Below are 65,727 nucleotides of genomic sequence, written 5' to 3'. Positions count from 1 at the left end.
TTCTGTAATATTGTTTCTCCTAGTAACATCAAAACTGTTTTTTTTTTAATTTTTACTATATTGATCATACTGAATAATGGGCATGCAAGTATCTTTTCATTATCTAAAACCTTCATCAATCTCTTTAAGATGTTGGGTAGTGCCTCTTAGAGGACACTTAGGCTAGGCTCCTGTCTGTATTCATAACTATCATTAATAGTGTAATGGATGTGTGATTGACCATGGAATGGGTCTCATGTATGCCATTCCTTCAGTCTTTGCTCTCTTTTTTGTCAATACATTTAATTTAGACAGGAGAAATTTTGTGTCAATTTTTTTGTGGAAGGATTGGTGTCCTTATCCTTCTACTGGCGCCCCTGCATGGCTACAGAAGGTGGCATGCTCAGGTTCCATGTCTTCCCTGTTAGGCATCTTGGGAAAGATTACCCACATGCATTCCAGAGAACTTTCCCCAAGCCTGGTCTCAGATGGCTAGGATCACTGGGCCATGTCCTCTCCCCACAGCTACAGATTAATATTCATACTCCTGGTCCTCTGGGCAACTTTCATGGCTCTTCACACACCTGATCGTGACCCACTTTACCACCCAGGTTCCTCCTTCCTCTGCCTCACATGACAATTATTACCCCTTCTGTGTAGGATCCAAGCATTTTTACTTAGGTTTTCCTTCATATTTAACTTTATTGTGTCTATGGGATGTGTCATGGGTATTCAGTACTTTTTGGCTAATATCCACTTATCACTGAGTACAAACCCTGTATTTTCTCTGGGATCTGGGCTACTATAATCAAGATGATATGTTCTAGTTATATCCATTTACCTGAAAAATTCATTATGTTTTCATTTATAAGAGCTGATTAAGTTTTCATTGTGTAAATGTATATTTTCCCTATTCATTCCTCAGTTTAGAGACATCTAGGTTGTTTCCAATTTCCGGCCATTATGAATAAGTCTGCTATGAAAATAGTGGAGCCAATGGATCTGTGGTTGGTGGAGCATCTTTTGGCTGCATGACCAAGAGCAGTATTTATGGGCTTTCAGATAGGAGTGTTTCCAATTTTCTAAAAATAAGCCAGATTGATTTTCATATTGTACAAGTTTTCAATCCCACCAGCAATGGAAGAGTATTCCTCTTTCTTCACATCCTCATCAGTACATATTATTAACTGAATTTTTGATCTTGGCCATATTCATTGGTGTAAGGTAGAATCTCAGGGTTCTTTTGACTGGGATTTCCTTGATGACTAAGGATGTTGAACATTTGTATAAGTGCACCTCATCCATTCAAGATTATTTCGTTGACAATTCTCTTTTGAGATCTGTACCCCATTTTAAAATGAGGTTATTTGGTTTTTTAAGAGTCGAAGTTCTTTTGTCCCATTTATCAGTTGTTGATCTTAGAGTATGAACTATTGGTGTTCTGTTCAGGAAACTGCCCTGTATCAATGCTATATTTTACTTTCTATTATATTATATTTAGTTTATCCAGTCTTATGTTGAGGTCATAGATCCACCTGGATTTGAATTTTGTGCAGGGTGAGAAAGATTTATTTGAATTCTTCAATAGGTAAATATCCACTTAAACCAGCATAAGTTGTTGAAGATGCTTTTCTTTTTCTTTTTCTTTTTTTTTTTTTTGAACTTTCAAAGATAGTATTTTTCTATATTCTTTACGTACATTCCAAATGATTTTCCCTTTCCTGGGTACCCCCTCCCCATAAGTCCCATAAGACCTCTTCCCTCTACCCATTCCCCAATCAACCCCTTCTCACTTCTCTGTCCTGGTAATCCCCTGCAATGCTACATCAAGCCTTTCCAGGACCAGGGCCCTCTCCTTCTATCTTCTTGGGAATGATTTGATATGTGAGTTGTGTTTTGGGTATTCAGAGTTTCTAGATTGCGGAAATATACCACATTTTCTGTATCCATTCCTCCATTGAGAAACATCTGTGAGTTTTTTCCAGCTTGTGGCTATTATAAATGAGTCTGAGATGAACTTAGTGGAGCACGTGTCCTTATTGCTTGCTGGGGAATCCTCTGGGTATATGTCCAGGAGTGGTATAGCAGGGTCTTCCAGAGGTGTCACACCCAATTTTCTGAGGAAAGGCCATACTGATTTCCATAGTGGTTGTACCAGCTTGTAATCCCACCAGCAGTAGATGAGTATTCTTCTTTCTCCACATTCTCGCCAACATCTGCTCTCTCCTGAATTTTTAATCTTAGCTATTATGATTGGTGTGAGGTGAAATGTTGCGGTTGTTTTGATTTGCATAATGACTAGTGATGCTGAACCTTTTTTTAGGTAATTCTCAGCCATTCGAAGTTCTACAGGTGAAAATTCTTTATTTAGCTCTGTACCACATTTTAATAGGGTTATTTGGCTCTCCGGAGTCTAGCTTCTTCTTCTCCTTTTTTTTTTTTTTAATATTTTTATTTTCTATATTCTTTGTTTACATTCCAAATGATTTCCCCTTTCCTGGATCCCCCCTCCTCATATGTCCCATAAACTTTCTTCTGTCAATCCCTTCTCCAATCACCTCCCTCCTTTTTCTCTGTCCTTATATTCCCCTCCAATGCTAGATCAATCCTTTCCAGGATCAGGACCCTCTCCATACTTCTTCATGGGAGTCATTTGTTATGCGATTTGTGCCTTGGGTATTCAGGGCTTCTGGGCTAATTAATATCCATTTATCAGAGATTGCATTCCATGTGTATTCTTTTGTGACTGGGTTACCTCACTTAGGATGATATTTTCCAGATCAAACCATTTGCCTAAAAATTTTGTTAATTCATTGTTTCTAATTGCTGAGTAGTGTTACATTGCGTAAATATACCACATTTTCTTTATCTATTCCTCCTTTGAGGGGCATCTGGGTTCTTTCCAGCTTCTGGCTATTATAAATAACTCTGCTATGAACATAATGGAGCATGTGTCTTTATTGCATGCCGGGGAATCCTTTGGGTATATGCCCAGGAGAGGTATAGTAGGGTCCTCCGGAAATGTCATGTCCAGTTTTCTGAGGAACCTCCAGACTGATTTCCACAGTGGTTGTACCATCTTGCAGCCCCACCAGCAGTGGAGGAGTGTTCCTTTTTCTCCACATCCTTGCCAACACCTGCTGTCTCCTGAGTTTTTGAACTTAACCATTGTGACTGGTGTAAGGTGAAATCTCAGGGTTGTTTTGATCTGCATTTCCCTAATGACAAATGATGTTGAGCACTTCTTAAGGTGCTTCTCGGCCATCCACATTTCTTCAGGTGAAAATTCTTTGTTTAGATCTGTACCCCATTTTTTAATAGGATTATTTGTTTCCCTGGGGTCTAACTTCTTGAGTTCTTTGTATATATTGGATATTAGCCCTCTATCAGATGTAGGGATGGTGAATATCCTTTCCCAATTTGATGGTTGCTGTTTTGTCTTTATAACAACGTCCTTTGCCTTACAGAATCTTTGTAATTTTATGAGGTCCCATTTGTCAATTCTTAATCTTAGAGCATAAGCTATTGGTGATCTGTTCAGGAACTTTTCCCCCGTGCCCATGTCCTCAAGGGTATTCCCCAGTTTCTTTTCTATTAGTTTCAGTGTGTCAGGTTTTACATGGAGGTCCTTGATCCACTTGGATTGAAGTTTAGTACATGGAGATAAGAATCAATTCACATTCTTCTGCATGCGGACCTCCAATTGATCCAGCACCATTTGTTGAAAAGGCTAACATTTTCCAATGGATCTTTTTGGCTCCTTTGTCGAAGATTAAGTGACCATAGGTGTGTGGATTCATTTCTGGATCGTCAATTCTATTCCATTGGTCCACTTGTCTGTCACTGTGCCAATACCATGCTGTTTTTAATACTATTGCTCTGTAGTATTGCTTGAAGTCAGGGATACTGATTCCCCCAGAATTTCTTTTGTTGTTGAGAATAGTTTTAGTTATCCTGGGTTTTTTGTTATTCCAGATGAATTTGAGAATTGCTTTTTCTATCTCTGTGAAGAACTGAGTTGGGATTTTGATGGGGATTGCATTGAATCAGTAGATTGCTTTTGGCAAGATGGCCATTTTAACTATATTAATCCTGCCGATCCATGAGCATGGCCTTAATGAGGACTCCAGTCATGGGGTTGGGACCTGTCCCAGCAGCACTGCCCAACCTCATCTCAAGTCCCTACATCTGCAAAGGCACTGCTTGCAAAGGAATCCACATGAGCATGAACTGGGGGGGGGGGGCACTATTTGATCCACTGCAGTCATTGGGCCATACTGCCTCCTTCAAGGGATATGACTGCTCTGAGGAACTCTTTGGTCCAGGAAACCATGAAAAAAATCCTCTTTTGATATGGCATGACTGAAGATATATTACCATTTGGCTATTGATCAAGCCAGCTCATAAAAAAGACAGTTGTCTTTTACCTGCTCAAACAGGAAGCAAAAATTCATCCTTAACTGATCTGTGCACCTTGCACATTCCATGCAAATATCTTTTTAGAACTAAATATTGTTTGTCAGGTTATATATTACAGAATGACATACCAAGAGGGCAGCTCTGATAAGTTCACCATCATGAACTGACCTGCTGTTCCAGCTCCTTGCCTGATCTTGACTCATACTGATGCTGTTTCCAGAGATTTGCTTTGAGAACAACTTCAGGAAGGATTGCTATAATAAATATTAGCTGCTACTTTTATTTTGAATTAACCATTTTTACAATTTCCTTCTTGAAACCGCCCCCCCCCAAAGAAATTATTTACCCAAATCATCAGGAAACAATCATAAGAAGACTGTTGTCCTAATTCTTTAAGTTTTAGTCATTTAATGAGTTATAGATATGTTGTCATTTTAAGGGATAATTTACAAATAATTATAGTTTTGGACAAGGATGAAACTAAATAGCGTTCCTTTCCTTTTCCTTCTATCTTAGGTAAAGGGAAGGGGGTTGAAAAGATAAAAGGGAGATAGCGTAAATTATGAGAAATTAAATATATTGATGGATTACTAGATTTAAATTTATATAAAACATTTTATAGCTATAATCTGACACTGGTAGAAATCTTTATATTTTGATGCAGAATTGTTTTATATTTTCTTACATTGGAAGAGAATTTATATATTGATACAGGCTTAAGGTTTTCATGGGTATAAATCTTTGAATATTGATACAAAACTTATTTTTTTTTTTACTCTAAGAAAGGCATTGTGCCTATACAACTAATTTAGAAGACAAGGTTTAATCCCAGTCCTTTTAATAGCTGCTATTACATACTATTTAGGATACTTTAGTAATGCAAGTTAATAGATTGTCAAAATGATGATTATATTAAATTCTCATTTAGTTAATTACAATAACATGTTTTCAAGGTTATTCACATAGTAAATAGTTAAAAATAATCAATGTTTAACAATTTGAAAGAGCTAACTCAGAAACTTAAAAAGGGTCAGGTGCTGGGTTGCATTCCTTAGACAACAAAGGGGAAGGAGAGACCTAGGGGTGAGGATGCATTCCAAAGGACTGACCGGACTGACCATTGGCCATTTACCTCATCCCCTAGTGGACAAATCTGTTTAAAGATATTACTGTTCTACCACACACATTGTGCCTAATGGAGTCTGCCCTGGGGTCTGTATAAAAATCCTCGGTGTGGATGGTGGGGGGTCACTCACTCTTCATATACAGAGTGACCCTAGCATGCTAGTATTTTTAATAAAGTTTCTCATGTGTTTTGCAGGAATTCCGTCTCTCCTTGGTTTACGCAGGGGTCCCAGGTAAGCTAGGACTGTTCAGTTTTAACAAATTTGGCATGCTGTATGTAGATAGATGGTTTTCAAAAGTGTCAGAGATCCACTAAATATGGCATTTAAGGTTATTTCATTAATAAAAGATCTCATGACTACTAGACCTGTCTGTGCCTGACAGTGCCTGTTGGGTGTTTCATAAAAAAGAAAGAGAGAACGAGGAATATGTTTGGTAGAGGTGGAAGGGGGTGCCTCAGTGGAAAGGCAGAGGGGGGGGGAAAGGAGAGCTTTCTCCATGGGGGGACAATGATTGTCATCTCTCATGCTCATGGCTTCTCCCTACAGGAAAGAGATGATACATCTATGAGCAAGAGGCACAACCAGTCTAGAAAGAGGAAGGGGCCACAGGCAGTGAAGACTACAGATTCACAGAGACAGTAAAATGGAGGCCCAGGAAAACCTAGGACTCCCCACCCAGGAATGCGACTCCCAATCTCGGCTGCCAACTCTAGCTGACCAGCTATTTAGATTCCCCACCACACACCCTCTCTTGTATCTGAAGAGAGTTTGATACCCTAAAGCTCTAAGAGAAGTTACCCAGCCCTCTTCTCCCCTATCAATGTGGGAAAGCTAAGGGTGCCTGGAAAAAGGGTGGGACACAGCCTCCAGGTTGGCCAGTACTTGGGGAACAGATTCAGGAGAAACCAAAGCCTCCCACCAAAACCTCCCTCTCCATTAGAGGTCTGTCTGAGGCTTGGTTGTTCTGCAAGCACTATCCTCATGAGCATCCTGCCAGCCTTCCCTGCACTCCCAGCCAGAGTAGTTCTCACCCATGGAACTAGAAGGGTGTGAAATAAAGCCTTGAGAACCTCCCTGATTTCATGTCCAGCCTCTTATTTTATTATTAATGTATCAATAGTAATATATTCACCTATGTGTGCCTGTAAATCTAGGCACGTAATTACATTTATGTATCCACAGCATACAGAACGATATAGACAGTCACCTTAATATTCAAAAGTCAGACTGTATGAAATCAAGGTCCTTCTTAGACCCAATCTTCCCATCCGTAAACAGGACTGGTGTACATTTAATTGACAGGGCTGGAGCAGTGTTCTGGGATACAGTAAGTGTTGAATAAATGATAACTATAATCATCTCTCTAGTCCTTCCTATAATCAGTTATCTAATATTTGATACTGTGATCAGTTACTGAGCTCTCAGTAAGAGCTGCTCTTAGTAGCAGTGCTCACATGTGAACAGTTTTCTCTTCACCAGGCTATGCCACAGGACACTGAGTTTTAACAGTGCTCTCCTGTGTTAGTTCTCTTGTCTTACAGTTAAGAAACTTGAGGCCCACTAGAGCAAAAGGATTTGTCCACCGCTAGAGAGAAGCCCGGCTGGGAAGAGCAGTGGGAAGCAGAAATTGCCCAAAGATCTAAGTCTAATGCTTGGAATTAGAACCCTGAGTTTTCAACCACCCTAAACCAGAGGACCCTTTGTGGCACTACAAGCAAGGCAGAGGCAGCAGAGACAGGAGTTGAGGCCAGGGAGAAGGACTCGCAGTCCTGCTGAGTGCCCCTTCCCCCAGCCATCCAGGTAAATAGCTCAGCAGAGCCCTCTGAGTTTCTTTGTAATTTGAGTGGGCTGCGGGCTCCAAGGAGCCCTGGGGCTGCCAGCTTTCACAGGATTGCTGCCTCTGAGGACCCTGAATTTGTAAACATTGCCCCAGAGGGAGACACAGGAATGGAGGAGACTCTGCCTTTGGCAAAGTTTCCCCAAACAGGAGGCAGGGTCTTGCAAGAGGAGGAGGATGTAAAATTGTCACATGTCAGATTGGGAGGCAGGATCTCCATTGATTCCTGGATTACAGGCTCTCTGAGTTCAGATCTGTGCTCCAGCTGCTTAGTGGTCACCCTGGCAACTCCCCATCCTTCTGGCTCAGGCTTTTATAGGACTCCTGGAGTCAAGAGATTCAGATGTAAATAAGGTGTGAAAGAAACCATCCTTTACAGAGGGATGTTATCTCTCCTGTGCCACATAAGCCATATTGATAAATTAATTTCATGTTGTTGGGACCAAACAGCCCTGCAATTTTTCTATTGTTCAGCTAACTTGGTCTCTACAGTGTGCCATTAGCTTGAATTCCTTGTCATCTAGTCAGAGCCTAGGGCAGCCATTGAATAAGATACTCCTTGACTTCTCCGTTTACCCAGTCACTGGGGTGGAGACTCAGTATCCCCCCCCATCTTATTCCTGACTGCCTATTAAGATTGCGAGCTCTTCATTGAAGAAGTGAGCACAGTCCTGGGTCAGACTTTGGCATTCATCCTTATGCTCTGCCTCCCTAACATGTTTTAAATCTCTTAGGTTTTATTGTTTTAATCTTTGTGCATTTAAAAATAGTGTTCTTTTTAAAGATTTATTTATTTGTATATATGAGTGCTGTTTCTTCCTGTACACCTGCATGACAGAAGAAGGCATCAGATTCCATCATAGATGGTTGTGAACCACTAAGCAGTTGCTGGGAATTGAACTCAGCACCTCCGTAAGAACAACCAGTGCTCTTAACCACTGAGCCATCTGTAGAGCCCCTAGCACAATTCACTGTAAAAGAATAAAATTCTAGTGACATCAGAAAATATTTAAGGTAGAATATTAAATGAAGACAAGCTAGGTAGGGCTGCAGTTGTCCACCCACCCACATCTTGTCCAGCAAGAATGAAGACAGACATATCCCCAGTTTTTAATCTCAGGGGGTTATCTTGGGAGAAAGATGATTGCTAATGACTTTCAAATTCTTTATATGTTTTTATTTGTCCCAAACTTTCTTCAAAAAGTCTGTCTGCTTTTCAAACTAGGAAAGGTGTAACTGAACCCAAGCCACCCAGGGTCCACCAAGATGGGTGACAGTTTCCTTATTCGTAACATGAAAGAGTTGGGCTAACTTTCTGTTTTCTTTTGGTATCCAGAGAACTGATTAGAAATGGCCTATCCCAGGGGTAGGAGGGCATACTTGGGACTCTAGACTGGGGTCCAAAGGCCGCCAAATGTCACACACTGGCAGAGTCTGGTTTGATAACACCTCTATTTGCACAACATGGTATTTCCTTGCCAGCTTGGTGGCCTTTGAAGTGCCTAGTGCTCTTCTAGGAAGAAGGAACCAGGAAAACTTGGCTCCTTCTACCAAGCAGCCACTTCTCCTTCCCTCCAGCAGGACCTATGACACACGGATCTCTTGAGTGCACTGCCTCCCAAACGCTTAAGCTGTTCCTTTGCTCCTGTAGCAGCCCAGCATGTGGCCTGTCATGATTCTCCCTGCCATCTGGTCCTCCCTGTCATCCTGGTCCTCTGTGTCATCCTGGTCCTCCGTGTCATCCTGGTCCTCCGTGTCATCCTGGTCCTCCATGTCATCCTGGTCCTCCCTGTCATCCTGGTCCTCCGTGTCATCCTGGTCCTCCCTGTCATCATGGTCCTCCCTGTCATCCTGGTCCTCCCTGTCATCCTGGCAGTTGGTGTGTGTTTCTTTTCCTTTCCTTTCTTTTACTTTACTGCATTTTGCTCTTCTGATATCTTCCTTTAAAGCAAAGCCCATTTAACTGTAATCTGATTTACTCAGAGATTTCTGCAGGCATTTGAAACTCTCCCCTCTGGATAATAAATAACATTTCAGCCAGTCTGGTAGAAGCAAGGAAGGTCTTTCTGGGTTGGCATGCAGGTTTGCTGGAGTGGGCTGCAAGACCTTGGGCCTTGGCTTCAATATAGTGCAGGTCGAATATAGTAGAGGCCCTGTCCCAAGCTGACGTACTATTCATACTGCCTGGGGGCTCTCAGAGGGCTTCGGGGTGTGTTATATATAGTCCAGTATTATTCTTTTATTCTCTTCCTCCCATTGCTAGTTATTAAACACAGGGCCTTGTGCATGTTAGCAAGCGCTACACCGCCATTGCTAGTTATTAAACACAGGGCCTTGTGCATGTTAGCAAGCGCTGCACCCCCATTGCTAATTATTAAACACAGGGCCTTGTGCATGTTAGCAAGCCCTACACCCCCATTGCTAGTTATTAAACACAGGGCCATGTGCATATTAGCAAGCACTACACCCCCATTGCTAGTTATTAAACACAGGGACTTCTGCATGTTAGCAAGCGCTACACCCCTGTTTGTTTGTGCCCTTGTCACCTTAACTCTTCCAGAAGCCTGCCCCAGTCACCCATGCCAGGAGGTTCCAGTTTCCCACGGGACACATTGCTTTACAAGTGCCATTTCAGAGCTGGGCTGAAATGCCCTGGTTTTTGTTGATTTCATTCAGGGGTAGTGTGTCAGTATGCAGAATCTAACCAGTGTGAGGGAAGCAGGCAGCACTGTATTTCTGGAGACTGTGCAGGATTCTAGGGACATGGATGGTTGGCTATGGCTACATAGCCTTATTTCTATCCCCATGGAGCTGTGTGGCCTTAGGGAATGCTCACATATCCCTTCAAGTCTTGTTTTCCTCTCTGACACAGAGAGAAGTATTTTCTTACAGGGCTGTGTGAGCATTGACTTTACTCTGTGAATATATGGCATTTGTAGTGCCTGGCACGCAGGACATATTTAGAGTTGAAATTGTTATTGCAAGTCTATTTACATACTTGCCTCTGAACCCAGAGCTCTCCTCTCACCAACTGGTACTAAGTGGTCAAGTTTTGTGTCTGGCTTTGCAGTGTCTACTGAACCTAGAGAAGGCCATGGGCTACTAGGCATGTGGATGACTTGTCCTCATTTTCCTGCATTTTTCCTCATACCTCCTTTCATTCAATCGAGATCCCAAGGATGAGAGGTAGGGGAAATTGGATAAGAGGTAAAGGGAGTCTGATAGTATCTCAACATAGCCCAGGCTACCCTCAAGAGCCTTTGAATTCCTTGGTCCCTGCCTTCACCCCCTGAGTGCTGGTATCAGCACAGGAGCTGCCACATCTGATTTATGACATTCTACAGATCCAACCCAGGATTCCATGCATGCTAGACAAGCACTCTCCGAACTGAGCTATGCTCCCAGCTGAGACCGTTTTCTTCTGGCCAGGAAAGAACTGTAGTGCTCTGAGTGACTCAGACCTGATGGAAGCCAATTTCTTTACACGTAGAATAGAAATGATGATGAGGGGTCTGTGTGAACATGCTAGGAAGTATGGGAGGACCCTAGGAAATCAACTGGTAATAAATATCCTTTTGTTCTTTACCATATCCTGGGAATGGGGAAGATCCTGATTAGAAAGATAGCCATGTGTGTTTGTATTGGAGACACACACACACACACACACACACGAGTAATTTTTAAGAATTTTATAACTTTTTCACTTTACATTCTGCTCACATCCCCCCTTATGGTCACCCCCTTCCACGGCCCTTTCCCCCATTTCTCCTTCCCCTTCTCCTCTATGCAGGTGGGGGCCCCCTTGAGTACCACCACCCCACCATCCTGGCACATCAAGTCTGCAGGGCCAAGCTCATCCTCTCCCATTGAGGCCAGACAAGGCAGCCCAGCTAGAAGAACATATACCACACCCAGGCTACAGCTTTTGGGACAGTTCACACTTCCAGTTGTATAGATCAGACACCTGTCAATTAAATTCTGCAATGTAAATAAAAAATATATCGAATAAAAAAAAGAAAGTGGAAGGTAATATAGAGAAACATCGGAAATAGTCTTCCGACCTCCAAATTTGCATGCTGTGTGCACATATCCACCCATTGTTCAGGTGACAATGATGCTGTCATTTCTGAACCATCACTGTATTTTGGATTTTACATTTTGTTGATCTCTAGTTCCTCAAAACATGAGTGTCTTTGCCTGGTGGCAACCCAAGAGATATTCTGGCACTGTCTTACTGCTGATTGCTAATTATAAATATCTGACAGCAAATAGGCAAGTCAAAAAAAAAAAAAAAACTACTGGGATTGACCAGGGCAGGAGACAGACAGAGGGGAAAAAAGAAGATGCAAGAGTATGAAAAGATACTGATGGAACCAGAAGATAGGGAACAGAACTGTAAACAGTGAGAACAAAATGGGTAGGTAGATTGTTGTACAACTTGAAGTAAGTTGAAATGAGCTATCCCATCAAAATGCCTACAGCTTTGACCTATCCAGAAATCTATGTTTTATTTATCCTGGGAGCTGCTCTGTGAAAAGCCCTGTTTTCACCTATGCTCACAACAATACACACCTGCAAAACAGTATGTGATGCAGCTTCTTGGGTGTATGGATGATTAAACTGATGGACAATCTCATGGTTTCCTACATAGAGGAATCCAAGGAAGCTTCCATCCCCCTTCCAAACACAGTTGATTTTCTTGCCTAACAAGTGTAGCCCAGCCTTCTTACATCTCTCTCTTGGTCAAATACCCTTTAAGCCTTGGTAACAGGTTCTCAGGGCAGCAATAGAGCCCCTGAGAACAAAGTCTTTGATTTATTGGTTGTGCTGCATGCATAGAGGCAGAGGAGGCCCACACAGAACTAAGTACACATGTATGAATGCTCACATCTACAAGCATAATCTCTCACTCATGGAGACCCTCATCTCTGTACATACTCATGTATCACACACAATTGGAGAAACCTCCCATGACAGAGAGGCACATGTAGACACACATACTGCAAAATGGTTTTTTACAATTGTATAGCCATTTTCTCTACTGTACACTTGAGAAGCTGCCCTGAGTCACCATGAAACCAGACTTGTATGTTAGTTCATGATAACTGTGGCATCCACTGCTTCCTCCTTTTCCTGGACTTCCATCAACCACTGTCCAATCATGTTCTCTTTCAGATATCTCTGGATAAAATGGCTAAGGGTACTGGAATGCTAACTGCAGGACCAGTGTGTTGACCAGTCTTTCAGCCTGGTACATCTATCAAGAAAGCCATGTCACAGATGGAGGTAGATGCATAGTGCTCTCAAAAGGCAGAGAAGGGAGAGGCATTCAACAGTAAATGACAGGCATGCCACTTACTTCATTCAGCTTAGAATCTCTGTCTCCTCAGTTGGCTCCAGTCCTGATGGAGTGGAGAACTCCATCCAGCTGCTCCCTCGGAATCTCTCTTGACCATTTAAAGGTAAGTCACCTAAGAGATCATGGCAACACAGGTTGTGAGCAATGAATACTTCTTTATTGTCACCTGTGCCTTTGCGTAACTATTTAGCATCTTTTAGCTTCTTTCAGCTATATTGGTGATTTTGGGGGTTTGGATCTCCAGAACTTGAGCATGCTATATCATTAACTCTGGTCTAAATAGAACATCAACATCACTGTCATTCAAAGCTCAGTGAGGTTGAGGCAAGAAAATCATGTGGCTAGCTTGCCTTATATGGATATCCTACCTCAAAAACTGCATGATTGTCATTCAGGAATGTCATTGTACCTGACACCTCATAGACTACAAATGCTCTTATTATGCTAACAGCAAAATGCCAGTAGCAAGGAGGATAAACTGCTCTTTAAATGTGTTAATGAAATCACCTGAGAGGTTCTTTGCTTGTGGATGGAGAATCACCAACATATCAGCACAGCCCTTCTTTCCTCTCTAGAATTGGCTTTACTTGTGATCAGGTCTAACTATGTAATCCAAACTGCCTAGATGCCTGGGTATATTTTTGTCTCTATCCCAAGAAGCAGGACTTGAGATGTAAGGCAGAATAGCATACTTTTTGTCTTCTGGGTGACTTATCTGATTACCTTGAACCTTAGTGAAAATGAAAGGAAAGATATTAGCAACTTTCTACCTAAACGATCATGAAGTTCAGAACATTTGTTCCTTCTTCATTGCTAAATTTCCTATTGTTCATGTTTTGAGCAGCTAGAGATCAACAAAATGTAAAATCCAAAATACAGTGATGGTTCAGAAATGACAGCATCAAACTCCTGCCATCACTTAGCTCTTTGTCAGTACAGATTTAACAATTGAAAATACAGAGATGCACCTTCATATACAGTAAGGAATGTCACCTGAACAATGGGTGGATATGTGCACACAGCATGCAAATGTTCCTTCTTCATTGCTGAATTTCTGCATCCCATGTTCCTTCAGACACTGTTTAAAATTTGCATTTAACTGAGCCCAAAACATATATACGTAGTTTATCCCAGTCACACTAAACTCCTAGTGCAATTCCTGAGGGACCTATGCTCAGGATGCTAAACAATAGGAAAATTGGCAAGATTTTCTATCTTCCATTATCTCCAACAGGTCCTCAACTTGTAGCCACAAGTTCTCCCCAGAAAACACATTCAGAGTCTACAACATAGATACTATATTCTTTCTCTGGAGAGCTAATGGCTGAGTAGGAAGTCCATACACACCTGGCTAAAATATTCCATGTTCTCCTTCTCTTGCTGTCTTGGGGTTTTCAGGGACTTTAAGCTTCCATTAGAACTCCACACTCTCTATTTCCCCATGGTTTCTTTGCCTGATCCCCCACCCCACCTCCCCCTCAGTACTTGCATCAAGACTGAGGAAACCCAGGCAGGCTCATGAGCAGGTACACAGTTACAGAGTTCTATGTTCATGGATTTCTATTTTTTTCAGAAGACTTTGTGCATGTGATTTTTGGTCTATATGTAGGTATATGAATTCATTACTAGAGCCAAGATTACCGGAAGAAATTAGAAATTGAGTAGAGAACTTATGTGCAAACATATAGGTGCTTAGATCAAATAGGATCCAGATTGAATGTGGATTTTTTTTTTTTAGTACTGAGCCATGTCTGGAGCCTCATATACTGTTCATAAATTAATTTGTACTCTAGAGAGCATTGGAGATCAGAATGCTTTGTGTCCTCCTCATGTTTTGATCTAGGAACATTAACAAGTGATGACCTGGCCCCTCAGCCTAGTCCTTTACTGATAGTACCACCTCACTTACAACTCTGCACTGTCCAGCAGCAAGTCGGTCTGGGGATTGGGTTGTGTCTATGTGTACAGGGCCAGCTGTGATATGAAAAGACCTAATCTTTGTCTTCACTTAGATCAATAAGCAAGGAGAGGTTAGAATAATAGGGAAGGCTCTAACAGAAATGAAGAAAAAGTGTGTGTCTGGGAAAGATGTGGAATGGAATGTAAGCATTGCAAAAAGGACACTTAGAGATTCACTTTCTGTACTCATCTAGGCACAAACATGAAAAGGGCCAGTGGTAAGAAAACCTTGTAGGGAGGCCCTGTGGCCTGAGCAGCAGTCGCTGCTGAGAGCAGAGCGGATGGAGGGCAAGAGTGGAGTAGGAAGTGGACCTTGCACTGCTTCCAAACTCCCTCCGGATACTGACCGCGGGCCCTCGGACTGGCCTGAGCTGTGGCGCCAGGCTTGGGAACATGGCGCTGCGTGCCCAGGTGCTCTAAGGCTGTAAGTCTGAGAACCTCCTGAGATCTCACTGTAGGAGCACGAGGTGTTGAGGTCATGCAGCAAGCAGGACATGGAGGGCTGGCTCTAAGGGATCAGCAGCCGTGGCCACCTGGATCTCTTCCCGGGCCTCCTCCGGGTGATCCGCACACCTGAGCTTGGCCTACCGGGCAACAGGGGCCCGGGAGCTCTGCCCGCTCCATCAACACGCAGGCCGGAGGCTTAGATCCTCTGCCGGCCTTGCAGCTGCTGCTGCGGCCGCAGGCAGCGCCTTCCTTCCAGCCGCTTTTAGGGCGCCGGCTTTCCTTCCAGCGGGGGCACCCTACATCGCCCCAGCAGTTCCCTGGAGGTCACCAGGCCAGCCAAGGCAGCGATGATGACTGGGACAAGGAGTGGGACGACATCTCCACGGTGGCCTAGGAGCCAGGCGCGCTGGCCAGCGAGCGTACCTGGACCTTGCTGGCTGGGCAGAGGCTGCAGGCAGCTACCTCTGTCCACAGGCTCGGACCTGTTGCTGGGCTCACGCGGCATCTCAGCGCCCCAGCCACAGCAAGCTTCTGGATCCAATAGCTACCCTTGCCCTTATTTAACGTGAACAGGAATTAAAAGTAATCGTTATTCATTTTCCTTAGATTTCCATTCCTTCCCAAACATCTCCATCAGCTTATGCACTAAGATAACTCCCAAAATGTTATAGAAGCACACTTTGCTTTTTGAAGGCAATGTTTCTCTCACTCCCCCAGTTATGTCCAATATTCTACCTTGATATTGTCTGTTCTCTCTTAGACATCAGTCGTAAAATCAAGCTTCAATCGGCTGTAAACATGCCTCTGAACATTTTTTATCTAATCCGTAATAACCTCCTTCCCTATAATAGTGAAGTGGCTACTTTTTGGTGGTTTCTTTTCTCTACCCTGCTCATACAATACAAATATTAAAATTATATATTTAGTGACTATAATTCTCGCCAAAACATAAGACGTCTTTCAAAGAATATGTAGAGAGACACCAGGATTTATGTGGAAATCCTATGAGACCCATGAGATTCAAAGTCAGGAGGAACAGCAGCCAATGGTTGTCATCACATACTTCAAACACTAATGTAAAGATATGCTACAAAATAATAGCAACTAAATTTTGTGATGGACAAACTGAAAGGAAATTAACATGTCTGGAAAGTAGTTCCTGTCTAATTAGAATTAATGTTCAAATATTCAGAAATATATTCCAAAGAACACAATATATGTTGTAACTATAACAATTTGAAGAAAACCAGGGAGTTCTTAGGTTTAGGGTCTACAAAAAAGAATGACCAATTCTTTTTAAAAGTATTTGTAGTCATGGTGGTTAAAACAATTGGGTTGCATATAAAACAATACTCAAGCATAACCTGGACACTTTTTTTTTGGTAAGATTTACAGAAATTGTTCTCCTGTATGCTTAAAGCATACCTCCCTTCACATAATAATGTTGTTTCTACAGAAGATTGGTACCGAATATGGCTTGAATGTCTACCTTTTCAAGAAACCACTACAGAGATGAGAGTTAGTTCATATGATCTAGAGGAATAAAGAGAGAACACTTCCTGATATGATTAGGCTATCATGAGAAACAAATTACCTATTAAAAAAATACCTTTTTGGTGGAGCCTGGAAGGGAGAATCTTTGAATAAACTCAAATTTTGCCTTTCTAGTCCTGAATAGCAAACTGGTGCCTAAGGTTTGTAGTCAAGCTACTGAAGTCCGAGGATTCTGTAGCAGTCAGGATGAAGAACCATTGTGATGTCAGTATTCTAAGGGCCATGACAACGGACAAAAAGGCACATGCATTTCTTTCCCTTACACTTAGTGGCTTTAAATTTGAGCCATACATCTTTGTAAGGAATCACATATTTTCACAACCATATATATACTGATAACTACTCTTTCGGTAATTCATTACTCTACCCTGCTCATATAATTTAAATATTAAAGCATATTATGTGAATATCAAACTGTTCAAAACATATGACACATTGTTCAAAGAATATGTAGATAGACACCAGCTTTTATGTAGAAAGCATTTGTGAGCCATGAGATTAGAGGAGTCAGGAGGAACATAATCAATGGTTATCACACACATCAAACAATAATGTAAAGAAATTTTACAAAAATAATACCAATTCATTTTCATGATATTAAATATTAAAAGTAAATGAACATATGTGGAAGATAGTTCCTTTTTATGAATTAACATTAAATCTTTTAAACTTTTTTAAAAAACACAATGTATTTAGAAAAAAAATAACAATTTGGGGAAAACTGAAGCATTCATAAATTTTAGGTTGAAGTTTGACCAGTTTAAAAGAAAAGTTTGTGTTTTAATGGGTAAAAACAAATTTGATAGTCTAGAAAATACTCCTGTCTCATGTTCATGGTAGGTATTTTTTGAAGACTTATAGAAAGCATTCTCCTGGAAACAAAAAGCATAGTACTCCTTAATAACTTTGTTTCTTTAGGGAATTGGTACTGAATATTGCTACTGAGTAACTTTCCATTAAGAGACTGCCAAGTTAAAAGCTAGTTTTCTAGATCTGGAGAATCAAGATAGAACACTTCCTGATTCCATTAGACTATCACAAGAATCAAATTAGTCATTATATACATACATTTGCAGTGCAGCCTGGAATCGAGAACCAATCAATGGATGTGAAATGATCACTTTCCTTCTTGGCACTAAATACCAAACTGAAGACTGCAGTTGGTAAGCCAACCACTGAAGTCTGAGGATTCTTTAGTAGCCAGGGTGACAGGCCATTGTGATGTCAAGATTCAAAGGCTTATCTATAACTGACAAAGTGACAAGTGCGTTTTATGTCCTTAAGTCATTTGGCTTTAAAATTGTATTCTTTTAACCATCAATTGAAACATAGGAATTTTTATTGAATAACATAATTTATAAAAATATTTGTGACTTTATAGATGATATATCTATCTATCTCTATTTACCTATATATAGGCTTTAAAATTGTAATCTTTTAACCATTATTGAAACATAGGAATTTTTATTAAATAACATATTTTCATAAAAATATGTGTGACATGATTGATGATTTTATATATATATATATATGTAAATAGATAGATAGATAGAGAGAGAGAGAGAGAGAAAGAGATAGGTAGATAGATAGATAGATAGATAGATAGATAGATAGATAGATAGATAGATAGATAGACATCAGTAATAATACCTGTTCAAGGAGAGGAGGAATTAAGCCCTGTTTTCTGTGGAACCACCAGACTGACTTCCAGAGTGATTGTACCAGCTTGCACTCCCACCAGCAGTGGAGGAGTGTTCCTCTTTCTCCTCATCCTCCCCAGCACCTACTGTCTCATGAGTTTTTGATCTTAGCCATTCTGACTGGGGTGAAGGGAAATCTCAGGGTTGTTTTGATTTGAATTTCCCTGATGACTAAGGATGTGGAACATTTCTGTAGGTCCTTCTCAGCCTTTCGATATTCCTCAGGTAAGAATTCTTTGTTTAACTTTGTATCCCACTTTTTAATTGGGATACTTGGCTCTCTGGAGTCTAACTTCTTGATTTCTTTGTATATATTGGATATTAGTCCTCTGTTGGATGTAAGGTTGTTAAAGATGTTTTCCCAATTTGTTGATTTACATTTTGTGCAACTGACACTGTCCTCTGCCTTACAGAAACTGTACATTTATGAATTCCCATTTGTCAATTCTTCATCTTACAGAATAAGCTATAAGTGTTCTGTTCAGGAAATTTTCCCCTGTGCCCATGTGCTCAAGGCTCTTCCCAGTTTCTTTTCTATTAGTTTCTGTCTGTCTGGTTTTACGTGGAGGTCCTTGATTCACTTGACTTAAGCTTAGTACAAGGTGATAAGAATGGCTCAATTTGCATTCTTCTGCATGCTGACCTCCAGTTCAACCAGCACCATTTGTTAAAAAGGCTACCACTACTTGGCATATACCCTAAGGATTCCCCAGCATGTAATAAGGACACATATTCCACTATGTTCGTAGCAGCCTCATTTGTAATAGACAGAATATGGAAAGAACACAGATGTCCCTCAATGGAACTATGGCTACAGAAAATGTGGCCTAATTACACTATGGAATACGATTCAGCTATTAAAACAATGAATTCATGAAATTCTTAGGCAAAAAAGGTGGAACTGAAAATATCGCCCTAAGTGAGGTAACCCAGTCACCAAAGAACCCACATGGTATGCACTCACTGATAAGTAGATATAGCCCAGAAGCTTGGAATACCCAAGACACAATTCACATAACAAATGATGTCCAAGAAGAAAGAATGAGTGGCCCCTGGTCCTGGCAAAGCTCGATGCAGCAGTGTAGGGGATACCAGGACAGGGAAGCAGGAGGGGTTTGATTGAGGAACAGGGGAAGGAAGAGGGCTTATGTGACTTTCAGGGAGGGGAACCAGGAAAGAGGAAATGAGATGCTGATTGCTAGCAAAAAGAATACAAACAGGCAACCTTGGGAAGTTGGAAGTTGAGGGGAACCTCTAGAATATATCAGAGACCTGAGAGGAGGGACACTCAAGACTAAAACCTAGAGATTTTAGATAAGTCTATTGAATACAACGAATTAACTGTTTGTATATGATTTGTCAGAAAACAGATTCCCCAAAATAAGAGATACCTGTGAAAGTATTAAAAGCATACAGAACATCAAGTAGACACATAATACTCAAATATTACATGTGCAGAGGAATCAAAATAGTAAAAGCTATGAAGAAAAACAACAATGTCACATATAAAGGCTGATTAGAACAATGCCTGACATTTTTTTACATAGAGATATACTTATATAAATAGTATATATATGCCACATAATCAACAGATAGATGGTGTTTATTAGTCTTAAGTCAGGCTGAGGAGTGAACAACGCCTCTGATCAATTAGTGAATTAGTTTTGGGGACACTGGCAGCTGTGGGAATGAATGACTCCAAGTACTACCCTAGAGCTATAATGAAAGGAAGCTGGTCCCTTCTTGATACACCCCATCCCTTATGTTGAACAAGCAGGTAGGCAATAGAAAAGCCAGGATTGTCTCTACACTTGTCTATCCCTGGACACTGGGGGGGCAGGAGGATGATTCAATTAAAACTGCAAGTTTATTTTCTGTTTACACTTTACACATTTTGCACTTGGGAGGAGGAAAACTACAGCTGGGTCCTCCCTCTGAGGTTTCTCTGGTGGCAAGGTAATGCATTTCTTTGTTGCTGTTTCTCTGCTCAAGCCCTGGCTTTGAGCCCAGAGGGCTAATATCCAATATATACCAAAAACTCAAGAAGCTAGACTCCAGAGAGCCAAATAACCCTATTAAAAATGGGGTACAGAGCTTAACATAGAATTTTTACCTGAAGAACTTTGAATGGCTGAGAAGCACCTTAAGAAATGTTCAACAGCATTAGTCATTAGGGAAATGTAAATCAAAACAACCCTGAGATTTCACCTCACACCAGTCAGAATGGCTAAGATTAAAAACTCAGGAGACAACAGGTGTTGGCAAGGATGTGGAGAAAGAGGAACACTCCTCCACTGCTGGTGGGGTTGCAAGCTGCAACAACCACTCTGGAAATCAGTCTGGTGGTTCCTAAGAAAATAGATAGAATATCTATTTTTGCACTCCAGATTTTATTTTCATCATCTGTACTCTGACTGTTCCACTTCACATACCTCCTCCCACCCCAACCCCAGTCTCCACAAGGATGTGCCTAACACCCTCACCACACCCCCCTGCTCCATCCCACCAGATCTCTAAATCCCCTGGGGCAGCCAGTCTCTTGAGGGTTTGGCGCACCTTCTCGGACTGAAACCAGACCCAGCAGTCCTCTGCTGTATATGTGTGGGGAGCCTCGTATCAGCTGGTGTATGTTGCCTGGTTGGTTGGTGGTTTAATGTTTTGAGAGACCTCAGGGTCCAAGTTAATTGAGAGTGCTTTTTCTCCTACTGGGTCTCCCTCCTGTTCTCATTCTTCTAACTTTCCACTAATTCAGCCATGGGAGTCAGCAGCTTCTGTCCATTGCTTGGGTGCAAATATCAGCATCTGACTCTTTCAGCTGCTTATTGGGTCTTTCAGAGGCCAGTCATGATGGCACCCTTATTCTTAAATCTCCATAGCCTCAGGATAGTGTCAGGCCTTGGGGCCTCCACTTGAGCTGGATCCCACTTTGGGCCTGTCCCTGGTCCTTCTTTACCTCAGTCTCCTCTTCATGTCCATCCCTGCAGTTCTTTCAGACAGGAACAATTGTGGGCAAAGTTTGTCAGTGGGATGGCAACCCTATCCCTCACTTGATGCCCTGTCTTCTTGCTGGAGGCAGGCTCTATAAGTTTCCTCTCTCTACTGTAGGGATTTCATCTGAGGTCTTGCCCTTTGAGTCCTGAAAGCCTCTCACCTCGCATGTCTTTGGTACATTCTGCAAGCTCCCCCCACAACATCCTACTTCCTGAGGTTGCCTGTTACTATTTTTTTCTGCTGGCCCTCAGGGCTTCAGTCCTTTTCTGTCACCCAATAACAGACCAGGATCCCCTTCTCCCCACCAAGCTCCCATCTGTCCATGTTCCTCCCAGTTCTTTCCCTACCCTTTTGTGATTGCTTATTTCTTACTCTGGTAGTACTGAGCCATCCTCACCTTCAGCTTGTTTAACTTCTTGAGTTCTGTGGACTGTATCTTTGGTATTCTGTATTTCTGTGTCTTTTTTGTTAATATCCACTTATTACTGATTACATACCATGTGTGTCATTTTGTGTCTGAGTTACCTCACTCAAGATGATATTTTCTAACTTCATCCATTGCTTGCAAAACTCAGGATATATATAATGTATTAATGTCTCTGCTTAAGTAACTGATATGGGCAAACTAACAATGTAACTGGGTTCTACAATTCCTTTCCTGGTTCGTCGAATGTATAAAAGGAAGAAGCTTACTGCATATGAATATTCATCATCCTCTGCTTCTCAACTAGGTAAAGGATTTCACTAGTTACAACCTCCTGACATCACAAGTGCTGTTTGATGATATCTTGAGACCTCAAATAATGAGCTATTTTTCCTAATGTAAACAATTTTTTAGAGTACCATTTTACAGAAATAGGATTATTATTATTTTTTTTTAAAAAAAAGTGTTGCTCCAATGCACAGGAGTGAGTCTGATTTTATTGTACAACTAAATAGTTGACACTTAGCCATGGGGTGTATTTTATAGTGACAATACGGAAGAATTTGGGCAGATAAATCCCTACCTTTCATTTATTGAGCAGTACATAGAATGCCCATTTTTGGAACTTTGGAAGAAACAAATACTAAGTAACAGAGGTGAAGGAGAATACTGAAAATGCCATTTTCCAAAGCCTATGGAGAATCATGAATCAGACAAATTGGAGTCTAAGCAATAACATAATTTAATACCATTTATTAATATTAATAGATAAGAATGTGTAATACACAACATAAAATAAATATAGTGAGTGAAACTATGTAACAATATGGTTAAATATAAAACTGAAGTTGTTTCTCGTAATAATCTCTTCTGCTGTGGTTAAGAGGGAAGTAGAAGGGAACATTGAAATAAAATGACCAGCAACTTCTTCAGTCATGAGGAAATTTCCATTGTGAAAAGATATATGTTGAAGTTGTTTCATTTTTCCCTGCTAAAGGAAACATAAAAATTTCATTGTACAAACATTCTCAGATGATAGATTCACCCCATTTCAGATAAGACTAGTTTTTCAGTATATTTTATGAACAAAGAATCTACACAAAGAATTACTTGAGTTAACACTATATCTGAATTTGAATAATATTGCAGGTTAAGATTCTCACATATGTGTTGTGGTGGATCCCATGCAAATTAATATTTATACCAAATGCTAGGCATTTGGCAAGATCATCTCTCAAATATCATTGTTTTTGTAAAAGGATAGCACAGCTTGGTGGCACATGGTTTAATCTTGTAGTAAGTTTAGTGCATTTTTAAATCAAATAATTGTTTCTAAGTGAACCTTTTTAAAAATAATTTCATATCTAAGTTATCCTACATGACTTATGGACCATGGGAAGAAAAGGATAGAAATATAGCAAGTAATATTCTGGAATTCTTACAGGGTTTAAAAAAAGAATTCCCTTGTCATACATACATGTATGTATGTATGTATGTATGTATGTATGTATGTATATATGTGTGTCTGTATGCTTACCTATGTATATATCCATATAACCACATAATTTAAGTGTTGTTTAAAATATTTTCCAATGCTTTAATGCCATGATATGCTAAAATGCTGTTCTGATATTTACAAATTTATGAAATCAAGGAATGATATTATTGTTCGTTCCCTGTGATAACTAATTAAAAGTTCTCTTAACTTGTAGGACCTTCCACCTGAGGAGCATCAGATGGAATCTTTACTTCTGTAGTATGAGCATCTGTGGTTTCCCACTGTGGCCATTTATGTTTTTTTTTTTTTATCATAACAGGTGACTTACCAGCAGTATTTACTGATGTCTTTATGTCATCTGACCTCTTTTGGTTATGGTCATAATGATATTGTTATTCTATCCAAATATATATCTACACAGTTGTCAATCATGATATGTATGATAGATATCTGTAACACCACAATGCCAAAAAAAGATTGTCTTGTCATTTCACATACTTTAAAAAATTGATGTCCAAAATGATAAGGAAAGTAGCAGTAACTACAAGCAGATATGAAACTGTGAAATGAAGTCTATGTCTGAAATGGAGACTCTAAGTTCTTTGCAACTAACTAGTTAAAATTTCATATATATTGCAAAGAATGGGCAAACTACTAAAGCAATGTAACATTTCAGAACTGATATGCTGCCATAATGACTGGTGAATCACAGCAATGACTTCCAAGGTTTCTTGAATTGGTGAATTTTTTGCAGGGGTTTGGGGACAGAGGCAAAGTTTTATTTTGATGCTTTGAATGGGATGGCCGTATAACTGCAGGCATCACAATATATGATACCATCTTTGTGACAACTTTTGGGTATTTGAAGTGGCTTGGCTTCCTCATAGGAGATTTGTCATTGATTAGAATTTAAGGTCACAGAAGGCAGGTGCCATTTGCAGTGTACTCTCTGTGCTTCATGTTTGCTGCCTAAGATGAGAGCCACCAGCTCTCTGCTTCCTGTTGGTTGTCCTACCTTCCTGCAGCTATGCTCCTCTGTCATGACTTTGAAGGACATTAATCTCTCTGGATATCTAATTCCCAAATAAGTATTTAATTCTATGAGCTGCTTTAATCTCGGTGCTTTATTAAAGCAATAGAAAAGTGACTAAGACAAGTTGGTGAGAAGAGGAATTTTAGTTGAGAAACTGCAACACCAGATTGGCCGATTGTCTAGGGAAGGCTATGGGATATTGTCCTGATTAACAATGGAGTTTGCAAGGACAAGATCTGCAGGATGGTGCCACCCTTGAGTTATATTGAGATAAAGAAAGGTATGGGGTGCTGGTCATGAGGTAGCACTCCTACACAGCCTCTGCTTCAGTTCTTTCCTCTTCAGTTTGGGCCCTGACATTCCTCAGTAGTTAACTGTAACAAGGAGTATATTGTGAAGTGTTAACCTGTCCTCTGTAGGTTGCTTTTCATCCGTGTTTTATCATAGCAACAGTAATAAATTAAGACACTTTCTAAATTGAGGAACCTATTTCTTGGCCTATCTTACTCTTTTCTGAGTAATACTAGTATGACTTTCTTCCTGTGGACCTTATTTCTGGAAGCTAGTTGTTAAAGAGAACCCTAGCTTTCTTTTCTTCTTTTGTTATTGTCTTTTTTGGGTTGTCTAACTTTTTTCCTTTTCAAAACATATGGTATTTGTTGATTCTCTGTGAATTTCTCATCATGCCACCCAGTAACACTCCTTTTCTAGTCTGACCACATCTACTCTTTCCCCTGAAAACTTCCATCCAAAATTAAAAATTAAATATAAATTAAGTAAAGTTTTAAATTAAAATTAAACTGACAGAAGAAGGGGTTTTGAGGATGGGACTTAGAGGAGGGTACTGCAATCAGGATATAAAGTAAATAATGAAAGTAATAAAAATATCAATGCATGCAGCTTCATAGTAAAATTAAGAGCTACTGAAAAAAGACTGAGGTACATTATACTGTACCTGAAATAATTCAAACATACATGATTCTATTTTGCAGAAGTAAGAGCGAGTGCTAAAAGAACACAAATTATATTACATAACAGACACTCCAACTCCAGAAGAATGCAATCCTAGTTTGTTCTTTAATTCAGTGACCTTTCGGAGACATTCCCAATTCCTGGATCACAATGAAGACTTTGTTCCCAAAGGGAATAATCATATCCCCTTACCTATTTTGGGAGGTCACTCCCAAATCATGAGTTCAGCAAGTTGGATCCCACAGCACATGAGGGGCTACGCGGACAGATAAGGTGTAGGTGTCTAAGTGATTCCTCATAGAGGTTTTCATTTTAATAGCACAGAGATGAGCTGTTTTAGCAGGATGTAATTTGTACATGGCATCTTCAATAGAATATTATACATAAAAAAGGAAAATTTTACTGTTGATTGTCTTACAATTAATGTTGCTTACAAAATTCTGAATACAAAGATCAGCATAAATGTTTTGTAGACCAGCTCATAGTATATTCAGAATTCAAAATAAATAAAAATATACAGTTTAAGAATTGCCCTGAGGTAACCCAGACTCAAAAGGTGAATCATGGTATGCACTCACCAATAAGTGGATATTAACCTAGAAACCTGGAATACCCAAAACATAATCTACGCATCAAATGAGGTACAAGAAGAAAGGAAGAATGGCCCCTTGTTCTGGAAAGACTCAGTGAAGCAGTATTCAGCAAAACCAGAACGGGGAAGTGGGAAGGGGTGGGTGGGAGGACAGGGGGAGAGAAGAGGGCTTACGGGACTTTCTGGGAGTGGGGGGCTAGGAAAGGGGAAATCATTTGAAATGTAAATAAAAAATATATCGAATAAAAAAAAGATCAGCATAAATGTTTTGTAGACCAGCTCATAGTATATTCAGAATTCAAAATAAATAAGAATATATAGCTGAAGAATTGCCCTAAATATTTTCTTCAAATCAATTCTCCTTATAGAATTGTAGGAAACTTTGAAAATCATGTATGAATTTCTCAGTACTACATGTATATCTGCTACCTTCACAACCCAGAGGAAGGTGTCAGGTTCCCTGGAAATAGAATGAATGAAGATTGTTGCAGGTCATGTGTGTTCTGTGTATGGAAACAGTATTGTTAAAAAGGGAACCATCTTTCCAACCACCATGGGGACATATTTAATATCTATTGTAGTATGAATCCATGTAATACTCTTGCAACTCTCTACAACACAAGGAGCAGAAAGCACACTAGTGACCCAACACAATGCAGGTGTAACAGCTCCTGCTATAGGGAAGGCAGAGATGCTGAAGTCCTGGGTAGAAATGGGAGCACAAAGCTCCTGTTACCAAAGAAATCATTGTATGGAATATTGTACAGGAAAATGATTCACAGAAGTAGCTATACCTGACCCAGACTTCTCTAGGTAGTTATAGTTGAGAAAGGGGAACTCAGTAATAGCTTCATGTTCTAATCAATGACATATATTTAACATGTGCAATATTCACAATACCATGGTAATAATACTAGGATGTCAATAACCCACAGGTATTATACATACACACTTCTTTTAATTTGTCTCACAGGAACTCAAACCAATACTTTAGTCTGACCTGCACACAACTGTGTAGCATGCTCTGTCTTCCAAACCATGACAGTTATAATGTAGAAGACCCTCAAGTGGTGGGATTACAGACACAGTACAACACTCTTGCTTGAGAAATGCACCGGTTTATAAAGTGAATATACATGTCTGAGCAAAGGAAACCTCTTGGCATGGGACATTGGTCCAGTTTATAATCCTGTAAATACAAACCAATGTACCTTGAAAATACATTGATTCTAACTATGTGCAGTTCCCCAAGTGTTTACTGTATCAATACCTTTGTATAGCAGAAAAATTTCCAAGCAGAGATTGGTCATTAAGGACACTAAGCCAAATTTCATATAAATCAGATGAAAGCAAGCTTCCTTAACTATTTCTAATGAAATCCTTTTTAATGAGGAAAGTCACAAGAAAATTAATGATCAATGTACATTTTAGAAAGTACTTGAGAAACATTTCTGATTAAAAATAGCAGTTTAGCCCAGTGATTCTCAACTTGTGTGCCACAATACTTTTGGGTGTCACATATCCTGTATATCGATATTCCATAGAGTATGCATAATACTCCATAATACTTATGGAGTATTATACATAAAATTTCAGTTATGAAATGACATCAAAATGATGTCATGGTTATGGATGATCACAGCATGATTTCAGAGGATTAGGAAGGCTAAGAACAACTGGTTGAGACCCTACTTCCTTAAGATATTCTCAGCCTATCACCAACTGGAAACTTGCCTCTAAGGTGGACACTACAGGCAGAAGCCCATGTGTTCTTACCTAAAACTAGAATCAAAGATGCAGAGTTCTGGCTGCATTATCAGTGAAATAACCCTACTGTCTATTCTAAGTGCTTTTCCTGGTTTCCAGTGCACACTACTACCTGCAATCAGAGAACTGTACTCCAGTTCATAGCCTGAAGCTCTGTCTGTCTCAAAGGAGGCCAGCTTCTCTGTGGGCCATCCTGAAAGGATCCTTTTATAACTGCTCTTTGAGAGGCTTCACCCAGCAGCTGATTAAAATTGATAAACAGACCCACAGGCAAACACTGATTAGAGCACTTTGACTATTATGGAACAGTTAGGGAAGGGATTCAGGGCACTGGTGGAGATTAGGAGTCTACAGGAAGACCAACAAAGTCAAATACAGGGGTTATTCCTAAAGCTTTTGGCTGTCTGTGGAAGCCCTTCACCAACTGGCTTCAGTAGGAGCAAATGTGCTAACCCTGAAGAGAGTTGATGTGTCGAGGTGCAAGGATAACACATGGGATCCCTAACCCACTCAGGGGAGAAGGGAAAAGACTCTGTAACAGGTGAGGAGGTAGAGGTCAGCATTCAAGATGTAAAATAAATAAATAAATAAATAAATAAATAAATAAATAAATAAATGTGCAATAATTCTAATAACAGCTAAATAAAGGAAAAAAGAAACAGTAACTATATAAAACCAACAAAACAAACATACAAAAATTGTAAGTGTTCTTTCTGTAATTAAGCAACAATTAAACAATGGCAGCGACAGAAAATATCTCCTTTCTGTTGTATAATTGGGTCAATTTGTCTTTCTGATCACAGAGTATAAAGTTGTAATATACAAGTATACGTCTGTATACAGGCATACTTGGAATGTGGTGAACTTTCTTATTCAACACCCTGCTTTACATGTGAGAAGGTCTTACAGTTTCACTTCCATTCCTTAAAATGTGGAAATAATCAGCTATTTAATTAATTGTAAGCAGCAGCATGTTTGAGGACAGAAAAGTGTCTTTGCTCATGAAATACCACAATTAACTTTCATGTTGTACCAAGGATTACAAATAAGACAAATGGAAGGTTCCCAGGTGTTCCTGTACCTTTAAATTGCTGTGAAAACTCATGGCCACCTCCAGTTACTGATCTTCACTTTCCTCCCCATGACGTCGTCCCAGGTTTCTGGCAATTAGAGCCAGACACACTTTGAAAGCTCCAGGGCCAAGGATGGATCATTCAGTAACTTTGCCTAATATTATTAACCATGCCTATTCTCAGAGCATTATCTTTTCTTTTGATGTTTGGGACCATAGCTCTATAATCTACTGAGAGGCAAACTCAGATCATGGCCCAAATAAAAATAAAACAGTGATATTTGCTTCAGACTTACTGCTGCCCACTGGTAACTTAAGCTTGGTAGACTATTTAGAAGTAGGTAGGGTAATTCTTCATTATTTGACATGGGGTTAAAATGGCAATATCTCACTAATGTAAAAGTGATGCTTTATTTTTTTTGGTAGAGAAGGAAAAGAATTAAGTTTATCTACTGGACAGAGGGCAACACTCAAATCTTTCAAAACTTATTGTAAGTGTGTGATGGACCAGCTTTTTGAACTATTTTTATTTAGGAATAGTTTTTTTTTTGTTAAGTATGATTTAAGGCATGAATTTTGTAAAACACATTTTTAGCACTATATTTCTTGTTTTGCTATTAATTGACATGGTACAGTCATAGAGATAAAATCAATGGGAACATTTGCAATGCCAAAACAAGCCCTTCCAATATATAAGGAAGTTAACTTCCAAGAGAAGGTGTTCACCTGTGTCTTGGTGATGAATCTTTGAGATTATAAGAATTTTACTTAACATGCCTCTTATTCAGAGGTCATGTGTCCATAGTTCAAGAAAACTATCATCATCAGACAATCTCAAGGACAAAAAGCACATCTCTAGAGTGATGCTGAATGTTGGTGATGCAAAAATTATTCTTATCTTTAAAACGGAAGCTACTATGAGCACAGATTCTTCACTACAGTTAATATGTAGTTCAGTGTAAATCTTATCCCTCAGGGACCAGTGTGGTTTTTCTGGTACGAATCAGAATATTTGATATGAACTTTGGCCCCTTCCCGCAATTATGGATAACATATCCTGTGTGGGATAAGGACAAGCTTCGGTTATTTCAGATCCAAACGCCTGAAGTACAAATGTGTCTTTTAAAGTAAACCAGAGCTATGGCAATAATGGACGCATAGCTACAACTGAAAGGAATGAAGAAGACATTTCACTTTTTTTCTATTTTAGCTTCCAAATATATTTTATTCCCTATCGATTTTTTCCAACTTTGAAACATCAATGTTTCTTGGAATTAATTAATCTTCAAGACTGAATCACACTTCTGTTCACCAAAGCATTTTGGTGGTCAGTGTTCTCTTACTTTTTCTTTTCTCCTATGAATATCTTTCCCAAGCATGCCATTCCAAATTACTATTGGGATAGTTCTCTTTCACAGAACAAATTTCTCTTTTACTTCCTGTCTGTCATGGCCTCTATTATGAATCCTAACATTTGTGATTTTAAGAAAGCTTTCTTTATGCACTATAGTACTGACAGTTTTATTTCCTTCATCTGTGACTTGTTATTTTCCAATGTCTACATCTAAAGATGCTGTCACATTTAAGAACCCAAGTAAATGTCAATCGTTCTCCAGTGGTTTCATTCTGTAGAAGTGATGAGCAAACACAGATTTACTCCACATTTTTTCTCATTATAATTGACTACATGAGTACAGGCATTGATGACAGTAACTTATACTCTAATAAACCTAGGGAATGGGCAGTAATTCTCATGTGTCTAACATGATAACTTGTTAACATGCACAATAAATTCCTGGCACAGGCATAGTGCTAAAATAGATCCTGAACAGTGAAAGAATATTTCCAATGGAAATCTAGTAGCATATTTAAAATAAACTAAACCATATTAGGTGCCAATTTTATATAGCCCAGTAGCATAAAAAGATCAATATATATCAAAGAACAATGTATATATCTAATTAATTGATAATATCAAATAAATGTCTATAAATGTTTTAAATTATAAGATTTAGTAATCTCAGAGGCAATTATATTAAAGTACAATCTAGAGTATTATGAAGTCAAAACACTGCTGAAGATATTGACAGTTGGAAAATCAACAGGGCACTTCCAAAGATTCATTTCATTCTAAAAACTGGTGAGTTTGGGTCTTTTCTGAAATCAGTTGAACTCATGGGAATACTGTATCATTTCTCTTTTTTTCCTTTTTCTTTAAATCAGAAGACTCAAACTTCAGTGGGATTTATATCTGTTTTAAAAGGATCTGACCCTCATGAATAGGTTATCTGTACATTCATCAGTTTGATAAAATAATTTACTTAGAAGAAAGGTACCCAGAATCTACGTGAAATAGGTCAGTTGTAGAAACCCAAAATGAAACTCATAAGTACAGGAGAAGGCAGCATTCTGTCCAAACAAACAATGGGTGGAAATTTATAAAATACTTGTTTTTTTTTATTGGTGCCAAGAGTAGTTTGAAAAGGTGCTTGTAGTGTTATATCCATATTGCCTTCTGGTTTCTCTGAATCTAATACAGGGAAATCATTATTTGTTGTAACTGATCTCACTTAGTTCTTGCATGACCCTCCCATTTCATAGCTTGCATGCCTTATGCTTCACCACAAATACACAGAAAATAAGTGATCAGTATTATAAAATTTCTAATAATGGCATTGTTTGATAAGACATTGGATAACTTGTAGTATATATATGGCCCATGCTTCTGGTATACAAAGTAATTTCTGGGTTTGCCTTGAAAGCTATGCATATAGATATTAGAGTCAAACAATGAAATAGTACCAACATGTTAGTTCACCTGTGTGACGTTCTGACTGAACAGCAATGGCCAACTGCAAATTATCAGCAGTATCTGCACTTCAAAACACAACTTGCCTGGCTATATTTCTACTACAGTACTTGGCTTCCTCGCTACTACCCCCTCCCCCCGAACCGAGAGCTCATATCTGAGATCATGGTGTCTATGTCTCTCATATGGGTACATTAGGCTCTATGTTAAGACTATCATAAGAGAAAAGCATGGTGGAACATGCCTTTATACCCAGATCTCAGAAGCTGAGCTGAGAGGATGGATCTTTGTAAGTTTAAGGTCACCCTGGTCTACACAGGAAATTTCAGAGCAGTCAGATCTTTTACGTAGGGAAAACCTAATTTGGTGTTGAAAGGTTGTTCTTTGTATTATACACATCTATATCTATACTCTATATATCAAAGTAAGTGACACATCCTTAAGTAATTACAGAATCTCATTTCTGGGATTTACCTCTTATATAAATTCATGATCATTGGAAAGAGGTACCAAAATATGGAGGCAATTTCTTACAATAGGAGTTTATAACCCACAGGTGAAGTTTCCCTTCACATGGTTTAGTAAATATTTCATTGCTATTTGTTATAATTCATAGTTTAAGTCCTAAATGATTCTAAGTTTTAAGTATACACACCTATAATACTCTCCTAGAGAAGAGGAGCCACTGGACTTTCCGCCAGTGCACAATGGCCAGGGGTCCATGTCCTCCCACTGTGGCAACTGCTGAGTCCATGTTCTAATTCTTTACGTTGCTGATGTTAGATGGAGAATTCGGGAACATGAAGTATTTGCTCCATGTGGATGAAAAAATGATGTTTCTTACCACACTGCAACCATGTCTAATCTGAAAAATTTTGGAGAGTTTTCGAATATAAATGTTACCAGGAAATCTGTGATAAAACAGGGCAAAAGAGGGTCTCTGTCATTTTGCATGGTTACAAATCACATTTTACTCAAAACTCTTGGGGGCTAAAAGTATGTAGTTCAAAATTGTGAGAAAATATTAGCTTTAATAAATCATAGGGGTGGACTTCTTGTAAGAAATTTAAACATTGTAAGATCAGATATTCAAGTGAGATCATCATAGCCCAATTTGATATAAGAGGATGTTTTCCAGTTTTCACCTTGTGATGACCAGTATGTTATACACATTGGTCACTTGATTAACTTTGGATGTCTTTGACATATTCATGGCTGTGCATATTTGTTAGGGTCCTTATAGAAACAGGAGGGAAGATGACCTTTGAATTTGGTCATTTAAGTGGGATTCCATCCTACACACAGTTCCCAAGGGCTAACTAAAAAGCTAGAGACAGGCGAACCCATCTGAGCAGAAACATTCCCATGTCTCTGATGGCTCAATGCAGAAGCTATGGGAACAGTGCAATCTCAGGTTTATTATGCTGGGAGGTATTTGAAATAATGCCTATGTGGAGGAAACTGGAGACTTATGGATCTCCCATGTCAGGGTCTTTTGAATCCTATTTTTTCCTTCTCATATTTGACCCTATATAATATGAGGAATATTTGTTCACAGTTATTCTGTCCTAAAATATATTCCTTTCAGGTCAAAGGGCAGTTGGCCAATTAATAATGATTCAGAAATTCAAATACTGAGAGTCAAAATAAACATTTAATATCAATACTGTAGAAGTTTTGATATTTTGTATAGATTTTGAAAGGCAAATAGAAAATTGTACTCTATATTTTCTCTAAACCAATCATAACCAGCATCAAGAGGCCAATGGTATACTTAACCACACTAATTTTATATTGCCTTTCTTTGGTTGAATAAACCACATTGAAAATGAGTAGAATTTCACACATTCTACACTAATTATATCAGAATTCAGTCTTGATTGCTGAACACAGTACCCAGGATTTTGATCATTTCACAGCATTTTTCTCATTGGTTTAATCTAGGCATATTCTATATCAGAACTGACAAAACACTGAGTCATTGAGCTCAAATACGCATTTATATTTTTCTTACTTAAAATCCACCAATGACATTTCCTCTCCAGATGAACACCATTTAAAGTTTTACTTATTTTACAAAATGAAACAAAAGCAAAATCAAAACCATCATCATCAACAACAAAATAACCTAGGCTCTCAGAATAATCCCACATTCCTATCTCATTGTAAAGGCTTCTCAAAGATAGGCTTAAATTTTATGCCTAATTACCTTTTCGGCAATAAAATTTTCCAGGACTTTATTGTGATAGCTAGGAATCCATGAGATATATGGTGCTATATCAGCATATAGATGGTAAGGTGGCATTAGGTTAATAGAAGAGTTTCATGCAATTTTATATAAAATCCTAAAATGTTGTCCCAGAAGAGGTCAGGGATACTGATTCCCCCAGAATTTCTTTTGTTATTGAGAATAGTTTTAGATATGCTGAGTTTTTTCTTATTCCAGATGAATTTGAGAATTGCTCTTTCTAACTCTCTGAAGAATTGAGTTGGGATTTTGATGGGTATTGCGTTGTTCGAACTACTAAAGGAAGTCTGCTGACTTCTAAATTATATAACCAGTGACTTGCTATAACTCAAAAGATCAATAACAAAGAAAAATTAGCAGCAGTGCGGAGGTAATGTGTGGTTAAATATGTGAACAATATCAACAAAATAGAAGTTATATTTGCTTGCACACATTAGAGATTATGTATCCCAGAAATATTCACTAAAAATACTGACTGACAACAAAAGTTTCAATTGTTCACAAACATGGAAGGATCCTGCTATACCACTCCTGGGCACATACCCAGAAGATTCCCCAGCATGTAATAAGGATACATGCTCCACTATGTTCATAGCACCCCTATTTATAATAGCCAGAAGCTGGAAAGAATCCAGGTATCCCTCAACAGAAGAATGGATGCAAAAAATGTGGTATATACACACAATGGAGTACTATTCAGCCATTAGAAACAATGAATTCATGAAATTCTTAGGCAAATGGATGGAGCTGGAGAACTTCATACTAAGTGAAGGAACCCAGTCTCAAAAGAGGGTATGCACCCACTAATAAGTGGATATTAACCTAGAAAACTGGAATATCTAAAACCTAATCCACACATCAAATGAGGTACAAGAAGAACAGAGGAGTGGCCCCTGGTTCTGGAAAGAATCAGTGTAGCAGTATAGGGCAAAACCAGAACAGGGAAGTGAGAAGGGGTGGGTGGGAGAACAGGGGGAGGGAAGAGGGCTTATGGGACTTTCGGGGAGTGGGAGGCCAGAAAAGGGGAAATCATTTGAAATGTAAATAAAAAATATGTCAAATAAATAAAAAAATTAAAAAAAGAAAACAATATTGTTAAAATATAAAAACAGATAGAAAATATATTTTGCAGATAAGATACATTATGGAGATTACTCAAAACACAGTCAACTCTAAAATTTAGTTTAGTTCCAACTTTCTTCACAGCTCCCCAACTTTCCCCAAGGGAGAATGTTGACTGATATGTAGAGTCAGTAAAATTTGTCCTTCATAAGAGGAAAACTAAGAGCAGATTTTCAGAAATGCTTGGATTGCAAAAGAATCTCTTCTTAGGACAAAGTGCCTCTACTGAACATCTGAGCAAACTAGCATACCTGAGAGATCAATACCTCAGGTCAAATTCTATTTTTAAATAACAGAAATACACAGTTATGGTAACTATAACAAAGACAACCATATTCAGTTATTATCTAATTTCTGAACGTCAGAAAATCATGCCTATCACTGGAAGCATGGGATCACATGAGGTCATGGCTCTTAGAGAAGGTCTCTAAAGAAGGTACTGTTTCTCTAAACAAGCATGATTCCCTACTCTGTTCTAAATAAATAAACTAAAATCTGCACATAACGTAGCCCTTATCCATACATCAAAGTAGGTTCTCTTGGTAAAGAATGGAGAGTGTCACAGAAAACCACAGCTATTCAAGGTACAGAGAACAAAATATCCTGTGGCTACAAGCCCAACTGTGTACAAATTGCATACTAACTCCTGAACCTTGGGCTCCAAACATTGGTTAAAATAGTCAGAAAGATCGTACACCAGACAATCAGGCAATCTCCTTTGAGACTGGGCCTCTTAGACATGTTGGGAAGGCTTCACATCTGAGAGTCCAACAATATAATAGGCTTGTCAAAACAATTTCTCATCAAAGCATCATCCATGATTGCATCACTAACTGGGAATGAGTAAATCTTGTGAAGACAAACTTCACACAAATAGTCCATATACTACCGAGGATATTGGACTTGTTGTTTGAACATATTTACAGACACATTTTTATTTACATGATAATAACAATGAATGAAAACTGGCCATGTATCTTCACAGAAGTGGAATATTGACTGGAAACAAACTCAGACCAAGGGACAGGAAGGAATGAAATGATGTAATTGAATTTTAATTTTAATAATAAGATACAAATTATATTTTTATGGTGCTGAGGGTATGGCAGAGTACTGAAGAATACCTGTTTCACAGCCATGAGGACCCACATTTGGGTACCAATGCTTCATGAGATAGAGATATGCGATCATGAGTATGTATAACAAAGAGATACATGAAGGAGTCTATACTCTATACTGAGGAAAAGAAATCTGCCTCTCAGAAAAAAGGACAGAGTGACAGAGAATGAAGAAGCCTGGTAGTCAAATGCATCTGACTAGGCACGCATACCAGGGGACACTCATATGCATGTATGAAGTGACCTCCACATGGCCACATGAATAAATCACATGAAAGATATTTAGCTACATTACGGCTCATTCTGACTGGATTTCTGTTTGAGTCCTTATTCCTTACATTGTCAATAGCAGAGGAACCTTTCACCTTGCCAGATTTCTCTCATATATATGTACTATCACTCAAGGGAATTCATGATGAAGGAAACTACTCATGGAGACTCAGAGGAATCCTGAAGGCGGATGATGCAAGGACTTTCCCTACCTTTAGGATCCAGGCCACTTCATGGACTGAGTGATATTTTATATCCACTTCTTCCCTAGAACCCAATGTTTCCTTCAGCTTTTTGCACGATGTCTCATTGGAAGAAATGATGAATAAGCCCTGTGTTGTGGGGCCTTTTTCTCTTATTACTACAGGATGTCCTGACAGGAAAAAAAGGGAAATACCTGTCAAATGTCATGGAGCACAGAGCACTATCTCCACATAAAAACCAGACCAATGGTGAGCACAGGTGCAGTGCAGGGGCTGGCATTGACAAGCCTCGAACAATATTTATTTAAATTAGAACAACATTTTTATTTTCTGAAAACATTTCTTCAAGGACAAAAGGGAAATAAACACAACATCACATGAAGAAAATATAAAAAGTATATATTACCAATCTTCTAAACTACACACAAGTTTGTTAATAATTATGGCAGGGTAACATATGAAAGCACTAGAGTCGTAGGTGAAAATCAGTAAAAATGTTTACTGTAAAGGAATTGGATCTAAGTCACAAAGGTGTTGAAAGACATCAGGAGGATTGCTCTTCTATAATACTGAACATTTGCCATAGCTGAAATCAAACAGTGGAGGCAACAGTGCATTTCCCGGCAGGACTATCTGCTCTTCTGGTCTTCTCTGTCCTGAGGACACATCTGGTTTACCTAAGTTACTGAGTATTCTATTTAATGTCACTGGTTAGAAATTACTTTTATACTACACTTTCTCTTTAATCACTGTTTTGTATAACCTAGAAAGTATTAAAATCAAATTGCATGGTGATCATTATATACACCTTGTGTTTTTAGTGCAATTTCAACAGTGACATGTTAGAATATCGACTCTACATACATTTTGTAGCCATTAGCATTTTAAAAAGTCAGAGAGAAGGTGAATCCCTGAGCTTCATTCTATTCTGTTTTATAGGAGGAATGGTCTTCAATGCTCTGCATGCTACATAAGAGTTAAATTTATGATCTACACTAAATCCAATAGTGAAAATGGAACAATAATATAAGTATTAGAACAATAGACACTTTTTAAAAAATTCATTCATTTCATTTACATGAGTAAACTGTACCTGTCTTCAGACACACCAGAACAGGGCATCAGATCCTATTACAGATGGATGCGATCTATCATGTATTTGATGGGAATTGAACTCAGAGAGCTAAACAAAGAATTCTCAACAGAGGAATAATGAAAGGCTGAGAAGCACCTAAAGAAATGTTCAACATCATTACTCATCAGGGAAATGCAAATCAAAACAACCTTGAGATTCAGCTACACATCAGTCAGAAAAGTTAAGATCAAAAACTCAGGTGACAAGAGTGCTGTCAAGGATGTGGAGGTGGGATTGCAAGCTGGTACAACCAGTCTAGAAATCAGCTTGGTAGTTCCTCAGAAAATCATAGTACGACCTGAGAACCCAGCTATACCACTCCTGGCATATACCAGAAAATGCTCCACTAGGTTCAGCCTGATTTATAATAGCTGGAAACTGGAAAGAACCCAGATGTCTCTCAACAGAGGAATGGATACATAAAATGTGGTATATTTACACAATGGAATATTACTCAGCTATTAAAAACATTGAATTCATGAAATTCTTGGCAAATGGATAGAAATAGAAAATTTCATCCTGAGTGAGGTAACCCAATCACAAAAGAACACACATGGTATGCACTCAGTGATAAGTGGATGTTAGCCCAGAAGTTTGGAATACCCATGATACAATTTACAGACAAATTAAGCTCAAGAAGATGAAAAACCAAAGTATGGATACGTAGGTCCTTCTTAGAAGGTGGAACAAAATACCCATGAGAGAAGATAGACAAAGTGTGGAGCAGAGACTGAAGGAAAGACCATCCAGAGACTGACCCACCTGGGGTTCCATTCCATATATAGTCACCAATATCCCATATACAGACACTATTGTGAATGCCAACAAGTGCTTGCTGACAGAAGCCTGATTTAGCTGTCTCCTGAGAGGCTCTGCCAGTACCTGACAAATACAGAGATGGGTGCTCTCAGCCAACCACTGGACTGAGCACAAGGACCCCAATATAGAAGCTAGAGAAAGGACCCAAGGATCTGATGGCAAGGAGCTTGCAGCCAGATAGAAGGAGCAACAATATGAACCCACCAGCACCCCAAGAACTGCCAGGGACTAACCTACCAAGCAAAGATTACATATGGAGGGACGCATGGCTCCAGCTGTATAGGTAGCAGAGGATGGCATTGTTGGACACTGAAGGGAGGAGAGGCCCTTAGTCCTGAGAAGGCTCGATGCCCCATACAGAGGAATACCAGGACAGGAAAGTAGGAGTGGGGGGTTGGTGAGCAGGGGGAGGGGGATGGGATAGGGATTTTAGGAGGGGAAACCAGAAAAGGGGATAACATTTCAATTATAATTAAAGAAAAAATAAAATACCCAATAAAAAAGAAATGTTTAACATACTTAGTTATCATGGAAATGCATATCAAAACAACCCTGAGATTCTACCTCATAGTCAGAATGGCTAAGATCAAAAACTCAGGGGACAGCAGGTGCTGAGAAGAGTCGGGAGAAAAAGGAACACTCTTCCATTGCTGGTGGGATTGCAAGCTAGCACATCCAGTCTGGAAAACAGTTTAGCAGTTCCTCAGAAAATTGGACAAAGTACTACTGGAGGACCCAGTTATCCCACTCCTGGGCATATTCCCAGAAGATGCTCCACCATGTATTAAAGACGCATGCTCCACTATGTTCATAGCAGTCTTATTTACAATAGCTAGAAGCTGGAAACAACCCAGATGTCCTTCAACAGAGAAATGGATACAGAAAATGTGGTGCATTTACACAATGGAGTACTACTCGGATATTGAAAACAAAGAATTGATGAAATTCTTAGGCAAATGGATGGAGCTAGAAAATATCCTGAGTGAGGTAACCTAATCATGAGAGAACAGACACTGATAAGTGGATATTAGCCCAGAAGTTTGGAATACCCAAGATACAATTCATGAACCATATGAAGCTCAAAAAGAAGGAAGACCAAGGTATGGATACATTGGTCCATCTTAGAAGGGGAAACAAAATACCCATGGGAGGAGATATGGACAAAAAGTGTGGGGCATACTCTGAAGGAAAGACCATCCAGACACATCCTTACATGTAGACCCATCACATATATATTCACCAAACTCAGACACTATTGTTGATGCCAACAAGCTCTTGCTATAGGAGCCTGATATAGCTGTCTCCTGTGAGGCTCTGTCAGTGCCTGACAAATACAGAGGTGGATGCTCTCAGCCTACCATTTGACTAAGCACAGGATCCCTAATGGAGGAACTAGAGAAAGCATCCAAGGAGCTGGAGGGCTTTGCAGTCCCATAGGAGGAACAACAAATTCAACCAACCAGTACCCCAGAACTCCCAGTAACTAAACCACCAACCAAAGAGTACACATGGAGGGATCCATGTCTCCAGCCCCATATGCACCATTGGATGGCCTTGTTGGACATCAATGGGAGGAGAGGCCCTTGGTCCTGTGAAAACTCAATGCTCCAGTGTAGGAGAATGCCAGGACAGGGAAGTGGGATTGGGTGGGTTGATGAGCAGGAAGATGGGGGGGTTTCCTAAGGGCAACCAGGAAAAGGGATAATATTTGAAATGTAAATAAAGAAAATACCTTTAAAAAAAAAAAAGAAAAATGCTGTTTAATTCTAAAAATAATACCTGGAATGGAAATGTATGATGGTGCAACTACCTGATGTAACTTTCAGTCATCTTAGAAAAAGAAAAAATCTTCTTTCTTTATTCTGCTTTAGCATGTGGATCAATCTTGCTTCATGTTGCTTTCTTCATATCACATATAAACATGGGTGCATGCCATATCCACTTAGCTTTTCCATATGCAAAAATTCATCCTATCTCTCTCCTCTACCCTCCTATGTCTCCCTCTTCCATTATTCTACAAATTGCCTGTCACTCCTAGTCATGAACTTGAAATATCAGTTTTGGTTTTGTATTCACATATACAGTCACAGGTTGCGATGTCCTCAGTGAATATCTTCAGTGAGAAAGCTTTCTTGATACTCTTCTTGGATGCATTAATGGATCTGCTCAAATGCAATAAAAACACACAATATAGTAAAATAAATTTGCTAGTAGCTTATTTCATGCTAATCACTTTAATAGTTTATAAGTACCATCATAGTGTTAAATACAAGACAATCAGTTTATCAATATGCACTATTGGATTAGGGAATATTTAAAAATGTTTTAGAACCAAAGGTATGGCCAGTTAATAACACATTGATCTAGGAAACACAGCCAGTCCTCAGAAGGTTTTTGTTGCAAGGTTGCTGTCAATTAGACTACATATGAAAAAAATTACAATCCAGAAATTTAGGGCACACCTGTAATCCAGATCTTGAGGCTTTTGATTTGGACCTTGATATGGAGATATTGAGGCATAGTGGCCATGAAAACTTTAGGCCCAGGCAAGGTAGAACACACCCACTATTAATTTCTACAATCTAAGGGAAGTGGATCTGAGTTCAAGGTCAGCCTAGGACAAAGCAAGGTCCCAATCTAGGCATGGGGGTAAACACCTTTAATCTGAGCCAGTCCTTCTGTTGAAGGCTTATATAAGGACTTTGGAAGCAGGAAGATTCACTCTTCTTTGCCTGCTTGTTCTTACTGCCAGCACATCTGTTGATATCTACTTCTTCAGGATTCCAGTTTATAAAGAAGACCAGGTGAAACAAACTAGCCTCATAGACTGAAAAACTACTAGATTTTTTGACTTCCCATTCACAGCTACTCATTGTTGGCTTAGTTAGACTACAGACCATACGTCATTACAGTAAATTCCCTTAATATATAGAGGCAGTCCATAAGTTCTGAGGGAAAGTTCTGTGACTAATACACAAGGAAAAGGCAAAAATCAGCTTGACATTAAAGTAGCAGATGGCTTTAATGGACATGGTGCAGTAACATTTATGGAGTGGAATTTAACATAATACTAAAGAGTGCTGTTTACTTTAATATAAAAGGAGGCAATGACTGCACTTCCTCAACATTAAATGAAATATGTGATAGACAAAAGGATCTAAAGCAGTATCCAGTGACCATCTAATCAATACCAGGGTTGAAGACAGTCTGCAAAATATATTTTTAAGAAAGAAATTAAACACAAACTACAATTCCCATATCAGTACAGAATTAAAGTATAATCACAAGTAAAATACCTTCTCAGAAAATAGTACCACTGATCTTTCTGTTCTTTTGAATTGTAATGTTAAAAGAAAAAAAGGTTAGAGTCTTGATAAAAGTAAGACTTTTAAGATTATTGCTCATTAAAATTACTAAAGCCAAGTGCCATCATGAGGGTGCAGGTGTAGATGGAATTCTCCACATGACTGCCCTTCTGAATGACATGATTCACTGGAACACTTGTGTGACAGGAAGATGACTACAGTGTGGAAGATAGTTGGGAATGTCAAGACTTGACTGTGTTCTAAGAGCTGTGTGACTATGGCAGGGCCAACAATTGCTCCTAGATTTAGTTTCATTGTATAAAGGGATAGGTAAGGCAGTGTCCTCTTAGCATGAGGTCATGGCACATAGAGAGGGATCATTATTCACACTAAACTGCAGGTAAGTATATGACCATTGTTTAGAAGACACTTCTTAGACAAATGGATGGAGGTGGATAACAGCATACTAAGTGAGGTAACCCAATCTCAAAATATCAGTCATGGTATGCACTCACTAATAAGTGGATATTAGCCTAGAAAATTGGAATGCCCAAAACATAATCCACACACAAATGAGGTCCAAGAAGAACGGAGGTGTGGCCCCTGGTTATGGAAAGACTCAGTGTAGCAGTATAGGGCAAAAGCAGAACAGGGAAGTGGGAAGGGGTGGATGGGGAAATATGGGGAGAGAAGAGGGGTGGGAAGCCAGAAAAGGGGAAATCATTTGAAATGTAAATAAAAAAATATATCAAAGAAAAAATACCAAAAAAAAATACACTTGATGCAGGGAGAACACCTTTTTAGAAAAAAAAATATTGTGTGTTCCCTTGGGTGAATTGGCATACAAGACAGGAGGTCCTGGGAACTAGTGCTTCATCTGTGTGAGTCCTCACATCAACTCTCCTGGCACAAATTAATAATTAGCTCAACACTATTCCACTGCAGCATGTAATTCTCTAATTTAAGAGGGATTAAATATGATAACATTTTTAACTGCAAATTTTGTGTGTGTGTTCACTTGGGTATATAAATCTGTATTGGACACTGTTAAGCTAATATGTTGGTCCAAAACTGAAGACACTTACACTGCCTCTCTCAGATTCAGGAGAAAAATGACACAAAATAAACTCTGAATCAAAAATCATATACATACACATATACATGTACATATACATATACTCTTCAAATGTGTGATGATTTTGAAACATGACACTACAGAGAAAATTTTCCACACTATTTCCATACCATATAACAGTCAAAATATGGGAATGTATAATATTTACTAAAGGATACACATGCACACTCATATACAAACAAACATGTCAAATCAAATGAAACATTTGTACTTATATTTTCTTTTTACCTCAATACATCTAATTGTATATATACAATGGTATATATTTGTATATATACATGTATATATATTCAATTATATATATTATATATTTTTGGTTCATATATATATGAACCAAAATTCAGAAGAAATACATAAATCTGAAATCTCCAATTTAAATGTCTGCTAAGTAATTACCTTCCTTGCAAATGGAAATAATGAGGATCATCTCCTATGAAACTAATAACGCTCTTAACATAACATGAAAGACATCCTCAAAATAATTTAACTTTTTATTCACTAGACAGCAGAATCAGGACACATATATGGTCTTTCAAGAAAAACATTCATTTTAGTTTTCTTTACTCTCAAAAATTAAAGTAAATTTCTCTCACATATACCAACTACACTCGAAAGGCACACTATGAGTATATAAATATATATTTATATATATATATATATATATTCATTTTTCATTCAGATGAGTTGATTACTATCTTCCAAAAACTGTGAGTATTTTCAAGTGTGGACTGAAAGTGAGTTGAATAGAAATAACAAGAAGGATGACAGATTGACAGACAGCCTGGACATTCACCTATTTTGAGCCTGCATCAGTCAGACACTAATTAATGTTTTCTATGCTGGGAGCTTACAGTGACTGATTGGGGTGAAATCCAAATTTACCCTATTATTCTCTTCTAAACATTTCATTTTTTCACAATTTTTGAAGTGGATATTCAGGAATAGTATTTATGAATGAACAGAAAGTTTATCTCCCCAAGGCGAATAAACTGTATCATTGATGTCTGTCATGAAAACCATTGACAAACTTATGAGAACATACCTTAAATTATTTAATTGATAATGTCAGTATCAACTTCATACCTTCTAAAATAATATGAAGGCTATGATCATGGGCAGAGGAGAATATATGTGATGTGGTCCCAGAAAACACCTCCATGGTCATAAGTTAGAGTGCAACTTTGTATACTGCTTCATTTAATCACAGCACTTTTCTCTAGTATGTGCAGAATCACCAACCAGGAAGAACTCAGTGCCTGCAGTTTCCCCTGATTAGTAGCTGCTATTAGGAGGGACCAACTAATACCAGAGATAACCAGATGGTGAGAGGCAAAATAAGAACATTATCAACAGGAAGCAAGGCAGCATGGCAACACAACAGGAAGTCCTAGATACTCCAACCCACTTGAAAAGAAAGATTTGGATTTAAATTCACAGCTCATGATGCTGCTAGAGGACTTCAAGAAGGACATAAATAACTCCCTTAAAGAATTATAGGAAAACATAACCAAACATGTGAAGGAATTGAACAAAACCATCCAGGATATAAAAATGGAAGGAGAAACAATAAAGAAATCACAAAGGGAAACAACTCTGGAGATACAAAACCTAGGAAAGAACTCAGGAGTCATATAAACAAGCATTACCAACAGAATAGAAGAGATAGTAGAGAGAATCTCAGGTGCAGAAGATACAATAGAAAACACTGACACAACATTCAAAGAAAATGCAAAATACAAAAATCTCCTAAACCACAACATTCAGGAAATCCAGGACACAATGAAAAGACCAAACCTAAAGATTATAGGTATAGAAGAGAATGAAGATTTCCAGCTTAAAAGGCCAGTAAATGTCTTCAACAAAACTAAAGAAGAAAACTTCCCCAATCTAAAGAAAGAGATACCCATGAACATACAAGAAGCCTGCAGAACTCCAAATAGATTGGACCAGAAGAGAAATTCCCCTTGACACATAATAATCAAAACACCAAATGCACTAAAGAAAGAAATAATATTAAAAGCAGTAAGGGAAAAAGGTCAAGTAACATTTAAAGGCAGACTAATCAGAATTACACCAGACTTCTTGACAGAGACTATGAAAGCCAGAAGAACCTGAAAAGATGTCATATAAACCCTAAGGGAATACAAATGCCAACTCAGGCTGCTATACCCAGAAAAACTTTACCATAGATGGAGAAACCAAGGTATTCCGTGACAAAAACAAATTTACAAGTACCTTTCCACAAATCCAATCCTTCAAAGGATAATGAATGGAAACCTCAAAAAGGAGGGAACTGCACCCTAGAAAAAGAAAGAAAATAATCTTCTTTTAACAAACCAAAAGGAAGAAAGCCACATAAACAAAACTCTACCTCTAATAACAAAAATAACAAGAAGCAACAATCACTTTTCCTTAATATCTCTTAATATCAATTGACTCAATTCTCCAATCAAAAGACATAGACTAACAGACTGGATATGTAAACAGGACCCAACATTTTGCTGCATACAGGAATCCCACTTCAGACACAAAAACAGATACTACCTCAGAATAAAAGGCTAGAAAACAATTTTCCAAGCAAATGTTCTAAAATAGACTTTCAACCTAAAGTAATCAAAAAATGTAAGCAAGGGTACTTCATACTCATCAAAGGAAAAAATCTACCAAGATGAACTCTCAATTCTAAACATCTATGCTCCAAATGTAAGAATACCCACATTCATAACAGAAATTTTACTAAAGTGCACATTGTACCTCACATTATAATAGGGAGAGCCTTCAAGAGCCCACTTTCATCAATGGACAGATCATGGAAACAGAAACTAAACAGAGACAGAGTGAAACTAACAGAATTTAGGAACCAAATGGATTTAACAGATATCTATAGAACATTTTGTCCTAAAACAAAAGAATATACCTTCTTCCCAGCACCCCATGGTACCTTCTCCAAAAGTAACCATATACTCGCCTTGGACACAAAACAGACCTCAACAGATATAAGAAGATTGGAATAATCCCATGCACGTACCCTATCAGATCTCCAGGGACTAAGGCTTGTCTTCAATAACAACAAAAACAAGAGGAAGCCCACATGGAAACTGAAAAACATTCTACTCAATGATAACTTGGTCAAGGAAGAAAGAAAGAAAGAAATTAAAGACATTTTAGAATTTAATGAAAATGAAGGCACAATATACCCAAATTTATGGGACACAATGAAAACAGTGCTAATAGGAAAACCCATAACTCTGAATGCCTCCAAAAAGAAACTGCAAAGAGCATACACTAGCAGTATGACAGCACATCTGAAGGTTCTAGAACAAAAAGAAGCAAATATACCCAAGAGCAATAGAAGGCAGGAAATAATCAAACACAAGGCTGAAATCAATCAAGTGGAAACAAAAAGAAATATACAAAGAATCAACCAAACTAGGAGCTGGTTATTTGTAAAAACCAACAAGATAGATAAACCCTTGCACAAACTCACCAGCGGTCACAGAGACCATATCCAAATCAACAAAATCAGAAATGAAAAGGGAGACATACAACAGATACTGAGGAAATTCAAAAAATCATCAGATCCTATTACAAAACCTATACTCAAGAAAACTGGAAAATCTAGATGAAATGTATAATTATGTAGAAACATATCAAGTTCCAAAGCTAAATCAGGATCAGATAAATTATCTAAACCATCCCAAACCCACTAAAGAAATAGAAGCAGTTATTCATAGTCTCCCAAGCAAAAAAAAAAAAAAAAAAAAAAGCCCAGGATCAATCAGATGGGTTTAATGCAGAGTTCTATCAGACCTTCAACAAAGACCTAATACCAATAACCTTCAATGTCATACCAACACCAGGAGAATCTGTTTGACAAGTTCCACAGACTGAGAATTCAACTTCAAAAGAAAGAGGTCTACTGGAACCAGTTGTGGAACTCTCCCCTGGAGCAAACATACTGAGCCCTAGTTCTCATGACAACATTTCTGTTCTGTTCTATTTCATTCCTTAGTTACAGGTTCCTGAGAGCGTAGACCATGATCTTATGCAAGAACAATGGTTATGAAACCATGCCTTGAGATGTAGGTCACTAACATATCTCCAGGTAAATCAATGCTTTACTTTTTAAATCATTTATAAAATTATTATGATAGATGAAAACTTTCCCAATAATAAAATTTCATATGGCTACACCTATGACATTGGAGGTGGGCTTTGTCATATGGTAGAGAAAGCCTTAATTTTAAAGAATTAAAATAGTTTAAATTTATGTGTTGAAGATTTATAAAAAATCAGGCATTAGATGCTAAATAATAATTAACCATATTGGGCAGGAAAGTTAGCTCAGCGGTTGAGAGCACTGAACATATAGATTTATTAACCTGTTCTTGGGAATATGCCATTAGCCTTGGATGACCGCCCTATTGAATACATCCTTTTAGAATTGTTATATTTTAATGATTTATATTAATAATAATGATGTTACCTGTCCTATTTATGATTCACTAAACATGTACTTTAAGAGTTGTAATGCTCAGATGATGTTTGTATTTTACTGTGCCAAATGACTTTTGTTGGTGTTAGTCATTGTTTCACTGGATACGGTTTCTAAGAGTTGCTACATTTGGTTTTTAATATATAAAAATCCCTGCTTGAGAGCTGCAAAATACCCTCAGATTCAAGCTGCCTCTGTGTTTCTGTTTCTCACAGCTGAATCCTTACCCACCTGGACATCAAAGACCCTCATCACAGGGACCCCCATACCCAGCTGGGGTGACCATGGCACTTCAAACTATTCCACAAAATAGAAACAGCTAAATATCATAATCCTTACTTGCCCCCTCTTCTACCTCCTAGGCCTAAGAAGATGGACAAGAAAAGGACACCCCCTCAGTCCCATATTCTACAAACAGTACAGAAGACTGGAGAACAAGGGGAAAATTTGAAGCTTTTCCAAACTGTAAGCATGGATGATGGATATCCAGAATGGGAACCAATCTCCTTTAAACTTCTTAAGGAATTAAAAGACAGATAGAATAAAAGAAAGTCATCGAGTGAATGCAGCTGATTCCAGCCTTCCTAAGTCTTTCTGATTCTCCTGCCTCACTTACATTTATTTATCTAGTGAGTGTATGTATGCAGATATAAGCATTTCCCAGCTCACAAGTAGAGAACACCTCTGTCCAGACTAAGGCTACACAGACAGTGCCTAACCCAGCCATTTCACTGGTTCAATACAGCATTTTAAGATGCAGGAATAGAGGCTGGAGAAACAGCACAACTGTAGGTTGCTTGCCTAAAGCATGCACAAAGCCCTGGGTTTGGCTTCCAGTACAGGACAGCCCGCCATGAAGATGCAACCTATAATCTCAGCACTCACAGGCAGAGGCAGGAGGGTCAGAAACTGAAGATTATCCTTGAATAGGGAGTTCAAGGCCAGTCTGAGATATATGATCCTATATTTCCCAACAATAAAAGGCACAGAATATTAACAAAAGCAGAACAAAACAAAACACTATTTCTCTAATGTGTAAGATAAGAGGAGTCTAGTAACTGATAAGGAATATACTCTATAAAATTACTCTCAAGTCTTGAAAAACTACTACCAAAGAGGGCATTTATACACTCTGAAACACTGTGAACGAGATCAGTACTTACTTGATAATCATTTCTCTTAATATTTGGAACATCCATGATGTGAGTAGAGGGACAGATATCTTCATGTTTTCTGCCAGTGAAAATGTCAATTCCAACAAGGCGTACCTGACAGAGGCGAGAACAATAGGAAACATGGTTAATCTTATTTATTATATATAAGTACACTGTAGCTGTCTTCAGACACTCTAAAAGAGGGAGCCAGATGTCATTATGGATGGTTGTGAACCACCACTTGGTTGCTGGGAATTGAATTCAGGACCTTAGGAAGAGCAGTCAGTGCTCTTAACTGCTGAGCCATCTCTCCAGCCCCCTTTCAACTCTTTCAAAGGCATCTTACTTTCTTTGAAAAAGTTGCAGGGGCACAGAACTGAGATTCGTTAAGTATCCAAAACCTGAACAGTTTGGTGGCATCAAAACTCAACACACTAAGTAACTCAGGACTTCAATTAACAAGAGTCCCCAGAAGTGAAAGCCAAGTCTCTTAGAATTATAAGAACTGGATTGCCTCTACTAAACAAAATGTTTTAGACCACCAGGGCCGGCAGCCCTTCAAAGGAGGTGGGGAGGGAAGAGTTAGCAGTAGAGTGAAGGCGACACCAGCGCCTGGCCAGCAGGTCCAGTCCCCACCATCCTACTCAAGAAGAGCCCACGACCTTCCTGTGCAGGAATGCAGGGCCGGGCGCCTCCCCCGACTCCATCCCGGCTGCCAGGGCATCAGCCAGGCCGCAGGTTCAGGGAAAACTGGGACCCGAGCACACGCAGGCTCCACCTGGCCCTCAGCTTGCCTAGGACCCGCAGCGGCGCAGCCCTGGATCCCGGTTCCGCCCAGCGGGGAAGGGCCCAAGCCCGGGCGGTCCCGAGCTCTCCGCCCTCTAGTTCCCGTGCATCTCGGCTCCTCACCTCGCCCGGACCCCCGCATCACTGCATTCACAGCCGACCCCCCCAGGCCCGGCCGCAGGACTTCACCTTCAGGCCCACACCGCACATCTTCCCAGGGACCTCCAGTCCCTGGGCTGCAGCACAGTTGGAGTGGTTCAGGAGACTGGGCCAGGTCACCAAGCTTCCAGCACCAGGCTCGCCCCACAGCCCGCCACGCCCCGCCCCCAGGCCCCACCCCGACCCTCACAGCCACACTTCCGGAGGCCCTGCACGCCACAGGCCCTGCCTCCAGACCTCCCATTGGCTGGAAACTTGCTGAGGTCCCGCCCCATCAGGTGAAGCTTGCACTGGGAACCCGAAGTGCTGCAGAGTAGAGCACTCTTAATAAACTAAAGATTGTTTAAACTTCCTCTCTCCCAAGCTTGCTTTCTGTATTCTATACTGTGTTTTGAATATGCTGGAAGAAAGACCAAAGGGAATAAAAGGGATGCCTATAGCCCTCTCAGGATCCAGCCCAAATAGGAATAGGAAAAGACAATAGCATCACAGGTTCCATTTAGGCTCACCCTAATCCATATGGGTGAGGAAGAGGAAGAGTCTCAAGATGTTCTCCAACCCACATTATTTTCTTCCTTCCCTCTCTCCATGATTCTGATATTTCTTTTCTTGTATCCACCTAGGGAGCCATTGGTAAAGTGGGAATTTCACAGAACAGCAGTAAGGTGCCTATAGCCTCAGGGACTTGCTTTCTGTCTTGTTGATGGAATGCCCTGTAGAGAGAGGAGATCCTGTCTGCTGAGAGAACTCTTTTGGGTCTTTAATTACCTTGTGAAAAGTTGAGCAGGGCCCTGTTGATACTCTTCATTTAAGTGGATATGATAAAGTCCATGAATAATACCTTTCTGAGGTAATCCCATTTGGCATTACATCTTTGTGAGAAACCATGGGATCCTCTTCCAATGGGGTTCCTGGAATTTCTAACAAGGTTCACAGCAGGACTGACCTCATGGATCAGCAGGCTGCCTGTGGGGAATTGACAAATAGGCTGAACTATGTGGCACAGCCTCCTCATTGTAGACATTGGTTTTACCCTTCTCAATCAAGTGGATGGGCATTAAGTTAAGTTTAAGAAATAGTAAAAAGGAGTGGTCTGGCTCTTTATGAGAAGGGAAGTTTTATGACATACAGTAATTGGATACTTCAGACTGAAACTTGTGGTGTTCCTCCTGTCACAGCTTATTAAGTACTGACATCTCAGAAGTGATCTACTATGGTGGACATTTTTAATTTGTTTTGAGTAAGGGTCTTGCTATGTAGACAAAGCTATCATGAAACTATAAATCCTCCTGTCTCCATATCCAAAGTGGTGGAATTATTATAGGTGTGCACTAATGTCCTGAGGTGAGACCTGGCTCCATTTATGAACCTCAACAGGATTTTTAAAGTTCCAAGCCTTGAACTAGTTTGGTGGCTTAGAAGTTAAAACCATTTGCTGACAAATGTGATGCCCCCAGTAAGTCCTTGTACTGGGAAGGAAAGAACAGATGCTACTAAGTAGAAGCATGTGTGCAAACACACATACACAAACACACACACACACAAACACACACACACATAACCACACAAAGATGCACACACACAGATGCACACACACACAGACAGAAATTAACAATTTACATAATATTCAGAATATATCATGTTAACTGCATAATGATGACTATATACACATAATTTTTACTTTTGTTTGTTTCTTTGTATTTGTGTGGTTATTATATAAAGTTGCCAAATGCCTATGTGTAGTCACAGAAATTTACAAAATTGAGGCAGAAAATTACAAACTGGAGGTACCCCTAGTTAACAAAGAAGATATTCTTCTTGAAAATCACAAGCTGCCGTGAAGCTATTTGTTGTCATCTCTTAATCTGGGGTGTACTGGTGAGTACAGTGAGTGGTTGTGTTTTAATTCTTTCTTGCAGTTTTTAAATCTTAGTCTTATTTGTTTTATAATAACAATAATTATTATAAATTATTAATAATATTATGAAATTATTATCATCATCATTATCATTTTATTACTATTTAATCATTTTTTATAGTCTAGACTTTATCCCTCTCCTGGTCTAGCCTCTGATTGTTCTACATCCAATACCTCCTCTGTCCTCCCATCTCCAACAGGGAGATACCCCAATCTCTACCGCACCAGACCTCCCAATTCCCTGGAGCCTCATGTCTCTTTACGGTTAGGTGCATCTTGGCTGACTGAGTGTAGACCTGGTAGTCCTCTGCTGTATATGTCCTCAGGGCCTCATATCAGCTGGTGTAGGCTGCCTGGTTTGTGGCTCAGTGTCTGAGAGAGGTCTGGGGTCCATGTAAGTTGAGACTACAGGTCTTTCAATAGATTTGCCCTCCTCTTCAGTTTCTTCCAGCTTTTCTCTAGTTCAACCAATGGGGTCTTGAGTCTATTTCCATTGCTTCAGAATAAATATCTGCATCTGACTCTTTCAGCCTCTTGGTGGGTCTTTCAAAGGGCACTCATGATAGGCCCCCTTTTGTTGAGCACAACTCAGCATGAGTAATAGTGTTAGGCCTTGCAGACTCCCCTTGGGTGGATCTCAGTTTGGGCTTGTCACTAGACATCCTTTTCTCAGGCTTTTCTCCATTTTTGTCCCTGCATTTCTTTCAGACAGCAACTCTTCTGGGTCAGAATTTTTTACTGTTGGATGGCAACCCCACCCCTCTACTTGATGCCCTCTTTTTCTACTGGAAGTGGAATCCACAAGTTCCCTCCCCTGACTCTAAGGCATTTCATCTAAGGTCTGCCCTTTGACTCCTCAAAGTGGATATTGGCCAAAAAAAAATTACAGAATGTAATCCCAAGATAAGGGCTTGTCTATCTTGTTGGTTTTATTTTCAAAGAACCAGCTCCTGGTTTGTTTGATTCTTTGTATAGTTCTTTTTGTTTCTACTTGGCTGATTTCAGCCCTGTGTTTGATTATTTCCTGCTGTCTACTCCTCTTGGGTGTTATTTGCTTCCACAGAAGAAATATTCATTTTGTTTCTTTATTTTATAGGTTGCTACTTGTTGTGTTTACAAGCTATATATGTTTCCTTGTGGCATTTTTAGGGTTAGAGCCAAGGTAGTGGAGGAAAGGGCTTCAGAATTTCTTATTTATAATTTTCTCATGTAATACATGCTTGATGAAAACATTTTGAAACCAACCTTGGCAACCACTTATTTCCATATGAACTTTTACAATGGTAGAGAAAAGAGAGAATATTATTGCATTTTTCTTGCAATCTGAATTTTCTATATATCTTTCTTCATGTTTTGTATATCTCTGTATATAAGTAAATCTATAATAAATTAATTGAAATAAATCCAGATAGTTATTGGGGCTTTATGCATACTTAAGCCTGAAAATAAAGGCTACTCTGAATTTTAAACATAACACATAAAGTATAAATAGATAGAATGTGTGTTTTCAGACTAAGCTCTATTATAATGTCAACCCATCATTCAAATACTACTTCCACAAAAGATTTTGTATCAATTGGCTTGAATATTGGTTGATAAAAGATGGTTAAAATTCACAAGGATTCGGCATTACTATTTTATGTATGTGATTTTCTGCACTGTTTTAAAAATGTGACCTTTATATCCTCAAAGGATAAGAAGACTGAGAAAGAAATTAGGGAAATGACACCCTTCACAATAGCTACAAACAGCATAAAGTATCTTGGGGGTGACTCTAACCAAACAAGTGAAAGACCTATATGACAAGAGCTTCAGATCTCTGAAGAAGGAAATCAAAGAAGATCTCAGAAAAAGGAAACATCTTCCATGCTCGTGGATTGGTAGGATTAACATAGTTAAAATGGCCATCTTGCCAAAGGCTATCTACAGATTCAATGTAATCCCCATCAAAATCCCAACCCAGTTCTTCATAGACCTAGAAAGAGCAATTGTTAAATTCATCTGGAATAACAAAAAACCCGGGATAGCTAAAACTATTCTCAACAGCAAAGAACTTCAGGGGGATTCAGTATCCCAGACCTCAAACTTTACTACAGAGCAACAGTGATCAAAACTGCATGGAATTGGTACCATGTCAGGCAAGCAGATCAATGGAATAGGATTGAAGACCCAGAAATGAACCCACACACATATGGTCTCTTGATCTTTGACAAAGGAGCTGAAAGCATCCAGTGGAAAAAAAATAGTCTTTTCAACAAATGGTGCTGGTTCAATTGGAGGTCAGCATGCAGAAGAATGCGAATTGATCCGTTCTTATCTCCTTGTACTAATGTTTTTTAATAAACATTTTTATGCTTGTAATTGGGGTATAGATGCTCAGAATGAAGACTTCCTCTTGGTGAGCTTTCTCTTTGATGAGTATGAAATGTCCTACTCCATCTCTTTTGATTACTTTAGGTTGAAAGTCTATTTTATACAATATTTTAAATGATACTCCAGTTTGTTTCTTTTTCCTGTTGGCTTGTAAAACCTTTTACCAGCTCTTTACTCTGAGATAGTATCTACCTTTGATACTTGTCTCTTGTATTCAGCATAATGATGAATCCTGTTAAAATGCATTTTGTTAACCTTTGTCTTTTCATTAGTGATACGAGTCTCTGGTTGCTGAAATGAGTGACCAATGATTGTTAGTTACTGCTATTTTAATATTGGAGATGTACTAGTATGTGTATGAGTACTGGGTATGTGTATGAGTCTCTTCTTTTAGGTGTACTGTTAATTCCTTTTGTGTTCTTGACTTTAGTTATCCTCCCTGTCTTGTTTTCCTTACAGTACTCTCTCTGTAGGGCTGGATTAGTATTAAGATGTTTAAATTAGGTTTTGTTATGGAATATATATGTTTCTCCATCTATGATGATTAGGAGTTTGGGGAGCCTGGCATCTGTAGTCTCTCAGGGTCTACATGACATCTTTTCAGGATCTTCTCTTTTAGAGCCTTTTTGGGAAGTCAGATGTAATACTGACAGCTTGGACTTTAGGTTACTTTGCTTGCAGTTTTTAATGTTCTTTCTCTGTTCTACACAGTTGGTGTTTTTATTATTATTTGGCAGAAGAATTTTCTTTTCAGATCCAATCTACTTGGTGTTCTGTAAGCTTCTTGTAAGTGTGTAGCCATCTATAAATAAAATAGGAAAAATCACAAAAGGTAAAAAGAATTATCACAGTGGAAGGCCAAAGGAAGTTACCCTTAGAACCTATGACTCATTGCTACTAACATTTTTATATGAAAAAACCCTGTATAGTACATAGTATACCTGCAAATGGCATAACTGAATTCTACCAAATAAATGTGTTTTGGAAAATCATGATAATTCATCAACTAGCATAGCTACTAAGAATATAATTAGTGCTGTTTATGAACAGTGCTAGGTTTCATTAAAATGTATCAAAGGAGATATCTACATCATAGAGACAATCACACAAACTCATACATTTCTCTATGTTTTGGTTTATACTCTTTTAGTTCAGTGCATTCCTACATGAAATTGTATTACATGTACATATTATATATGACTTCAAACTTTAATATTAGATGATTTATTGGCAATAGTGTTATTAAAATGTCTTCAAAATTAAACAAAGAATGTTTTTTTATTTTTTAATATTTTTATTTTCTATATTCTTTGTTTACATTCCAAAAGATTTCCCCTTTCCCGGATCCCACCTCCCCATATTTCCCATAAACCTTCTTTTCTCCATCCCTTCTCCAATCACCTCCTTCCTTTTTCTCTGTCCTTATATTCCCTTCCAATGCTAGATCAATCGTTTCCAGGATCAGGACCCTCTCCATACTTCTTCATGGGAGTCATTTGTTATGCAATTTGTGCCTTGGGTATTCTGGGCTTCTGGGCTAATTAATATCCACTTATCAGAGATTGCATTCCATGTGTATTCTTTTGTGATTGGGTTACCTCACTTAGGATGATATTTTCTAGATCAAACCATTTGCCTAAAAAATTTGTGAATTCATTGTTTCTAATTGCTGAGTAGTATTCCATTGTGTAAATATACCACATTTTCTGTATTTGAGAAATACAGAAAGAATGTTTTAAATATACAAGATATTGGGCAGTTACCAGAAAAAAATATACATAAAATGAACGCATATATAACAGAAGACAGAGAATCTATAAAAACAACCATGTATTTAACATGCACATCTATTGATAAGGAAAAATACAGGCATATTTTTGTTACCATCCAAATGAGCTTCAATTTAAAACTGAAAAAAATCATTTTACATTCTTCTAGTGAATGCTGCATGTGTTTTATTAAAGAATTCTTTTATTCTAAACATATGGAGCTGTTTGATATTTCTTAAATCCCTCTTATGCTTTTCCACAAACATACTCAAAAGCTCAAGTTTTGAAGTAGATGTATTATAAGCATTAGGTACAAATTAAGTGTCTAAAATGTTTCATCTTTATTTTTGCAGTGAATAGAATCAGCTTTAGAAACTTAAATGATTTCTTCTAGACAGTTATCATGAGTACTCATGAATTGTGTTCATTTTCCATTTACTTGGACTGGAATATAGCAGCTTCATCAAGCACCCAAAGCTTTTCACTGCCTTATGTCTGGATGTTCCTCGTCCAAAAGGATTTGTGTGCCTTATGTCAAAAACTAAACTCCGTGAGGTTTTCTTTCATTGTAAGAATAATGCTAAATATTGAAATGTTTTGACAAAGAGGTCATGTTGAAAACAGTTATTTTAAAGTCAAAAGGAAAAGAATTTATTTCATTATAAAATGACAGCTAAGCATCATATCTAATATGGGGGAAATAAAGTGAAATTTCTTGCACACAGAAATCATGAATAGAGATTTACTTGGTAGAGGCAAAAATTTTCCATTCTCCATTGCTCTTCTATTCACAAACATTCTTTTGTTTCTAATCATCTAAATTTAGACATCATTGAGAAAGCAGAAAGTAGAAACAACACCTTCCCCAGGAACTTGGCTGATTTAGAAGGAAGATTACATCAGTGATTTTTCCTGGGTTCCCAGGTGACACTGGTCCTGTCATCAGTAAAATGAACAACAAATAAATACAAAGGCCATAGGTTAGAAAATCATAATAAAGGCAGATTATGAAGAAACAGTACAAAAAATCAGATGAAATTGTTGAATTTGATCATGAGGGATATCATAAACTGGGTAAGGTTTCACTTGGGCCCATGAGGAAAGGATAGAATCAGCTATAATTTTGTTGAAGATATTTATTGGCTCTTTACCTTGGGAATCTTTACTCTCTTCTATACCTATTATCCTTAGGTTTTTGTCTTCTCATTGTGTCCTCCTGAATGTTTTAGGTTAGGAGCTTTTTGCATGTTGCATTTTCTTTGATTGTTGGGTCAGGGTTTTCTATGGTATCTTCTTCACCTGAAATTCTCCCTTCTATCTTTTGTATTCTGTTGGTGATCCATGACTCCTGATCTCTTTCCTAGGTTTTCTGTCTCCAGGGTTCTCTCCCTTTCTGATTTCTTTGTTGTTTCTATTTCCCTTTTTAGAACCTGGATAATTTTGTTCAATTCCTTCACCAGTTTGTGTTTTCCTGTCATTCATTAAGGGATTTTTGTATTTCCTCTGTAAGGGCTTCTACCTGTTAACCTGTGTAGTGCTGTATTCATTTTTTTATTCGATATATTTTTTTTATTTACATTTCAAATAATTTCTGCTTTTCTGGCTCCCCACTCCCCGAAAGTCCCATATGACTTCTTCCCTCCCCCTATTGCCTGATCCACCCCTTCCCACTTCCCTGTTCTGGTATTCCCCTATACTGCTGCACTGAGTCTTTCCAGAACCAGGGACCACTCCTCCGTTCTTCTTGGACATCATTTAATATGTGAATTATGTTTTGGGTATTCCAAGTTTCTAGGCTTATATCAACTTACCAGTGAGTGCATACCATGACCGATCTTTTGAGACTGGGTTGCCTCACTTAGTATGATGTTCTCCAGCTCCATCCATTTGTCTAAGAATTTCATAAATTCATTGTTTCTAATGGCTGAATAGTACTCCACTATGTAAATATACCACATTTTTTGTATCCATTTCTCCGTTGAGGGACACCTGGGTTCTTTCCAGCTTCTGGCTATTACAAACAGGGCTGCTATGAACATAGTGGAGCATGTGTGCTTATTGCATGCTGGGGAATCCTCTGGGTATATGTCCAGGAGTGGTATAGCAGAGTCCTCCAGAAGTGTCATGCCCAGATTTTTGAGGAACCACCAGATTGATTTCCAAAGTGTTTGTACCATCTTGCAATCCCACCAGGAGGGGTGTTCCTCTTTCTCCACATCCTTGCCAACACATGCAGTCTCCTGAGTTTTTAAACTTAGCCAGTCTGACTGGTGTGAGGTGAAATCTCAGTGTTGTTTTAATTTGCATTTCCCTAATGATTAATGATGTTGAACATTTGTTAAGGTGCTTCTCAGCCATCTGAAGTTCTTCATATGAAAATTCTTTGTTTAGCTCTGTACCCCACTTTTTAATTAGGGTTATTTGGTTCTCTGGGTTCTACCTTCTTGAGTTCTTTGTATATATTAGGTATTGGCCCGCTGTCGGGTTTAGGGTTGGTGAAGATCCTTTCCCAGTCTGTTGGTTGACGTTTTTTGTCCTTTTGACAGTGTCCTTTGCCTTAAAGAAACTTTGTAATTTTATGAGGTCCCATTTGTCAATAGCATAAGCTATTGGTGTTCTGTTCAGGAACTTTTCCCCTGTGTCCATGTCCTCAATGGTCTTCCCCAGTTTTTTTTTTTCTATTAGTTTCAGTGTGTAAGGTTTTATGTGGAGACCCTTAATCCACTTGGAGTTGAGCTTAGTATAAGTATATAAGAATGGATCAATTCACATTCTTCTGCATGCTTACCTCCAATTGAACCAGCACCATTTGTTGAAAAGGCTATCTTTTTCCACTGGATGTTTTCAGTTCCTTTGTGGAAGATCAAGTGACCATAGGTGTGTGGGTCCATTTCTGGGTCTGTATTTCTTTAAGGGAGTTAGTTATTTGTGTCCTTCTTAAAGATCTCTATCATCAAGAGATGTGACTTTAAATCAGAGACTTGCTTTTCTGGTTTCAAGTTTATACAGAGTTGTCACAAAGTCTTCAATGAGATGTTTAACAATTGAAAAGGTGGAGTCTGAGAGTCCCAGAGAAGAAAGGGTAACAAAATGTGCATTGAGCTAAACAAATGCAAATTTCAGGTAACATTGCCCCAGGCACAGGTACTAGGAGAGTATGGCAAAAGTGCTGTTGTTGTGAGAGAATGGGAAACTTTAGAAGTTGTGCATTAAAAAACTCCTGATAAAAGAAAAATGTAAAGAAATAAATAAAGAAAGAGTAGCTATGGCAGACTGAGAGATTGTAATCATTTGAATAGTGTTTGGCTTCATGTGAGAAGGCTAGGCTGACTCCATGACAGGTTTCAAACTGGCAGTTTAGGAGGCTAAGATTAAACAACTGGGCAAGTCCAGGCAAGTCAGGTACAAAAAATCTCAGGCTTCAGGCAGTTTGTCAAAGACTAGAAAGTGCCCAGTTACTTAGCCTGAAGCAAGAACATTGGTTAGGCAAGTTTCCAGACCTCCCCAGTAACAAGTTCCACCTGCCATGCCTGGTAATGAATGCCTTTAAAGATGGAGTAAGATAGAGGTCACCTATCCTGGAATACATTAATGTGCTTTAAATCTTGCCTGCAAGATCACTTGGTCATCTATCTTGGTAATGGCGAGACCCCAGCATGTTGAACTTATAGAGAATAAGTATACATTTTATACAGAATAACTTATACAGAATAGAGTGCAGGATTTCCTTTTAGGTGAATCATGTACCCTTACAAAAAGAGATGGTAGGTTCTGGATATGTTCTGTAGAATACCATAGATGATATAGGGAAATAAATAAGGGTATGAGAGAAAATATCATTCATTATTTCATTTTTTCTTTGTTTTGTTCTTCTGATTTTTTTGTTGTTGCTATTGTTCTTTATTTGTTTGTTTTTGAGTTTTTAATAGAGAAGACATCCTGGAGGTAGATGGATTCTGAGAATAAGTTTGGCCATATTTTGTTGCTATGTAAGAGAACTAAATAACTTTTACTACATTTCTTTTTTTTAGTTGTTACCAATAGTGTCCAACAGGTAGCAGGAATAACACTCAAATTCTTATATTAAATGCAATAACCACTGAAAAGTGCAATGTACATGTTGTCCCCACTAATCCTAAACTGTATGATAATGTGGGCATTCTGCATGTTCCTCTATTTCTATGTTCATGCAACTTCGAATCATCTCTGTGGATAAAAGTACAATATTAAATTCAGCATCTTCATAGTTGGATAAATTTGCAATAAGACTCCACAAACTCTATCTAAAGTTTGGGAGCGAGTTTGCCTCTATTTCCATTGGGTGATAGTCCCTCAGAGGACAGTTAGAGTAACTTCCTGTCTGTAAGCATAAAGGAGTATCATTAATAGTTTCAGGACTGGTTATTGCCAATGGGATGGGTATCAATTTGGGCCAATCATTGGTTTACCATTCCCTCAGTCTCTATCATTGTCTCTGCGTAATTTGTTGGCAGGACACATTATATTGTAATATATAATATAATATAATATAATAAATATTACATTATTATGCTCACTGTTATGGCTACTATTAACAAAGGTGCTATGAACATGGTTGTGCATGTGTCCTTGTGGGATGGTGGAGCATCTTTTAAGTATATTCCAAGGAATGATACAGCTGTGTTTCAAGGTGAGACTATTCCCAGTCCTATGATAAATGGACACATTGATTTCCAGTAAAATATATATACTGTATATGAAACTTGGATTCAACTCTTGTTCAAAAATCAGATTTACTAAAAAAGAAATAGATGTATTAAATAGCAAGCACATAGCTGGCAGCAATCTTTCCTAAGTTTAAATGGTTCAATCCATTTGATTTCATCAACATTTTAAGATGACCCTATAATGTAAGCCAACTAAGGCAATTCGATTTTGAATATAGGAACAAAACCAAGTATTGGAATTATAATGGAGGGTATTTTTGTATTATGATAAGTTCCTAAAGGTATAAAGATATACTCAGGATAACACAAACAGACTTAGGGATATTTTTTCAAAATGCTTATATCTTTGCTAATGATATTAAATATCAGAATTCTAAATTAATGTGAGGAACAATATGTATTTGATATGTAAGGTTGATAAATACCTAAGATCTACTTGGTTAGAAGTATTTGACTTCATTGTGTATATATACCACATTTTTTGCATCCATTCTTCTGTTGAGGGACATCATACTAAGTGAGGTAACCCAGTCTCAAAAGATCAATCATGGTATGCACTCACTAATAAGTGGATGTTAGCCTGGAAAACTGGAATACACAAAACATAATGCACACATCAAATGAGGTACAAGAAGAATGGAGGAGTTGCCCCTGGTTCTGGAAAGACTCAGTGTAGCAGTATAAAGCAAAACCAGAACAGGGAAGTGGGAAGAGGTGGGTGGGAGAACAGGGGTAGGGAAGGGGGCTTATGTGACTTTCAGGGAGTGGGGGACCAAAAATGGGAAATCATTTGAAATGTAAAGAAAAAATATATCGAATAAAATAAAAAAATAAAAAAAATGAAGTATTTGACTTAAAAATAAAATAGATGTCTGTATGATTTGTTTGCTAACTTTACTGAGCTTTAGCTGTTTGGATAAACTGAGTTATACAAGAAATTATGATGTTCTATAATGCTGCACTGTAAAAAGGATCAGGAAAAATTTCCAGGCCCTCTATGCAGCATATCTATAGTTAAACATTATATTTTAATGGCAAAAGATCTCCAGTTTAAATCTTCAACTCAAAATTATAAAGCTCAAGTTGAACAGGGATAAAATTATCAACTCTGACTCTTATGAATGCCACTAATTTGTAAACTGTTATGTCATTCCTATGAATGACAAACTTTATTTAGCTTCCTGTATGTGTCTTCAAGGTTAATCCTAAAACTGGTAATTAAAACAAGTAAAGTTTACTTAAAATGGGGTTACTTAATACATGATCCTCCATCTCTTCAGAGATTTAATTGACCAATGGGCATGATAACAGTGCACCTGGACTTTGGTAACCACTAGACTGAACTGTGCACAAGCTTCTCTCTCCAGCAGGGTTTGTCAAGACTGTGGACACTTGTTGACACTGCCTTTTCAAATAAGTTCAGTTTTCCCTAGTGTGTTCTCTCTACAGGAAACTCTCTTAGACCTTCTGGTTCTGGGAGCTGAAAGTCCATGCTGCCTTGAGCAGGAACAGAAAACTTAATGCTTTCCTGTAGGACAGCCAAAGGCTGGCCAAGGAAGCCATCTTGTTGACCATGGAAACCAGGACAAATATCTAGGTAGCCTACAAGTCTTTGTAATTTTTGTGGAAACAGAGACCATTTGGATAATACTTCCTGCTATTCTTTTCAGAATTTTGAGCATATGGACTTATGAACTATAGCTTTAACAGGGCAAACACATAAGCTTATTTACCAAGACACTAGCTGCCTTGTTAAGTCATATAATTGGGGCTTCTACCTACAGTTTTCTAGAACTTGTAGGCCCCATGCTGAGAAAGGCAAACACAGTCTACCTTGCAGAACTAGTTCCCTCTTAAAGAGACAAACTCACAAAATAAGTTTCAAAGTAATTATTTTACTATTACTTTATTTAAAGTTGTTGCTTCCTGGTAAATGATTGGATGAAAAGGGTTCAAGCTCAGGTAAGTTGTGAGGGTCTAAAAAGTAGCTTAAGATGTGTAAATACAAATTGTACATTTCTAAGGAAGTAAAAGTTTAAATGATTAGTGATGATCTAAAACGTTTTCTAAAGATGTATACATGAAAGGTATAAAAGTGTAGGAAAGTGACTGAAGGTAATATTGTTTCAGATTTCCTCTCCTATCCATGCAATTTTCAAATGAAAACCTCTAAAATTAACAATTTTATTTTCAATGAATAGAGTTCTAATAAACTATTAATGAAGCCCTGGTAAAGAATTCTTTGGGCTTTTAAAATATTGATGCTCTTGTCCTGGAGTACTGGTAGATACTTTTAATCCTGGAAGTGAAGGCAGAGGCAGACAAATCACTTAGATGGAGTCCAACCTGATCTACATGTGAATTACTGTATAGGGCTACAAAGTGAGATTCACACACACACACACACACACACACACACACATGGATTATTATTATTAGCATCAACAAGTGGTAACTTTTAAAATTTTTAGGATGTCTTCTAAATATAGGCTTAAACATTATTTTATTAAAACTTATTGAATACTTCAGAGAGTTGACATTAATCCATCTAAGATCAATGGATTCCATATAACTATTCTTGTATATTAATAAAATATCTTTCCCTGCCTACTGCCTGTTCCAGAGGGTAGAATTCCATTGTCCTCTTCCTCTCTGACCCCTCCCTTGCTGTCTTATATACTGGAAGTTGTTTCTGAAGAAGCCTGTATTATAATTGTTATTGAGAGTCTTTGAACAAAATGTTTCCCTCTTTATGGACATGGATTATGTCATTCATTTAGCACCATGACAATGGAATGCATCCTATTTAATTGTTCACCAAGCAGTCTCAGTCCTGCAAACAATCACTCTCAATTATAACCGGGGTAAAGTGCTTCTGAAGTGGTTGCTTCATGATGGGCAGCTGATATTCTGGATCCTACACTTAGTTAAAATAGTTATCTTTGTTACATTAGGAAAACCATAAACTGTGAAATCAAGGGAAGGAAATATCTACATTCATCATTTTGGAGCCAAGCATAACTTGATTATAATGACATTCTGAAACCATTTTCCAATTTGTAGTAAATATCTTTGAAATACATCTAAATGTGTTATTATTTCTCTTTTTCCTGAACAGTAAAAATTAGCAAATCTTCATGTAGTGAATAAATCACTAAAATCAGTCAGAGATAAACACCAAAGAGTAAACAGAGCAAATATAATATATCTAAATATCATTTTTCTCCTATGCATGTTATCTTGGCTCTTCATTTTAGGTAACCTGTATGATCATGTTTTTCTATGTGTAATGTCCAAAGTAAGAAAGTAGAGATAATCTATTTTATTTTAATATTATTTCTTATGCCTCAAGTATCTTTCAGTTGATGCAGAAAGAAAACAAGAGACAGATTGGGAGGTTGGCTTAGTGATTAATAGCATTGGCTGTTTGTCTGGAAGACCTTGGTTTGGGCTCCAGCTCTGATAGGATGGCTCAGAACTGCCTCTAACTTCCTGTATTTTCAAGGGACTTGGAAACAATTTTCCAACCTCTGTAGCCAATAGGTATGCACTGCACACACACACACACACACACACACACACACACACACACAAATATTCATGCAAAATACTTACGCTTACAAAACCAAGAAATGTAAAAATATTTTTAATATCTTGACTAAAAATATGCTACAACAATAGTGACACAAAAGATGTGGGAGTAACCTAACAATCTGAGTTCAGGCCATGTCATATGAGATGGAACCCCCTGTACATGTTACAGCAGGGATAGAAATGTAACCTGGCAATCAGAAGACAAGGAATTCTACAGAGTCACACAGCTCAAAAATCTCACACAAAAATTTTATTGGGAAGGAAAAGCCCAGAGGGCTGTGTGGAGAGAATATCTTCTATCTGTATGGATGAGGCACCTGTCAATTAAAGTCTGATGGCCTATAGCTTAGGCACAATGTAGGAGGCGGGGCATACAGGAGGCAGAAAGGATTCTGGGAGAGTGCCAGGTGGAAGATTCACCTGGGAAAATGTGACAAAAGAAGCCCAAGTTATCTGAGCAAAGGTAAACAGACTCCCAGCGGAATATCAATTAAACTAAATCGCTTAATTTTTGTTATAAATAAGTGAGAAATGAGCCTAACTATATGACGAGTGTATTTATAAATGTATTTTGAGTTCGAGTCTTCTTCCTGGGGAATGGGGCTGGGAGGAGGACATCTCAAAGTCAGGAGCACAAAGAACACAAGTTACCACTGAACCATCTACATGAATAATTGATTGTTCTTAAAAAATAAAGTAGCAGTTGATGGCTTAAGAAATAAAATAGAGACGGCAAATAGTACTAGATTCAACACACAAATGGCTGACTGGAGATGCAAACACTTCTGAAGAACCCTGACACCCCATTTGAAATTAATTAGTTAAAGCTGACAATCAAGACTGTGCCTAAAGAGGGGTTCCACTAATCAGAGGAGACCCAGTTATCTGAATGAGAGAGCCAGAGACTATAGCTTGTGGCCAAAGAGCAAGAGATTATGCCCAGAGAATAATGTACCTAGCTGATTTCCTCTGAATACGAAACTTGAACTTGAAAAAAGTTAAGATGAATACGAAACTTGAACTTGAAAAAAGTTAAGAGGAGAAAGGATGCAGAGGCACTTGGACCTGCTGTTCCATACTGTAGAAACTTTGTCAACTAAAACACAAACTAGAGTCTCCATGGTCCAATCCTCCCTCCAAGCCTGCCAAGGAACTAAGAAGAGAACATAGGTACAAAACTGATTTCTATGAAATATGCTGTATGCCCACTGCAAATGCACCGATCTCTGTGCGTGTGAAAAGGCAAGGGAAATGAAAAGCTGTGTATTCTGCAGCTAGATAAAGGACACAAGAAAATGCGTCCCACCAGTGACATCTTTGTTGCCAAGGATTTTAAGAAGTGGGGAATAAAACAAGAAGGAGTTTCTTATAGTTTCCAGTGGACATATTCTTGTATGTTCACCCTAAGTGAACACGATTCATTCCTGAAATCTAGTAGCTTTGAAAACTTAAAGGGGAAGAAGGCTGTTAGGAAACAGAATACTTCACAAGTAAGTGCTTGTGTGTGTCAGGTTGTCTGTGTGTCTGTGTCTGTGTCTGTGTGTCTCTGAGTGTTAGTTACCTCGCATTTATCTTACAACACCTAATAATAAGTAATGTTACAAATCACCCTTTTCCCTCTGTAATCTTTCAATGGTATGTGCTACCTAGGTTTCATCTGTTACCTCCAGATACACCGAACCTACCCTCTCTGTTTCACGTAAATGCTAACCTGAGCTGTCATGCTCCCTCTAAAGTTTTTAGGTATCAAGTTAGTATCTCGCTTATCAAACAAACTAGGGCTGTGTGCTGCACTTGGTTCTTTGCTAAAGTATACCCCTAATTCACTACATTTTGCAAAGTTATCACCAAAATCTCACTAAGAAATTTTACTCAGAGC

At 38.5% G+C, this 65,727-nt stretch overlaps 2 long non-coding RNA genes across 3 annotated transcripts; both read right to left on the bottom strand.

Annotated features, from left to right (window-relative positions):
* Positions 1–29,633: 29,633 nt before the first annotated feature.
* LOC127668005 (uncharacterized) lies at positions 29,634–40,040 on the bottom strand. The gene is made up of 4 exons (XR_007973977.1): positions 37,594–40,040; positions 36,510–36,670; positions 32,195–32,404; positions 29,634–29,787 (listed from the first exon to the last, which is right to left on the bottom strand). It is a non-coding gene; the product is annotated as an uncharacterized LOC127668005 (long non-coding RNA).
* A 274-nt stretch (positions 40,041–40,314) lies between these two features.
* On the bottom strand, positions 40,315–50,379 carry LOC127668019 (uncharacterized). 2 transcript variants are annotated; one of them, XR_007973978.1, is made up of 3 exons: positions 49,998–50,379; positions 48,553–48,657; positions 40,315–40,616 (listed from the first exon to the last, which is right to left on the bottom strand). It is a non-coding gene; the product is annotated as an uncharacterized LOC127668019 (long non-coding RNA). The 2 variants fall into 2 exon arrangements; XR_007973979.1 differs by lacking the exon at positions 40,315–40,616 and adding an exon at positions 45,132–45,194.
* Positions 50,380–65,727: the final 15,348 nt, after the last annotated feature.

This window comes from Apodemus sylvaticus, chromosome 17, assembly GCF_947179515.1.
Source record: "Apodemus sylvaticus chromosome 17, mApoSyl1.1, whole genome shotgun sequence".
Lineage (NCBI taxonomy): Eukaryota > Metazoa > Chordata > Mammalia > Rodentia > Muridae > Apodemus > Apodemus sylvaticus.
This window is presented reverse-complemented; position numbering and strand designations above follow the sequence as displayed.